At 45.0% G+C, this 72,089-nt stretch overlaps 1 protein-coding gene across 1 annotated transcript; it reads right to left on the reverse strand.

Annotated features, from left to right (window-relative positions):
* Window positions 1-2,502: 2,502 nt before the first annotated feature.
* Window positions 2,503-40,634, reverse strand: SYT4 (synaptotagmin 4). Its single transcript, XM_073680449.1, has 4 exons — window positions 40,259-40,634; window positions 32,253-33,064; window positions 27,634-27,754; window positions 2,503-6,307 (listed from the first exon to the last, which is right to left on the reverse strand). The coding sequence occupies exons 1-4, from the start codon at window positions 40,293-40,295 to the stop codon at window positions 6,000-6,002; spliced, it is 1,278 nt and encodes a 425-aa protein (XP_073536550.1). The 5' UTR covers window positions 40,296-40,634; the 3' UTR covers window positions 2,503-5,999.
* Between the last annotated feature and the right edge of the window lie 31,455 nt (window positions 40,635-72,089).

Raw genomic sequence — 72,089 nt, forward strand, 5'->3', positions numbered from 1 at the left:
AAACAATAAAAAAAATCAAATATACACATGTTTGGTATCACCACGTTCAGAAAGGACCAATCTATCAATATATTAAAAGAATTAATCAGGTCGGTAAATGGCGTAACGAGAAAAGAAATCAAAATGACAGAATTAAGTTTTTTGGTCGCCGCAACATTGCAATAAAATGCAGTAACGGGCGATCAAAACACTGTATTCACCCCAAAATGGTATCAATAAAAATGTCAGCTCAGTGCTCAAAAATAAGCCCTCACCCGGCCTCAGATCTCGAACAACGGAAATGCTACGGGTCTCGGAAAATGTTGACTTTTTTTTTAAAACAAATTTTGGATTTTTTTTTCACCACTTAAATAAAAACGAACCTATACATGTTTGGTGTCTGCAAACTCGTAGTGACCTGGGGAATCATAATGTGAGGTCAGTTTTACCATATAATGAACGTGGTAAAAATAAAACCCAAAAAACAACTGTCAAATTGCACTTTTCTTGCAATTTCACCGCACTTGGAATTTTTGTTCCCGTTTTCCAGTACACAATATGGTAATGTCATTCAAAAGTACAAATTATCCCGCAAAAAATGAGCCCTCACATGGCCATATTGACAGAAGTATAAAAAAAGTTATGGCTCTGAGAAGAAGAGGAGCAAAAAACGAAAACGGAAAATTGCCCAGGGGTGAAGAGGTTAATATAGGGATTTGGTTAAGGGTCCTATAAATGAAGGAGTCTGGTCATGGGTCTATTGAATGTAGAGACGTGGCCTATTATCTGATTGAATTTAGAAGTCTGGAGACTAAATTAATTTTCTTGGGTTTCAACGCATTTAAGGGTTCGGTCTATGATCTGATTTAGGCATCAAGTGTAGGGGTGTGAATACATTTTGACATATGGTCTTTCGTCTGAATGCATTTAGAGGTCTGGTTTGGAGTTTGATAAATTAGGCATCTAGTCTGGGATGAATTTTGAGTTGTAATCTGGGGTCTGATTACACTTAGCACTCTGGGATAACCTATTTGGGTTCACCTATATATTCCACTATTCCTAAATTTGTAAGGGTAGGTGTGTTTACTTGTTATTGTAGAGGTATGTTAAGTACTTTGTGCTTCTTTTTAAATATACTTGGCTGAAAGTGCATCAGTGCATCAACTTTTTCATGTAGTTGTGAGGCTTTGAAAAGTTTGTTATTGGACCCAGCTTTTTCTACTTTCATTTCTAGATACAACCCATGGCTAGGCATGGTGGGGTAAACTTAGAGATTTGGTGAGGGACTCAAGTTTTTGGGTATGAATAGACAAAACATTGTTAAAGATTCGTTCATCTCTATTTTGTCTCTAGTTTCAAGTGTATTTGTAAATGTAAATTTTCTATACTTAACAAGTGTTTCCTATTAAAATTAGGTCCTTCTTTTGTTTCTGCCCTTGTGAAGTGTAATGATTTTGCCAATAGTTCTGTCACACTTAATTTGCTGAATTTTCAATACAGATTTGAACTTTATAGCTCCCACCGAGGTTTGGATACCTAGAATACTGAAGGAGATCATACCAAATCGGCCACACCTAGGGATCTGTCTACTGAATGTTAGAAGTGCTTCTGTAGGTCATGGAGGAGACATATTCTACCAGTACAACATTTTAGGAATCACGAGATCCCAGCCCTTTGCCACCTTACTGTGCTGCAGCCAACACCTGATGGACAAGACATCATCACTTCTGGTCCCAAAATTGACCCCCAACGCAGCATAGATGGAGCAATGGGAAATTCAAACCACTTATTTCTTTCATTTTTTAATGATCCCTTCTAGAAATGAGCTAATATATTAGAGTGTAATTGAATTCTACGTCTACACAGATTCATCACAATGGTGGCTGCTTGACACCATTTTTTTTAACTGTAAAAGGCCATCAATATGTTGTAAAATAAAAAAAAAATCCTTTTACTCACCTTACTCACCTGTCCGGTCCCTTGGCTTCTCGCCATCACACTTCCTGTCCTCACCATCACACTTCCTGTCCAATCTTTTGATTGCCGCAGCTTGTGCTGAAATTTCCGGGCCTCTAAAACCTAGAAAGAGACTTCTGGTTCTAACGAGAATGGAGAAGGTTCTATGCATGCGTACACAAGATAATGGGGCATGTTGCGACATCATAACTTTTCTCGTTCTTTCGAAGAACCCTCATGGGCCTCATCAGAGCCAAAAGTCTCGGCCCATGGAATTCAGCGCAAATGGTGGCAATCAGAAGATGGAGAGGACTGGATGGGTAACATTGAAGAGCAGAGGGGCTTAACAAGTGAGGGGTGAGGTGAATGTAAGGATTTTTTTTATTTTTTGCATCTTCTGTTTATTACGCTTTGGGGTCTGGAAAAAAGACCAGAACGTAAGAAAGGATATTAAATTTGCAGTGAATCAAATTTCCTGAGAAAATCTGCTTGAGCAGACGAATTTGAATCTTAAAGAACCTGAAAACCCCTTCCCATGCATTTAAAAAAAAGACATGTACTCACACATTAAAATGCATAGCCTTTATCTTTAATACAACCCAAATATGCTGTACACTAAAATTGAAAACCATGTCCCATTAATTGCACATGAATTATCAGCTTGTATACACACTAGTATAGGGAGGTTGTATTACCCATTCACCCCCATTCAGCAGGAATAATACGTAATAATACATTGCTCGTTAATGTTACACCTCTGGAAATAGATGGTATACAGTAGAGGGGGGTGGTCTTTCTTTTTATCTGGCAAAGTATCAACAATCTCTTTCCTTGTCTTCATATACAAAAAAAGCAATAAAAAAATAAAAATAAATAAATTAAAAAAGAAATGCAACACACATAGAACAGTAGTGCAGTCGGACATTCGAATAAAGACGTAAAAAGGCAAATCTGCTACACGTTCGGACAGTAAGGTGTTTTTGTTTTGTTTATTCCAATGACACAAAACAGTTACTAGCCCATTATCTGTTACTGGGACATACTGGTTAATAGTTCAATATAACATACTTTATGCTACATACTATACTCTTATAGTGCACAGATTCACATCATTCACAAGACCCACTGATTCTGAGTCCGAGCCCTTTGGGTACCTCACGGTCTTCCTCTTGTGTTTTTCTTATTTTATCACACACTGTATTAAAATCACAATTTCATACAACAAGTCACAAACAGAACAACGATGCGTGAGATGCGGAATGGAAAGCAGGTTGTTCGATAGAAGTCTTTTGGTTTGATTGGGGTCAATGGTCTCCTGATTTTGACGTCACGACAGAAAGAGTGAATGCAGTCAATGTGGGGTAACGTCGTTACTTAATAAAAATTATTTTATTCTCAAAAACTTGGCTTATATACCTCGAATATCTCAGTTAAACATTTTTTTTTCATAACCAAACATTGAAATTAAAAGAGCCTTTCTAGTCAAAACATATTCCCTTTGAACATTCCCTTTTTGTTAGTAGAGTCCCCAGATAATAAACTGATCACAGCAATGAAGTTGTAATCTTTGGGTAAACTGGCATTAAGTGTTCAATTTCACTGAAGTGCCACCACAGGAGAAATTAAGAATTACACAGTCCTCATTAAAATCTAGGGACTAACCTAACCATATGTTGAGTCCTCCAGAGCTCTTTGTAGACGCTCTCTGCTCGGTTAGAAAGAAGGGGATCTCAAGAGGGAAAACCCTCTCTATTCCTTCAAATTTTCCGAATAATATATTTGATCATGGGTTTCCCAAGCCAGAGAGCCACATCAAAGATACAAGAAACAGTCATATCATCTTCCAACTTTATTTTAAGATTTTATCATTCTTTTATGTTGCATTTTATACCCTCTATGGTTGGTGGAGACCAACTTTCTTATTCCAGTAAGTATGGCAGAAGCTTTCTCTTGTGCTCATTTTGACACCCAGCTGAATAATGTATGTTGTGACCTTAAGTGGAAAAAAGTAGAAGGGAAGTTGTGACAACTGCCTGGAGCACATTGGTGGTTTCCTAAAAATTGATGAATATCTTATTTGTTCTGGCAACTTGATCTAATTAATCTAACAGAAGTATTTAATATCATATTTGCCCCTTCAAAACCTGAATAAATAGGAGGATTTTTGTGAAACCTGACTGGAGGTGTTCTTAGCTAAAAAAAATTCTCATACCTTCTACTTTATCAAAGGATGTTTGCAATTTACAGTTTTATAAAAAGTTGTAATAGAGAAATAGCATATATTATTTTATTCATATTCTACTAACCAACAGCTAAGAGTTTGAGTGCCGATCATTTGGGGCTGTTACCCATTACTAATACAATGATTCAATCCACTTTCCCCCTATAATTAGGCAATCCATCTGATTTTCAAGACTAAAACATTATTTTTCTGGATTGCCCTACAAATAAAGCTTCAATATTTCTTTTTCATATTTGTGCAGGATTCCCATTCTTTACGTAAGAGTTTGATAGAGTAGAGGTGTGTGACAAATGGAGATTACATTATCCACTAGATCTTCATAGACTTTATAGATTCGGTACTCATTGAAATAAAGTAAGTAATGCATGATTATGCTTATTCATCCAAAGAAAAATTTGTTCTTTCAAGAAGCTCTCTACCACAGGCATGACCAACTCTCTTAGAAAGCAGGGCAGATCTGTCAATTTCAGCGTAACTACTGTTGGATATGCAGCCATTTATGAAATGCCCCTTTGTCACCATAAGAAGATCCTCATCAGATCCCCCAATCTACAGTTCATCTTGACCACTGTGTCCCATTGGTTGTCCAAAAAAAAAGTTGGAACTTCCAGAACTTCCAACCTTAACATCGACTACCCACTGACTCGCCTGTACTGTCTCTTAATAGCAAGTAGTCACTGTTTGATGTTCTAATGCCCTAAAAGAGGGCTCAGAATCAGGTTGTCCATGTATGATAACCCATTGTTTTTTTTCTTCAATATTTTCTGGATACGAGTTGGAAATAGTTTGGGGACAGTATCCAATTTTTAAGAATTACACAGTTCTCATTAAAATCTAGGGGCTAACCACAAGTTGGGTCATCCAGAGCTCTTTGTAGATGCTCTCTGCTCAGTTAGAAAGAAGGGTCTCTGAAGAGGGAAAATCCTCTCTAGTCCTTCAAATTTCCATAATAATATATTTGATCATTTTCTAAAGAAATTGTGGATTCACCTTGATAATGATAAACATTGATTCTAAACAAAAAAAGTTTCTTAGTTGTTTTTTCAGTTTTTACTCTTACTTGTCATATTTCATTAAAGTCATGGATTCAGGTAGTGAAATATTTTTATTCCAGTAGAACCAAAAATTGATTTTATTTAATTTTTTGGGTTATAAATATGGTGAACCATGTGGATTTAGAAGAATAATGGAAACATTTGTAGATTAGTGAATCATTGAGATGTTCCGATTCAGAAGTTGCTTTTGATGGATATAGTTGGTCATGTTCATTTTTTGTTAGCCACTAGCCAGTTTGGGTTGCCAAATCAACTGCAATGAATTAATCTTTGTCCAGAACCTACCAAGATATTTCAATAGTTTCATCCCTGCACTAATTTTTCACAATTTTGCCACTAGTCCATCATAAAGGCCATGGGTTACATGCAACTCAAAGGATTCCAAATTCTCTATCATATTGTTAAGCAATGATGTCTGCCCAATCGAAATTTCTTCATTTTCTACATGCCTTTAATCTAACAGCAATGATGGCTACTCATGGAGTTTCTCCAACACAAGTCAATGACCAAAAGTTTTTTATAGATTTAAATCACTATAAATTGCAAAATCTCCTTTTTATAAAGTGAAGGTAGTGATTTTTTTTTGTTTTTGTTCTTAGGCTAAAATGTATTTTGTCCTTTATTTTTCACCTATTTTATTCTATTTTAATTTTGCAATTGATCGTGTGTTAACATAAAAAAAAGAATGTCACTGCAAGCTTCTTATTTTACATGGCAAAGAAATAAAAAAAAAATGAAGATGCTGAAGTCCATTCAACTCGAAGCTTCTAACCATCACACAACATGTGCCACTTGGCAATCTGTCTCCGAGGATGTTCACAGATTTCCTTCCAATGTTCTCCACCTGTTCCATCCGCTGAGGCTCCTAGGATTAATCGACCAACAATCTCATTCCTGGAGCCCCTGTCTGAATCCATCATCAGGAACTCCACACTTATGTCTTCCAAGCCTTCACAAGGAATGTCAAACACAAAGAGTTCGTTGAACACTGCATTCGGGGTGCATTTCTTCACATGAGTTTTCTTTTTGGAAATTCTTTTCTTTGCATGATACAGATTCACTTTCACATAAGGATCTGAAAAAAAGAACAATTTTATTGAATAATATATATTGAAATGTATACAAAAATGTATTTTACCCAATAATGTTGTTAAGAAACACAATTATAGAGGGAAGGGAAAGTAAGGGTTCTTATGTGTTCTTCTATATAATAAGACAATAATAAATATACTATTTAAAGTAAAGAAGATGGGTGCTACTAAAAACTAGCCCCTTTTACATGACATGTGATTAAAATATAAAATAACCACTACTCATCTTTTTAAAGGGAACCTGTCACGTGAAAAAATGCTATTAACCTGCAGATAGGTGGTTAATCTGCAGGATAATAGCATTCTGAACCTGCCTAGGGCTGTCATTTACAGCCCCACTGCCGTGAGGAAATTAACTTTATTCTCCCCGGTAACGTTAAGGTTTCAGTCATGGGGGCGGCTCCGGCGAGAGTTCAGTCATAGCTCTGTGTATAGAGAGCAGCGGCTGTAACCTCATTCCCAGCACTGACTGACAGCTCACTCAGAATTAAGGCCGGCTGTCAGTCAGTGCCGGGGTCGTAGTTACTGCCACCGCTCTTTATGCACAAAAAAATGACAGAACCCGATCGGCGGCGCTCCCGTGACTGAAACCAGAGCCCTACTGGGAGGAATACAGTTAGTTTCTTCCCATCACCGGGGTTCTAAGTGGTGGCGTCAGGTAGGTTGAGAATGCTATTAACCTGCAGATTAACCCCATGTCTGCAGGTTAATAGCGCTTTTTCACATGACAGGTTCCCTTTAATCTTCAGCCCAAACACTGCTGTTGTTCTGGTCTTTCCATGCTGCTGACTTGATGCCATCGAGGACATAATGCCTGTGGCCAATCGATGGCTCCGGCAGTGTCACTAGAAACAACTGATTGGCAGCAATGTTGGTATGCTTAGCTGGTGCACGATCACTGCTGATCATTGATCATAGCAGTCATGGGCTTAGATTGCACATGATCAGCTGTCCAAAACTAAAATAAGATTAGCGGGAACTGGAGTAGCAATGGTCTAAAGTACTATTGTATTGGCTATTTTACTGTTCAATCACATTCCCTGCCCTTTGAAAAAATGGGATCTACAGAAAAAGCCCTTTAAAGACCTGTTTTGATTTCCAAAACATTTTGTAACCAATCCTTACATTTTTTGGTAGATTTATCACATATTCTAAACACTGGAGAGCACTGTATTAAACCTAATAGAGCATTTAACAAGATGCTTCTCAAGTTTTATTTTATTTCAGGAGGTCAGGAGCACAAATAAACTCAAGTTGTATATACAGTGGTGGTCAAAAGTATTGGCACCCCTGCAATTCTGTCAGATAATACTCAGTTTCTTCCTGAAAATGATTGCAATCACAAATTCTTTGGTGTTATTATCTTCATTTAATTTGCTTGCAAGGAAAACACACAAAAGAGAATGAAGCAAAAATCAAATCATTGATCATTTCACACAAAACGCCAAAAATGGGCCAAACAAAAGTATTGGCTCCCTCAGCCTAATACTTGGCTGCACAACCTTTAGCCAAAATAACTGTGAACAACCGCTTCCGGTAACCATCAATGAGTTTCTTACAATGCTCTGCTGGAATTGTAGACCATTCTTCTTTGGCAAACTGCTCCAGGTCCCTGATATTTGAAGGGTGCCTTCTCCAAACTGCCATTTTGAGATTTCTCCACAGATGTTCTATGGGATTCAGGTCTGGACTCATTGCTGGCCACCTTAGAAGTCTCCAGTGCTTTCTCTCAAACCATTTTACAGTGCTTTTGGAAGTGTGTTTTGGGTCATTGTCCTGCTGGAAGACCCATGACCTCTGAGGGAGACCCAGCTTTCTCACACTGGGTCCTACATTATGCTGCAAAATTTGTTGGTAGTCTTCAGACTTCATAATGCCATGCACACAGTCAAGCAGTCCAGTGCCAGAGGCAGCAAAGCAACCCCAAAACATCAGGGAACCTCTGCCATGTTTGACTGTAGGGACCGTGTTCTTTTCTTTGAATGCCTCTTTTTTTTTCCTGTACACTCTATGTTGATGCTTTTTGCCAAAAAACTCTACTTTTGTCTCATCTGACCAGAGAACATTCTTCCAAAACGTTTTAGGCTTTCTCAAGTAAGTTTTGGCAAACTCCAGCCTGGCTTTTTTATGTCTTGGGGTAAGAAGTGGGGTCTTTCTGGGTATCCTACCATACAGTCAGTTTTCATTCAGACGCCGACGGATAATACGGGTTGACACTGTTGTACCCTCGGACTGCAGGGCAGCTTGAACTTGTTTGGATGTTAGTCGAGGTTCTTTATCCACCATCCGCACAATCTTGCGTTGAAATCTCTTGTTAATTTTTCTTTTCCGTCCACATCTAGGGCGGTTAGCCACAGTTCCATGGGCTTTAAACTTCTTGATGACACTGCGCACGGAAGACACAGGAACATTCAGGTCTTTGGAGATGGACTTGTAGCCTTGAGGTTGCTCATGCTTCCTCACAGTTTGGTTTCTCAAGTCCTCAGACAGTTCTTTGGTCTTCTTTCTTTTCTCCATGCTCAATGTGGTACACACAAGGACACAGGACAGAGGTTGAGTCAACTTTAATCCATGTTAACTGGCTGCAAGTGCAATTTAGTTATTGCCAACACCTGTTCGGTGCCACAGGTAAGTTACAGGTGCTGTTAATTACACGAATTAGAGAAGCATCACATGATTTTTCAAACAGTGCCAATACTTTTGTCTACCCCCTTCTTTAGATTTGGTGTGGAATTGTATCCAATTTGGCTTTAGGGCAATTCTTTTTGTGTTTTTTTCATTGAAGACAAATTAAATGAAGATAATAATACCAAAGAATTTGTGATAGCAATCATTTTCAGGAAGAAACTGAGTATTATCTGACAGAATTGCAGGGGTGCCAATACTTTTGGCCACCACTTTACTGGTTCACCAAAAATATTACCTGTGAAATTCTAGGTGTGAGAGGTACAGTAGCTTTCAATTTATGACTACGACTTTTCCCCTTTCCTTCGATGTAACAAAACCAATCAGTTACCAGCAGATCTCTCACAGGACAGGAAAGATAAGCAACAAACAAGGAACAAGACCTTCTCCACTAGACCACCAAGGAGAATAGATTAAATCAATGATCCATGGAAAGGAAATTTAACAGGAATAGGACATCATTGGAGGTGCCTCTAATGGAATTCTGTTCCAGACATCTGATTTTGGCAGCCAAACATAGGTCTCCACGGTCATGTGACTGAAGATCGAGATGTAATAGCTTCCTGTCACACCATTGATCTAAGGACTGGCCTGCGCTAAAGCCATGGAATCTTTAGCATCACTCTGGGAGAGGTCGTTCACCTGACGGCTATCTCTCACGACTTCCCCATAAACAGGAACACTCGTCTTGGCCAAGGATTTCTGTATTCTCTATGATAGAGCAGCTTCCAAATGGTTTTTGATTAGCTGTTGAAGTTCGATCGTTCTCTCCTAGGACATCATCTGTCGGGGACATTCGGGAGGCTAACTTACACATTAGATTGTCCGCCAACCATAGTGATACCAGCGGGATTGGCTGACTTTAGTGTGCATGGGGGCGTTTATTCCTTTGTAGGATCTGGGGGAGGGGTGCATGACACGGGGGTATTCTATGTAGTATTCTTTGAATCTCTGGAACATTTGCCGCACCCTCAGACCCTGCACTAGGATCAATACAGCGCACCAGTTTTGAGTTAATTTACCTTTACAGTAAAGGGACTGAACAGAAACTAGAAATGATATGGAAATATCGTTCGTCATATCTTTTGCTTGGACATTTTTATGACTTTTCTGTTATATGTTGTCCGCATCCATTAATCTGATTGATTGAAATGCTTTCTTGTTATGTCAGCAGTCAGCCTGCCGCTCTTAAGCAATAAGGATTTGTAAGGGATTTGTAAGTACATGGTTCCCGTGTGTTCACCGCCAGGAAGGACATACAAATCAATCTACTAGCTGTGACCAGCACAATACCATTTCAAGTAATCTGAGGTACCAGAACACGCCCTAATGGGCAAAGCAAGGGGGCTCCTACAATGTGATGTCCATGGTAACACAATCTTTACGGACTGGGAGAGAAATTGTTAGATGAGATCCATTTTCATCTTTCATTGCATCTATTCAAAAAGTATCCTGCTTCCCTATTATTTTAAACTTTGTCCCCCTCTTTGCTGTCCCATTAACCTCCAATCTTCAGAAAAATGTTCCTGAAGAGATGTATGCCCATTTAGCCACAATGGATGACAAGGTTGGCCACCGATATTGAGGCATGAGTCCCAAAGTCAAAGTACCATTTCATGCAAAGGCTGATGGATGGGGTTGCGCTGAAGGGCAAGTTCTTCCCCAACAAACTAAGAATAAAATGTTTGTTAGGGATCCAACATTTAAGTAAGATAACCTCAAAAGTAGTAGAGGAAATGGCAGAAATAGTTGTAGTACTAGTAGTAGTCTTGTAAGAAAAAATTAAAAAAGTAGTAGTAGTAGTAATAGTAGAAGTAGTAGTATTAGTAGTAGTAATGATAGAAGTCGAAGTAATAGTAGAATAATTAGTAGAAGTAATAGTAGAAGTAGTAGTAATAGAAGTAAAATTAATAGTAGTAGTAATAAAAGTACAATAAGTAGTAGTAGAATCAGTAGTAGTAATAGTAATAATAACAGTATAAGTAGTGTTAGTGATATTAGAAGAATTGGTAGCAGTAATAGTAGTAGTGATAATTAGTAGCAGCAGTAAATGTAATAGTTGAAGTATTAGTAGAATTATTATTATTAGTAGTAGTAGTAGTAGTAGTAGTAGTAGTAATAATAGTAATAGTGATAATAATATTATTATTATTAGTAAAAATAATAGTTAAAGTAGCAGTATTAGTAGAATTAGTAGTAGTAATAGTAGAATTAGTGGTAATAGTAGAATTAGTGTTAATAGTAGTAAAATGAATAGTAATAGTAATAAAAGTTGTAGTAGAATTAGTAGTAGTAGTAATAGTAGTAGTGGTAATATTAGTAGTAGGAAAATAGTAGTAGTAGCAATAGCAATAGAAGTAAAACAATACTAATAGTAATAGTGATAATACTTTTATAAGTAGTAGTCAATATAATAGTTGAAGTAGCAGTATTAGTAGAATTACTAGTAGTAATAGTAGAAGTAGTGGTAATAGTAGTAAAATTAATAGCAGTAGTAATAGAAGTAGTAGTAGTAAAAATAATATTTGAAGTGGTAGCATTAGTAGAATAAATAGTAGTAGTAGACGTAATAGTAGCAATAGTAGTAAGATAATACTAATAGTAATAGTGATAATATCATTATTAGTAGTAAATATAATAGTTGAAGTATCGGTATTAATACAATTAGTGTTAGTAATAGAAGTAGTAATAGAATTAGTAGTAGTAGTAACAGTAACAGTAGTAGTAGTAGTAGTAGTAGTAGTAGTAAAATAATAGTAATAGTGATAATATTATTAGCTGTAGTAAATATAATAAATGAAGTCGCAGTATTAATAGTAGTAATAATAATAATAATAATAATAACAGCAGTAGTATTAGTAGTGGTGGTAACAGCAGCAGAAGGAAGGTAACTCTGGCACGGCGCCCACCACCCATCAATAGTTGTGTTTCCATATGTAGCAGAGACGCCTTTGGGACCCCTGTGGCCCCGTTACCTGGATCCGTCTGTTACCTCTGCACCTATAGCTACTCCCTGAGTAGTAATAATATTATAAGTTATTACTATAACCTGACAACCATGAGTCTTCGGTGTCCTCACATACACAGCACCTTGTGAATGAATGTAATTACTGCGGATCATAAACAGTTAAAAGTGGTGCGATCTGGAATGAAGCCTCTCAGAGGCGTCACGTGCCCCCGTCATCTCGTCACAATGTCTCAGCATAATTTATTACGCTGTGTGTGAGGAGAAGACGCAGGTTGGCAGCACTTTAATGGGCAGCAGCGGATATTCCCAGGCGACAGGCCGCACTTTGTGGTTGAATCCTTTAAGAAAACACTCCGGCCTCTCTTGGCCCTGCACTGAGTACGAGCTCATTATTAGAGACCGCTCTGAATGTAGGATGTATTTATAATCAGCCGCACGCAGCGAGCCGTGCTCTAATGAATCTCCATCATTCTGCGCATTACCGGCTCGGCTCTCGTCTGCAATGACTTAAGTGGGTCACATAGTGAATGCTAATAATGGCCAGCTCTGCCTAAACCAGGGGGTTACCGCATCAGCTTTCAGAATAAAAATAGTAAAAAAGGGTCAAGAGCTTCATCACCATTAGCTGAGGTGCACACAGTAGATATAGTGGGGCTGAATGTGTCACCTAGGACTATCAGATTTCCATAGGGGTTGTTTGATAAAAAACAAATACTGTATATGATAAATCTGTGGCTACTTTGTGCAAACAATGGGCCCAGATTTACCTGTGTGAATGGAATGAGCATGTGCGACCACCACTGCCATAGTGAATACAGGTGTGGTCGCACATGCTCACTGCCCTCCATTCACACAGGGAACTTTAGGACCACCCCATTTTCATAAATTGTGGGGTTTCCAGCTATCATACATTTATCACCTATCCTGTATAAGATATACACAATCTGGGCACAAGTATTGGGACATGCCTCTTAAAGTCTGATTTATTGAATTTAGGTTTCTTATTTAATCCTATTGCTCCCGGTGTATAACATCAGACCCCTCGCCCCCAGTGCATAACACAACCAGCCCCATTCTCCCCCCCGTGTATTACATCTGACCCCACTGTCCCCAGTGTAATTGTGGCACCCCAGGGGTCTGGTTTCCACAGTAATGTAATGTTATGTCTGAGAGCAGGTGGGAGGTCCTTTGGTCAGGGATCCTGTGCATGCCACACCTCCTGCCCAGTCTTGGGAGGGGAAGAACTTCCCCTATATAAACCCAGGGCTGAAGCAGGGTTAGCAGTCAAGGAGAGTAGAGACAAGAAACAGCAGAAGCAATATTACTACGAGTCAGGGGCTGGCAGCTGCAGAGCTCGCCCTGACTGAGAAGCTTTCTTACCGGACCCGGCGTCCGAGGCTGTGGGGACTAACTCTTACCCAGCAGCAGAAGCCGACCGGCAGGGGATTTCAGGTCCTCAGGCCCAGAAACCCGAAGGCACGGTCACACGCGTGGGACCAGCACCGCCATCGTGGGGCGGAAGCCATTAGAAGGCCCCGAGTCACCGGCCATACGGGTGAGCACCACACGGTACACTCAGGGACGTGGGCTACTTATATCCGCTTCTAGCAAGGTAGCCAGAAGAGTACAGTCAGTTTGGGAGGCCTACAACTCCGCCTGGCCAGGGGAGATCCCATCTGCTCAAGGACTGACCAGGCCCCGTTCACTAGCAAGTACTCCGGGAGGGTCTATCGTTGTTACCAGTAAAGACCCTGAATTACACCGCACCGTCTCTGAGTGGTTCCTGTTACCCCCATCATCCACATCTGCTGCCCTGAAGCCATACCCCTCCCGTTGGGGGTTATACCATCTACGCTGCACCATCCATCCACCGGCCTCAGCGGACTGTCCTGCAGCGGCAGCTCCATAGCTGCATTCAACGGGTGGCGTAGTCGTCCTGCATCTACCGCTGTTACATCGCCGCTCAGTTTGACTCCCTGGGCACGGACCGGGTCACCGCCACGAGACTACAACCCTCAAGAGATCCGGCTCCGGGTAAGCTCCCGCGTGCGCAACGCAGCGCGACACAGGCCCAGGGGCGCGTCAACTTTGGCGTAGTCGGCAGGATTTCGTGCCCGCAACCACCGGGTACTGCGTGCCTGAAAAAGAGACTTTTCAAACTTACCTGTGGTGAAGATTCCCGCCATCCGGCGCCATCTTCAGCCTTCTTCCCGCCATCGGTGAAGTTTCCCGCCATCCGGCGCCATCTTCTGCCTTCTTCCCGCCATCCGTGGAGTTTTCCCGCCATTGGACGCCATCTTGAGGACGCCGCGCGGGAAGAAGAGGGGCGTGGACTCCGAAAGCGCGCGAGAACTGAAGCCCCGCCTCACGTCCGGACGTTGCGTAAGGTCCTGGAAGGAGCCCAGCAGACGCCGACGTCACAGGAGCGCGACGGAAGGTCCTCATCCCTGACGATCCACTGCGGAGCCGCGGCCTACGGAAGAGGATCATCGCAAGGTAGGCCACGGTCCACTAGGGGGGAGGAAGATGTCGGATACGGAGGAGAGCTTCACTGCCTCAACCCCCGCCAGCGCTACCGCTGCTGCAGTTATGCCCTTCACCATGCCCTATATCCCGGGAGCAGCTTGGCTACCCCAGTACTCAGGGGAGTCACATACCCTGCATAACTTTAGAGAAAAGCTGGATAGCCTCTTCCAGGTGTACCCCCTCACAGAAGAGCAAAAAGTGAGCATCCTGGTGGCCCAACTAACCGGGGCAGCCAAAAGGGAAGTAAAATCCTGGCCACCTGGGAGGAAGACTGTCGCAGGGATACTAACCCGGCTGAAGGACACCTTTGATACCCGCACCTCAGCCGAGATTAAGCTTAGATTCTACGGGTGCAAGCAGCGAGCGCATGAGAGTATAAGGGACTATGCACTAAACCTACAAGAGGCCCTGAGGGCCATTAAGCAGACCGACCCTGATGGAGTGGGAAACGAGGACAGGCTGTTGACCGAACAGTTTATAGAGGGACTGTATTGTAATACCCAGTTGCGGGCAATGGCCTTACAGGATCCCCATCTGGGCTTTGCACAGTTCAAGGACAGAGCCATCCGGGTGCTCTGAGAACCGGCACCGGGTGGCGTTGTGACCCACAAGCGCCCTGCTATCACTTACCACCAGGAGGCGGCGCCCTTGTCGGCAGGGCCTGTGGGAGCTGATGCGCAGGCTTTGGACAATGACCCGGCTCCAGACCTACACCATCAGGTCCAAGAGCTAGCTAAGAGCGTTGCTGCGCTAACCCGAACTGTGCAGTCTTTACAGGCTTCCACCCCAGGGAAGATCCAGCTGGCGTCCGGACCGGAGGACATCCCGTGGCGTCGACCAAGGAGGACCCCACCGGCCAGAGGAAGACCCAGTGACCGATACAGCGAGGACGGACGACCCATCTGCCGCCGCTGCAATCAACCTGGACATATGGCAAGGTACTGTTCTTTAAACGGGCACAACCTGGGGTAGAGGGCCAACCCCCAGGAAAAAGATCACCAGGCCCATCGAACTGGCGCGACAGATATGTGGGAGGACGTCCAGTCTTGCCTGTGGTACTGGATGGCATTCCCATGAGTGCCCTACTGGACACCGGGTCACAGGTCACCACCATCCCGTACGTGCTCTTTAAGCAGTACTGGAATGACTCGGATATTACCCGCTACCCTGACGACGACTTGAGTATCATCGCCAGCAATGGCCAGCCCGTGCCACAGATCGGATTTAAAGAGGTGACCATCAAAATCGGTAGAGTCGAACTGGCAGCACAGGGACTGATCATTGTAGATATTGACAAACATGAGAGTCACCCAAAAATAACTCTAGGAACTAATGTAATTGAAAATTGTCTTGCAGAGGTGATTTTCCTTTTACAGCAGGTTGCCAAGAACGCCAGCTCCGGCGAGCAGCGGGTGCTCCAGAAAGAGATCCGGGCACTGATGCGACGGCAACAGGTGGAACTCTCCGGCGGTGAGATTGGTAGCGTAAGAATGTGTGACCCTTTTCCTATTGCCATGCCCCCAAAAAGTGAAATGATGATTTGGTGCCGGGCAGCTATTGGTCTGAGAGGTAGAGATTACCAGGCAATGGTAGAACCAGTTTACTCGGACAGTAGGCCCACCATTTTGACAGCACGGGGGGTGGTTGATGTACGCCATGGGAGGGTACCCGTTCGCATAATAAATATCGGGGAGAAGGAAGTGTACCTGCCCCGGTATGCCACGCTAGCCAAATTATATACCATTAACCAAAATTCTATACAATCTGTGGAACCCTTGCCTCCATCTCACCCGGAGGAAGGTAACGGCTCTAAGAAAAACATGGAGGACTGGTGTCAGCAACTACATCTGGGTACTGACTCCACTCCCGCACACCAGAAACAAGGAGTCTATCGGGTGGTTCAGGAGTACGAGAGAGTGTTCAGTAAACACCCGTTAGACTTCGGGCGAGTCAAGGGGGTAGAACACCACATCCCCACGGGAGACCATCCTCCTATAAAAGAGAGGTATCGACCCGTACCCCCTGCCCACTATCAACACGCCAAGGGGATGCTTAGAGACATGAAGGAGGCTGGGGTGATCAGGGATAGCTGTAGCCCCTGGGCAGCTCCACTAGTCTTAGTCCGAAAGAAAGACAACACCATGAGGATGTGTGTAGATTACCGGAAAATCAATCGTATCACACACAAGGATGCGTACCCCTTACCAAGGATAGAGGAGTCATTGGCTGCTTTAAGATCTGCTAACTTCTTCTCTACCTTGGATCTCACTAGCGGGTACTGGCAGTTTCCTGTAGCAGAGGCGGACCGGGAGAAGACCGCATTCACCACCCCGATGGGACTTAGCGAGTTCACCTGCATGCCGTTCGGACTCTGCAACGCACCGGGAACCTTCCAACGACTAATGGAGTGTTGTCTGGGCCACAGAAACTTCGAGACGGTCCTGTTGTACCTGGACGATGTCATCGTATATTCCAAGACGTATGAGGACCACCTGAAACACCTGGCGGAAGTGTTCGAAGCTCTGGCAAGTTACGGCCTAAAGGTGAAACCCTCCAAGTGTCACCTCCTGAAACCAAAGGTGCAGTACCTGGGACACGTGGTGAGCGCTGACGGAGTGGCTCCCGACCCTGATAAGATCACCGCAATTAAGGAATGGCCAAGCCCCTCCAGCGTAAAAGAAGTGCGGCAGTTCCTCGGGTTGGTAGGCTACTACCGAAGGTTTATTCCCGGTTTCACCAAAAAGGCAGCACCTATGCAGGACCTCCTGATAGGCCAGTCCCGGAAGGCCAAGAACCAGAAGCCGCCCTTCAAATGGGAGGAGCTGGAAGAAGAGTCCTTCCGCCAGCTGAAGATGGCCCTCACGGGGGACGAAATCCTGGCGTACCCGGATTATAGCCAGCCCTTTATCCTCTACACCGACGCCAGTAACATCGGGCTAGGAGCCGTACTGTCCCAGATCCAGCAGGGGAAGGAACGAGTAATCGCCTACGCCAGCCGAAAACTGCGACCCACCGAAAGGAACCCCGAGAATTACAGCTCATTTAAGCTAGAGTTCCTGGCCGTAGTATGGGCAGTCATCGAGCGCTTTAAGCATTACCTCGCTTCTTCCCGGTTCACCGTGTACACGGATAACAACCCGTTGACACACCTGGACACGGCAAGACTCGGTGCCCTGGAGCAGAGGTGGATGGCCCGTCTGTCCAACTACGAGTTCACAATCAAATACCGGGCAGGACGCTCCAATACCAACGCGGACGCCCTGTCCAGGATGCCCAACCTGCCGGACGGAGGAGAAGATCCGGAGGGACTGGAAGAAGTTGAACTGCGTTCCACCGTCATGGGACTATCCAGTATTCCCACCGGGTAAGGAGTAAGCAGGCTGCTACGTTGAACCCCTTACCCCACTACAACTGGGCGGAAACGCAAGACAGCGACCCTGCCGTCCGACTGGTGAAGGAGATGCTGACTCGGCCGGAGGCTCGCCTTGAACCAGACGCTCCGGAGGAAGCCAAACAACTATGGGCAGAGAAGAGTCGACTGTTCCTTTACAAAGGGAAGTTGTGCCGCAGAATGGTTAACTCCCGGACGCATGAATTACTCTGGCAAGTAGTGGTGCCACGAAGAGACGCAGCCATGGTGATGGAGGCATACCACGACGGAGCTGGACACTTCGGGTGGAAGAAGCTGGAGTTCCTGCTGCGCGAGCGGTTCCACTGGGTAGGCATGAGGGGAACCATCGAGAAGTGGTGCAGAGACTGTGGCCCGTGCAACCTGAGAAGGAAGGACCGTGCCAGCCAGAAGACTCCCCTGCAGTCCATCGTCACCCGGCAACCGTTGGAACTGGTAGCCTTGGATCATGTAAAACTGACCCCAAGCAGAAGTGGCTACGTCTACGCGTTAACCATCGTGGATCATTACTCCCGGTTTCTGGTTGTCGTCCCCGTCAAGGACTTAACGGCTCAAACAGCAGCTAGAGCCTTCCAGCAGCACTTTTGCCGTCCACACGGGTACCCGGACCAAGTGCTGACGGACCAGGGACCTGCCTTTGAAGCGGAGGTCTTCCAGGAATTCTGCAATCTGTATGGCTGCCGGAAGATAAGGACGACACCCTACCATCCGCAAACTAATGGACTTTGTGAGAAAATGAACCAGGTGGTAATGGATCTTCTAAAAACGTTGCCCCTGGAAGAACGCAGTCTGTGGCCTGAGAAGTTGCCCGATCTGGTGGACCTATACAACCACATCCCGGTAGGTTCCACCAACTGTACCCCGGCTTACCTAATGAGGGCAAGACCTGGTAAGTTACCTGTTGACCTGGAAATGGGAGTCCTGACACCCGAGGACACTTCACCAGAAACAGACTGGGACACAGAGAGGCAGCAGCAGTACCGGAGAGTACAGGAGAGCGTGGAGCGAAGTCTCTGTCAGGCTAGGGAAAGACAAGAGAAAACTTACAACCAGTATGCTCCCGCTGTTCCCCTGGTACCCGGAGAGCAGGTCTTGAAGAGGAAGAGACGGCTCCACAAGTTGGACGACCAGTGGGAGAAGGACCCGTACACCGTACTGCCCTCAAGCCACGAGAACCCGAAGGTTTGTACCATCAGTAAAGACGGAGGGGAAACCACAGCCATTGTATCCCGGGACCACCTGAAGAAGTGTCCCGAACAACTGAGGAACCCTGAAGAGGAACAAGAAGACCATCGACCCGTAGAGGAAAGGGAAGATATGGTTAGTACTGTGCTCGGGGACTTCCCTCGGTCTTGGACTCAAGTCAATGGTGCAGTTGTGGTACCCGTACTCACCTTCCTCCAACCAGCATCCCAAGCACCTACGGAGCAACAGGTAGAGCTGGAAGAACAGCCGGTCCAGGAGGCAGAAGACTCCACACAAGCAGAACAGGAGGATCAACCCTCTGCTTATAGTGAGCCTGCCGTACCCCTAGTGAGACAAAGAGCCGGTAGACAGCTGCCCAGTTTACCCTTGACAGCTCCTACAGCCTGTAGTTCGGGGCCAGACAGTCAGCTCCGTAGGAGGATTTGAAGTGTATAAATTGTTTTATTTATGTTTATCTGTGTATTGTTGCTTGTGTATAATTTTGTGTTTCCAGTTATTTTTAGGAATCCTTGGTGGATCTACCGGGAATCCTTGTACAATTAGTTGGAGCGTAACCCAGGATGGACTAGAGACTGTTAAGGACTCGGGGTAGGACAGACCCCTACCTGGTTACGTCTCCCTGTTTTGGTGAAATGGACACCTTGCTTTCTTCAAAGACTGCACCCGGTTACGGACATGCCGTGACCACCTTTATGTGTTTCTTATTGTATTGTTATTGTTATATCTTGTTATGTTTTTCTAAAATGTGTTTAGTCCCGGAGTACTAAATTTTACTAGGGGGGAATGTGGCACCCCAGGGGTCTGGTTTCCACAGTAATGTAATGTTATGTCTGAGAGCAGGTGGGAGGTCCTTTGGTCGGGGATCCTGTGCTGCCACACCTCCTGCCCAGTCTTGGGAGGGGAAGAACTTCCCCTATATAAACCCGGGGCTGAAGCAGGGTTAGCAGTCAAGGAGAGTAGAGACAAGAAACAGCAGAAGCAATATTACTACGAGTCAGGGGCTGGCAGCTGCAGAGCTCGCCCTGACTGAGAAGCTTTCTTACCAGACCCGGCGTCCGAGGCTGTGGGGACTAACTCTTACCCAGCAGCAGAAGCCGACCGGCAGGGGATTTCAGGTCCTCAGGCCCAGAAACCCGAAGGCACGGTCACACGCGTGGGACCAGCACCGCCATCGTGGGGCGGAAGCCATTAGAAGGCCCCGAGTCACCGGCCATACGGGTGAGCACCACACGGTACACTCAGGGACGTGGGCTACTTATATCCGCTTCTAGCAAGGTAGCCAGAAGAGTACAGTCAGTTTGGGAGGCCTACAACTCCACCTGGCCAGGGGAGATCCCATCTGCTCAAGGACTGACCAGGCCCCGTTCACTAGCAAGTACTCCGGGAGGGTCTATCGTTGTTACCAGTAAAGACCCTGAATTACACCGCACCGTCTCTGAGTGGTTCCTGTTACCCCCATCATCCACATCTGCTGCCCTGAGGCCATACCCCTCCCGTTGGGGGTTATACCATCTACGCTGCACCATCCATCCACCGGCCTCAGCGGACTGTCCTGCAGCGGCAGCTCCATAGCTGCATTCAACGGGTGGCGTAGTCGTCCTGCATCTACCGCTGTTACATCGCCGCTCAGTTTGACTCCCTGGGCACGGACCGGGTCACCGCCACGAGACTACAACCCTCAAGAGATCCGGCTCCGGGTAAGCTCCCGCGTGCGCAACGCAGCGCGACACAGGCCCAGGGGCGCGTCATAATGAGTGTAATGTGGAGGGGCACAATATTTTCTCCCTAGTGTATGATTTTAATGGGACAATCTCTTTAAAGACATTGTCTTATTAAATTTAACAGTAAAGCATTGCCAGAACATGTCACCGGTTGCCTTGATTGCCAATGCCATCGTTGATCACTAGTGGCTGTGCCATTGGGAAAGAGCTCTGACATCATCTAGTGTCATCTATGATCTGATTTATGGGGCTTTTATGTGATAGTTATTGATGACACAGCTATAAGCCACTAATGGCTTTAATTAGATAAGCCTTTAAGATGTCCTGTGAAATAATCAGAGTAACATATGTAGCAGGCAGCAAGTTCATTGATCCGAGCTTTATTCTGTTCCCTCCATATACCGGAGGCACAACCATAGAGAATGCAGAAACTGCACTTAACCCGGGTCCCTGGGGGCCAATCACTGACAGCAGTAATGCTCCAAAAGCAGAATGAGACTGAGCCCTTTCACTATAAAAAAAAAAAAAATTAATTATTTAAGATATGTAGATCCAACATGGTATGACCTTATAATCACATAGGACAACGTGTGGTGTCAGCAGCAGGATATATGACACAATATCCCTCCACTATGAACATTTTCTTAGGCTTCCTTCACAAGGCCAAAAAAAAAAGTGTAAAGGGGTTCTTCACCTTAGATAATCCTTACTTGTTGGAAGAGTGGCTAAACAATAAATTGATCCCAAACTATCCTCCTGTTAGCAATCTGCTATAATCTGCAGGAAATCCTGGCAGTAAGACTTGAATTCCACTACAGCGCCACCACAAGGTGTCCATTTAAATCATTGGGTTGTCAATGTAATGAAGGACAGGATTGTTCCTCCAGTATCAGTGATGCTCTTTCTAACTCTCCACTCTGAATAATAATAGGATCTTATCAGAAGAACCCCTCTATTTAAGGAGTTGTCTAATGTCCTTTCTTCGGGAGTGCACAGCTCCTCTGCTGCCCGGGTTCCTTGTTGTCGGGGGCGGTGCCCTTATGAAGATTGACAGTTCAGACCAGTGGCATGGTGGCGCCTCAGGACTAAACTGAGTACTCTATGATGCTGCAAGCATCAGACTTCTCCTGCAAGCTGTATAGTAAACAGATTGCAGGCACGATGCACCTTGCCTCGGAGACAGTGGGCAACCACTAACAGACTGCAAAGGTGGTCAGTAATTTAGGCAACGAGGGGTAAACTATAAGATTAAAAATGCCTCCTTTCTTGAGAACAGACAGGATTTTTAATAAGAGGTAGTGGTCACATGTCATTTTCAGGCCATGTAACAGGCAGCAGAGACCACCAGCTCAGCTGCAGAGAAGAAGGCAAGTAGGACGCTTGGCTTTAGGCATCATGCATCATACTGTGTGTAGGCGGCTGTGGGGGCATCATATTATGTGTGAGGAGTTGTGGGGGCATCATATTGTGTGAAGAGGCTGTGGGGGAATCATATTGCATGTTGGGAGACCATGTTGGCATTATGTGTGAGGAGGGCAGTGGGTACATCATAATATCCAGGAAGGGACTGTGTGGGCATCATCCAGGAGGGACTGTGTGGGCATCATCCAGGAGGGACTGTTTGGGGAGTTGTGGCGCCATCATACTGTGTGTAGGGGGACCATATGGGCATCATACTGTGTGAGGTGGGGAATGGGTGCATCATAATATTCAGGGGGGACGGTGTGGGCATCATGTGTGTGTGAAATTGTGGGGCATCATATTGTGTGTGGGGGAATCATACTGTGTTTGGGGGGCCACATGGGCATAATACTGTGTGAGGGGGCAATTGGGACATCATACTCTCAGGGGGCTGTAGGTGCATCACACTGTGTCGGGAGTCTGTGCGGTATCATACTGTTTGGAGGAGACTGTGGGGGCATCATACTGTGTGTACTGTGTGTGAGTGACTGTGGGGGGCATTGGAATTATTCTCTATGGGGGTGCTACAGGGGCATTACACTGTGTGGGGAAATTAGGGTGGTATCATACTGTGTGAATGAGGAATTTTCTGGGGGGGCATCATACTGTGTTAGGTCATTAAACCGTGTGGAGCTATGGGGACAATCCTACTGTGTGGAGGCTGTGTGGTCATTACACGGTGTGGAGGCATTATATTGTGTGTGGGTGACTGTAGGGGCATTATACTATGTATAGACCTGTGGGATAATGTACTGTAGGACGTTATACTGTGTGGGGGGGGGGGGGGCTGTGGGGTAATTTCCTTTGGGGCACCATATTTTGTGAGAGGCTGTAGGGCATCATGCTATGTGTGTGGGAATCTACTGTGAGGGCATCATTCTGTATGGGCTCATTGTGGGGGCATCAAGCTGCAGGTGGGGCATAGACTGGCTGAGGTTAGGGTACTGGCTTAGTCTAAAATCTAAATTGCTGTGGTGCACTACGTCCCTCTTTCCTATGTTTCAAAGTTGGTAGATATGCTATTATATATTTCGCCTTGGGGATGTACAATGCCCCTCTCTCATCAGAGCAGAGCTATTTTGCAGGTCCTTTCAGTACAATTGCATGACACAGCATAGCAAGTAGACGCTCTAATCCAAAGCCCCTCTCCTCCCACCCACTTAAGATGCCTGAAAGGCCACTGTACTGAGCAGACCCCGGTTGGATGATGTCACCGGTTGATGTGAAGCGGCTGACTCATGCAGGGACAATAGTTTTCCATCAGACACATAAAATAAGAGTAATTGGATCCGGAGGTGTTCTCCTCCTGGGATTATCTGCAATAGATTGATGTTCCTATGAACAAGTTTAGTTAGATGTGATTTCATTTACCCTTGCTCATAGTGGAGTTTAAAATATGTGTCTTTTCTTGTGTTAGAATTCCCCAAAATACTAGATGCAAATATAGCAGAGCGGGATATGTCATTTAACTATTCCTCTTGTGTTCAGGATTTTATGAGATTATAAAAAGGGTCTGCCTTTTTCTACAAACAGCGCCTCTCTTTTCCATAGGCTGTGTCTAGTATTACAGTTCAACGTCACTTAATCACAGACATAACCAGAAGTGTTGCTATTCATGAATATAAAGCAGTCTATTTTTACTATTCTATTAATACCTTCACATTAACAAGGGGTTGGGCAATTAATGTTCTCGATAGGCCACATGAGAAACTGTGACTGTTGTGGAGGTCCAGATCAGAAGGCTGAAATTAATTCTGCTCAATATTAATATTAACATATTAATTATAGTTATAATTTTATATTAATATTAATGTTATCACTTAATATTAAGCAGAATTACGTATGCTGACATCCCTGCATATACTACATGAGCCAACACATAGCGCTCTATGTACAGCATGGGCCTTCACACAGCCACCTTATATACCATATGAGTCCACACACAGCCATCTTATATATCGTATGAACCTGCACACAGCCACCTTATATACCGTATGAGTCCACACACCGCCCCCTTATATATCATATGAACCCGCACACAGCCCCCTTGTATATCGTATGAGCCCACACACAACCCCCTTATATATCATATGAGCCCACACACAACCCCCTTATATATCATATGAGCCCACACACAACCCCCTTATATATTGTATGAGCCCACACACAACCCCCTTATATATTGTATGAGCCCACACACAACCCCCTTATATATCGTATGAAGCCACACACTGCCGGATATATATACCATGAGTCCCACACAGCCCCCTATATACAGTATGAGCCTCCACATAGCCTCTCTATACACAGTATGAGACCCCTACATACAGTATGAGCCACTCACACTCCCTCTACATACATTCGCATACAGTATGAGAACCCACACAACCTCTCTGTATATAGTATGAGCCCCCACATAGCTCCCTATATACAGTGTGAGCCCCCACACAAACGCTCTGTATACAGTGTGAGCCCCCACACAGCTCCCTATATACAGTATGAGCCCCCACACAGCCCTCTATATACAGTATGAGCCTCCACACAACTCCTTAAATACAGTATCAGCCCCCACATAGCCCCTCTATATACAGTATGAGCCTCCTTACAGCACCCTATATATAGTATGAGCCCCACACAGCTTCTTATATACAGTATGAGCCCCCACACAACCCCCTATATACAGTATGAGGCCTCACATAGCCTAGTATATACAGTATGAGCCTCTACTTAGCCCCTCTATATACAGTAAGAGCCCCCACATAGCCCACTATATACACTATGAGCCCCCACACAGCCACTATATACAGTATGAGTCCCCACACAGCCACTATATACAGTATGAGCCCCCACACAGCCACTATATACAGTATGAGCCCCCCACACAGTCCCCTATATATAGTATGAGCCCCCCACACAGTCCCCTATATATAGTATGAGTCCCCCACACAGCCCCCAGTCTCACTCTGTGAGCCAGACTGGAATAGCCAGAGGGCCGGATGTGGCCCGACAGCCGCAGTTTGCCAAGGTCTGCATTAAGAAAAATCTGTATCCGCTACTCTATAGTCATCTACATATGGAAATGTCACCAACTGAGCAAATCAGCCCTGCTACTGCTGAGAAACTCAGATCTCCTTGGTAAGATATGAAACACTGCTCGGTCTGCATTAATTGTGTGGAGACATACAAATGTTTTTTTAACATTTTTCTTGTGTTTGCGTAGAAACACATTGCTCCCTGTCATTTTAACAACAAATGCATAAATTAGTAGCACATTAAAATATGATAAACTTTGTAGTATACATTTATCAGAGAATTCTGCTACTTTCTCCATTTATGAGCCACTTCTTCCCCTCCATCTGCTTTCCCGCTTTGTAAGCCCACTATTTACTCAGAAAGACTACAAGAGTCTGTCTTGCTCAAGACAGAAGGGACTGACAGCTCACAGATCAGATTGCAGCTGCCTATTGTAGTCTATGAAGAGGGGGCAGAAGGAGGAGCAGTGATTCAAAGCCTTGTGCTGCTGTTTTCTACTAAGTGCTCAGCAAGGCTGTGTAATGTCCTCCATGCTGTCGCTGCTTCTGAACATGCGCTAGGTAGAGACAGGAGAGCAGGAATCCCTCATCTCTGCGTGTGCTGTGTATGGGAGACATCATAGCAGCTCGTCTCCACCCACTAGCTCAGAGAAAACTAGTGATAAAGCCTGCAGAGAGGAAAACTGCTGGAAAATGTAGGAGCAGGTAGTATAATGATCAGATAAAGTGCAATGCCACATGTACATACACAGGACGGCTTATTCTGAAAAAGTCACCTAGAACAACATGCGTGATTTAAAGGGGCTGTACAGGACTTTAACATTGAAGGACTATCCTTAGGGTAGGTCATCAATGTCTGATTGGAGGTGGCTATAGTCGGTTACTGCACATCCGACTTATCTAGTGTTTCGAATAAGGGGCGGCTAAGCAGTACCCAGGTGTAGCCACTATACAGTTGATGGAGCTGTGCTATACATTGGGAACAGCTGATCAGCGGGGTTGCCAGGTGTCGAACACCCCAAAATCAGACATTGATGACCTATCCTAAAGATAAGCCATCAATGTTAAAGTCCCGTAAAACCCCTTTAAGTCTCTCTTTCGTTCATTATATAGTAAATGCTTCAAATCCATTACCAGAACCACACACTACAATCGTGCTGAGAGCAATCGGTAGCTAAATAAACCAGTAATAGCCCCATTAATGAAGAAGCAATGGTCTCTGTAATAGGTAGGTATCAGCCATTAAAGGGGTGTGCTCATTTTCTTTCTTCAGGAGCACACGGCTTCCCTGCCTCCTGACTTCCTGACGACTGACCATTCACATCATAGGCTTCTGATCTGGACTGTGCGTTCTCAGATGCTGCTGGCGCAGTCAACTTTGCCTCTGCAGCATCACAGAAGTGCAAGGACACTGGATCTGACCAGCTTCAGAGCAGCGCTCTCCAACTGTTCAGCAAACAGCTTGCACGCTCTTTGCCTATGAAGCAGTAAACTATAGAATAAAAAATCCAACTGTTCTTAAAAATGGAGAGGATTTTTTTTATAAGAAGTAACTTACAAAGTTGTTTATTTTTAAAAGCATTTTGAAAATTTAATTAATCCATATAAGACAAAACTTTTAAATTAGGAAATGGGATCTACATCTCCATCTAGTGGCCAACTGTGGTGAATTTTATATAACAATAATAATAATAATAATGATAAAAATGCATCATATTATAAATTCATGAACCATCACCAAATGAATTTGTTACATTTTATGCATATTCAATAATTTCCAATCATATAACATTAAAATGTTTCCTGACTTAAATCTTTAACCCTTTTTCCACTCAATAACCCAATAAGTGGGAGTAATAGAATATAAAGTTTGGTAATTACTTTAACATTCAATTAGACACAAAAAATCTTCCTAAAGCCTACAGAAATCATAGAGACACCCAAAATCAAAATTGGTCCCAATAATAGCTCCAACGAATGTCTAATCATTTTTTAATTAAATATAACATTGATCATAATTTTTTATTATCTTTTCAGATATGTTTTACATCTTAATAACTATGCTTCATTATTGCAAAGTCAGTTAAAAGAAAAAAAAATGACTCCCTGAAGCCAACACTAGGGGGAGCTCAAGGCTTATTGATTTATTCAGAAGGTATTCTGTAAAACAGAAGTTTAAATGTCTATGAGCGCCACCTAGTGACTAATGATATGATTGAAGGGAAGCATGCAAAACAGCATCCATACATTAGAAATCTATAATATAGGAAGTGGTTATAATCATAATCTCTTTTTACTGCACCTGATAGTCCTGATATGTCGGCTTTTGGCAGGTGACGTGCCTTCAGCACCACCACTGTTAATGTGTTGGTAGTTGACTGGTAACACAATGAGATCAGCAATTCGCCACGTCCTGACGACTTCTACAAGTCAATATGAGACATTCATTAGTAAAGGCTGTGAAACATAATGATGAGCAAATACTTTATAAAAAATGTTACATAGTGATATGGTTACAAATGTTGCACTAACACTTCAGGCTCCAATTCTTTTCATTTTCAGGTGATTATTCAATAGTGAAGCTACATACATGTGCAATAAAAAGTAACGCACTGTCATAGCTCGCACAGCACCATCTGGCAATTCTTGAAAAGGTGACAAATGGACCGGTCTTACATTCTGCCACGTCGGCCCGAGACACTTCCAATAGTATCAGCGTCATCAGGGTCACCGATACTGTTAACCTCGGTTGTCTGCTCTGCCACTTACTAAGGCGGGAGGCAGGAAGCTTCCGGTCTGCGACCTGCCAGGGGTTGATGCCATGCAGGGGATGTCAGGTAATGCAATGAATCACTAGGCTGTGCAGGCATGGGGACTGCAGCAGAGGAGCAGGAAGAGCAGGTAGAGCGCACCACCACGAGGCAAGAGAGAGGGGTGAGGTGAGAATTTGTTTATTTTTACTCTTTGACAGGCACAGGGGGACTTTATTACTAATATAAAGAGACATAGTGGGATCATTATTAAGAAGAGGTACCAAAGGGTGGGGTGGGTCATTATTATATGGAGAAAAAATGGAGACCCAATGGCAGTCATTGTTATGAGAAGGTACAATGGGGGTCATTATTAAAACGAGACACAATGGGGGGATTATTTAAGAAGGCACAATAGGGGTTATTATTAAAAAGAGGATCGTTTTTAAAACGAGACAAAAAGGGAGTGGAGGGCATTATTTCAAGGAGACTCAATGGGAATTATTATGAGAAGGTACGATGAGGGTGATTATTAAAAGAAGACATTGGGGGTCATTAATATTAATACAGGAGTATAAGGAAGGACATGGAGATATTATTATTATTAGGAGGCACAGACGGAGCATTATTATTACTGTCTAGGGCACTGGTTATAGTGCTATATGGTTTGTATAGAGGTGAGGGATATGAGGAGGGTCCTAGAGAAGCAGTAACCAAAGATGACTCTGTGCTACAATTTGAAGACGAGTTATAGATGGAAGAAGTAGTCATGATGGTGTGGGCTGAATGAGAAAGAAAAGGGAGGAGAACAACATGTTACTGTTGGTACTATTGGTCTTGCAGTAATTCTTGATTTCCTCCAATATCAGGGAGGGTCATATTTGTAATAGAGACCCCCATCTGGTGATGTGTGTGTGTGGGGGGCGCTGCATAGATGAGAGAAAATGCAGACTGTTTCTTCTGTTTAAATCTCTTATTCTTTATTAATTTTGGTGCAACATGAAAAAACATCATAAACACAAGTAAAATACCTGACGCTTTTCGGTGGATGCACAATCTTACTTACAGCCTGCATAGGCCTGTGTATAAATGCTAGAGATAGATTTCGTTTCCAGTCAGACCCTACAGAGCACCTTCTATTTTTACGCCTGCTTCAACCTATTTTTGATTAGAATTCTTCGGCAGAGGTCATTGTAGTCTGTTCCTATGGAGTCCAGTTCTCCTGGGAGGGAGCAATATCTATTAATCTTATTGTTTTCTCCTAGTAGGCAACCAGCTTCCCTGCAGAGACCTGGTGGTTGAATGTGCAGCCACCTCCCTGCAGGTTTCTGCTCATTATGGAAGGTGGGCAGAAACCTCTCTGCAGTATCCTAGAAATGATTGAGGGTGGGCAGCCACATCTTTGCAGGGTTTCGGAAATGATTGAGGTTGTCATCCACTTCGCTACCAGTTTTGGGAAAAATTGAGGTGAGCAACCACTTCCCTGTTAGTTTTGGGAATAATTGAGGCGAGCAACCACTTCCCTGTAAGTTTTGGGAATAATTGAGGTGGACAGCCACTTCCCTGAAAGATATTGGGAATAATTGAGGTGGGCAGCCACTTCCCTGAAAGACATTGGGAATAATTGAGGTGGGCAGCCACTTCCCTGAAAGATATGGGGAATAATTGAGGTGGGAAGCCTCTTCCCTGAAAGATATTGGGAATAATTAAGGTGGGCAGCCACTTCTCTGAAAGATATTAGGAATGACTGAGGTGGGCAGCCACTTCTCTGAAAGATATTGGGAATGACTGAGGTGGGCAGCCATTTCCCTGCAAGTTTTTGGGAATGATTGAGGAGGGCAGCCATATCTCTGTAAGTTTTTGGGGAAGGATTGAGGTGGACAACCACTTCCCTGCAAGTTTTTGGAGAATGATTGAGGAGGGCAGCCACTTCCCTGTAAGTTTTTGGAAATGATTGAGGAGGGCAGACACTTCCCTTCAAGTTTTTGGAGAATGATTGAGGAGGGCAGCCATATCTCTGTAAGTTTTTGGGGAAGGATTGAGGTGGACAGCCACTTCCCTGCAAGTTTTTGGAGAATGATTGAGGAGGGCAGCCTCTTCCCTGTAAGTTTTTGGAAATGATTGAGGAGGGCAGACACTTCCCTTCAAGTTTTTGAAGAATGATTGAGGAGGGCAGCCACTTCCCTGCAAGTTTTTGGAGAATGATTGAGGAGGGAAGACACTTCCCTGCAAGTTTTTGGAGAATGATTGAGGAGGGCAGACACTTCCCTGCAAGTTTTTGGAGAATGATTGAGGAGGGCAACCACTTCTCTGCAAGTTTTTGGGGAATGATTGAGGTGGGCAACCGCTTCCCTGCAAGTTTTTGGGAATGATTGAGGAGGGCAACCACTTCTCTGCAAGTTTTTGGGGAATGATTGAGGTGGGCAACCACTTCTCTGCAAGTTTTTGGGAATGATTGAGGAGGGCAACCACTTCTCTGCAAGTTTTTGGGGAATGATTGAGGTGGGCAACGACTTCCCTGCAAGTTTTTGGGAATGATTGAGGAGGTCAACCACTTCCCTGCAAGTTTTTGTGAATGATTGAGGAGGGCAGCCACTTCTTTGAAAGTTTTTGGGAATGACTGAAGTGGCCAGCCACTTCCCTGCAAGTTTTTGAGAAATGATTGAGTTGGTCAGCCACTTTCTTGTGGGTTTCTGGAAACAAAGAGTAGGCAGCCCCCCACATACATGTTTCTAGAAATTACATTTCTACAGAATTCTGGAAATGATTGTCAGTGGGCAGCCACTTCCCTGCAGGTTTATAAAGTGTATGAAGCTCCCTGCTTAGGAGAGTGCACTACAAGGAAAATAACTTTTTATGGCATTCTATATTTTTCCCCTGTGAACTAAGCAAAACAAATATAGCATGGTGAGTGTTCAGGATACAACTCTTATAATAGTCAGAAATACTGTAGTATTGTTCCCATGTAAACTTATATAACAGCATATTCTGAAAAGAAACTTGAAAGTACAATTATCCTATAAGGACTCACAACTGAGTGGCCAATAGATGAACATATAGCACAAACATCTGCTTGCAAAGTATCACAAAATCTTTTTTTTCAAATCTGGTCAATATGCACCAATCATCTCAGTGTATGTCAATCAAAAAATAAAGTTAAAGTCACTCTATGTGGCTTTAGACTTGTGAATCCTCACAGCACCAGTGTCAGAAGTAGCGGGCATGAGATTGAAAATATGTGATTTGCATACATGCGGTCACATGTAGACTAGACTGGGTGTGGTCTCGCTCAATGCAAGTGGCTGGATACAGTCTAGTCGGAATGTGGCCAGAAGTGTGCAAATTACATTCTGTATGTGCGGTGACATGACTGCCTGCTCCCAACGCCGGCACATGTCATTATATGATGCTTTCTTAAAGGGAAGCTGTCAACAGAAAATCACTTAATAAATTAGGTTTTTGTGTTAAATGTATTCTTTAAATATTTTTAACAATGTTATATTTATTTTTTTATTCTAAATTTTTTTTTCTGCATTGTAATTAAAAATAATAATAGTCTTACATTTTTCACAGTAGACTTTTACTTCCTTTTCTTTTAAAAAAATAACACAACTACTTAGACAAAATTGTCAGACCCCCGACCCTATCTTTTGCTTTATTTATGTGTCTAATGAGCGTGTGCAAAGATCATCATGAAGGGAGGAATAGGGTCAGCTGTGACTGGTGGATCCTGTGTTATCAGCTGTGATATCTGTCATTGTAATGCTGCCTCTGCTGATCAGGAAACTGCTGCAAACTCCTCCTGAAAGAACAGGAAGTAAGTCTAAGAAAACTCCAGTGGCCCGTGTGAAAATTTCAAGATTACTCATTTTATTTTTATGGAATAAATAAAAACTTTGCCAATTTCCTTTTTCTAATGTTTTTTTTCCATATAAATGTAACAGAAAAACCTGATTTAAACAATAGAACAATAGATCATTTTCTGATGATACCTTCCCTTTAAGTTTCATACTTGGTCCACCAGCTGGTAATGAGCTAATTACAGTATGGAGCAGGCACAATGTAATTACAGGCATTGTGGGAGGCAAGGCAAAATTGTCAAAAAAAACCTCCCAACAAATCAATAAATGAAGCAGGTGACGTTAATGGATGTAATAATTTAGAGCATTACCCTGATGTTTCTCTTATTGATCTCCCTGTTCATCAACACTCTTCCATCGGAAAGCTCAATCCCCGAGAGAGGGAAGTAGACTTCTCCAATGACGTCATCTCTGGAGAACCTGTCGAAGCTCAAGATGATGAAGTGGAGGACTAGATCTTGCACCTGGCTGTAAGGGATTCCATAAAAGGTAAAGGTCTCATCGAAGGCTGGGTCAAGGGTCTTTCGAAGGACTCTTGTCTTCACCTTGTGCTTTTTCTCTGGAAGGATGGTCATTTTTATGTAAGGATCAGAAGTCATTGACTGTTCGTCCATGGCCGGAAGAGACCTGGCTTCCTTGATGTTCACCACGAAAGCCTTCTTCTCGAAGTTATACTCTAAGGAGAAGAATAGGCTTCCCAGCTTATCTGGCTTCTCCACAGACGACAGGGACGAGATGGAGTTGATACTCTCGGGAGATACAGAATTCTTGTCTTTTTCTTGTAATTGAGGCTGTGAAAAATCCTCTAGGTCTGGAGAACTCCTGACTTTATTGGTTTTAGGAAAATTGCCATTCAAGTCTCTTTTCTCCAGATCGAGATGAAGCGATGTCTTTGATATATGCGACTTGGGCGATAATTCCGACTTTTCGTCGGCCCCGAATTTCTTTTTGCTGTTCAGATTTTCAGGGTATATGTTGACACCTTTCAACACGTGGACAAATTTGTAAGGAGGAGTTTTGTTGGATTTGGCGGATTTGCGTTGGCAGCAGATCCAAGAGAAAAGGGAGACTGTAAACACCAGGCCAAACGCCCCTATAAGGCCAACCATTGTGGGGATTTCGGCTGTAAAAATAAACATATAGAGAACAACAATTATCAAAAAAAGACAAACCCTGTTACATTAATAACATTAATATAGAGGAATACACACATCTGATTTCAATGTCAGTAAACTAGATGATATGTGCCACCTGCTGGTAACTTGTGGTATTACAATACATTTTATTATAATACCCATGTAGCAGAGCTGAGTATGTCATGTGCTGTTTCCATTTAGATACAGATTTAGCTCTACTACACATCTACTACATCCATAAAATGTTTGATGCTACACATAATATTAAAAAAACACCCAAGCTTGAGTTAATATTGGAATATTAACATAAGGACAATCCAAAGTTAGTAATAGAAATTATCACTTAATGCAAGAAAGAGCACAATGTAAGGAAGCGTCACCTCCTGTGTAGTGTAATGGCGTATAATACCGCAATCACTGGTAAAAGATCGAGGACTGTAAACATCTGAAATAAGTGTGAAACCAACTCCAGATGTTACATTGTTAGATCTTGCAGTAAATGCATAAGTAAAAACTAGAGGGGCGTTTAGTCAGTCGGCACAATGATTGATGGATTTTACATATCTCTACGGTTATCGAGGGCACAAAGGGAAAAGTGCCAAAATCAGCTCAACTGCAACTAGGAGAACAGGGGAGGAAATGGTGAGCGTCTCCACATCACTCACATACGTAGCGCCCCATTCATACAGTGTCAACCACCATGGCCGCACTCGGCAAACAGCGAGGAGCGGCGGCCCGCGGTCTGCTGATTACAGTGCACATTCATCTGCCAATATAATACAGTTTTCTCAGGCATTTAACAAAACGTCTTGTAATATTTTATTTTCAAGGGTTCCATGAAAATCTTTTTAATATCTATCCAACCTATTAAACCGAGATATGTGGGGGGGAGTGGTAACGATGATGATAGTCCTGACTAATGGATTCTCCTCTATATACAGAAACGAGATGAAGAGACTGTCACTATACACTACTTAAGGTTCTCTATCTATCCATATATCCATCTATCTATGTATGTATCTATCTATCTAAAAAGGAAAAAAGGAGTGGCACCAAGGTAGTGTGGGTGCAAAGCGTCCATACAAGGACCAAATCATCCTGATCAACAGCAACAACTACAGGCAGCACTCCTCTAGTTGTCTATCTATCTATCTATCTATCTATCTATCTATCTATCTATCTACCTATCATCTTTCTATTATCTATATATTCTATATATTATCTATCCATCAATACATCTATCTATCCATCAATACATCTATCTATTATCTATCTATCTATCTATCTATCTATCTATCTATCTATCTATCTATCTATCTATGAGGAGGGGCAGCTGTGAGATCTGCAGCAGTGAGGAGGGCAGCTATGAGATCTGCAGCAGTGAGGAGGGCAGCTGTGAGATCTGCAGCAGTGAGGAGGGGCAGCTGTGAGATCTGGAGCAGTGAGGAGGGCAGCTGTGAGATCTGGAGCAGTAAGGAGGGGCAGCTGTGAGATCTGGAGCAGTGAGGAGGGGCAGCCGTGAGATCTGGAGCAGTGAGGAGGGCAGCTGTGGGATCAGGAGCAGTGAGGAGGGCAGCTGTGAGATCTGGAGAAGTGAGGAGGGGCAGCCGTGAGATCTGGAGCAGTAAGGAGGGGCAGCTGTGAGATCTGCAGCAGTGAGGAGGGGCAGCTGTGAGATCTGGAGCAGTGAGGAGGGCAGCTGTGAGATCTGGAGCAGTAAGGAGGGGCAGCTGTGAGATCTGGAGAAGTGAGGAAGGGCAGCCGTGAGATCTGGAGCAGTAAGGAGGGCAGCTGTGAGATCTGCAGCAGTGAGGAGGGGCAGCTGTGAGATCTGGAGCAGTGAGGAGGGCAGCTGTGAGATCTGGAGCAGTGAGGAGGGGCAGCTGTGAGATCTGGAGCAGTGAGGAGGGCAGCTGTGGGATCAGGAGCAGTGAGGAGGGCAGCTGTGAGATCTGGAGAAGTGAGGAGGGGCAGCTGTGAGATCTGGAGCAGTGAGGAGGGGCAGCTATGAGATCTGGAGCAGTAAGGAGGGGCAGCTGTGAGATCTGGAGCAGTGAGGAGGGGCAGCTGTGAAATCTGGAGCAGTAAGGAGGGGCAGCTGTGAGATCTGGAGCAGTGAGGAGGGGCTGCTGTGGGATCTGGAGCAGTGAGGAGGGCAGCTGTGGGATCTGGAGCAGTGAGGAGGGCAGCTGTGGGATCTGGAGTAGTGAGGAGGGGCAGCTGTGAGATCTGGAGCAGTGAGGAGGGGCAGCTGTGAGATCTGGAGCAGTAAGGAGGGGCAGCTGTGAGATCTGGAGCAGTGAGGAGGGCAGCTGTGAGATCTGGAGCAGTGAGGAGGGGCAGCTGTGAGATCTGGAGCAGTGAGGAGGGCAGCTGTGAGATCTGGAGCAGTGAGGAGGGCAGCTGTGGGATCTGGAGCAGTGAGGAGTGGCAGCTGTGAGATCTGGAGCAGTGAGGAGGGCAGCTGTGAGATCTGAAGCAGTGAGGAGGGGCAGCTGTGAGATCTGGAGCAGTAAGGAGGGGCAGCTGTGAGATCTGCAGCAGTGAGGAGGGGAAGCTGTGAGATCTGGAGCAGTAAGGAGGGGCAGCTGTGAGATCTGGAGCAGTGAGGAGGGCAGCTGTGGGATCTGGAGCAGTGAGAAGGGCAGCTGTGAGATCTGGAGAAGTGAGGAGGGGCAGCTGTGAGATCTGGAGCAGTGAAGTGAAGAGGGGCAGCTGTGAGATCTGGAGCAATGAGGAGGGGCAGCTGTGAGATCTGGAGCAGTGAGGAGGGGCAGCTGTGAGATCTGGAGCAGTGAGGAGGGCAGCTGTGAGATCTGGAGCAGTGAGGCGGGGCAGCTGTTAGATCTGGAGCAATGAGGAGGGCAGCTGTGAGATCTGGAGCAGTTAGGAGGTGCAGCTGTTAGATCTGGAGCAGTGAGGAGGGCAGCTGTGAGATCTGGAGCAGTAAGGAGGGGCAACTGTGAGATCTGGAGCAGTAAGGAGGGCAGCTGTGAGATCTGAAGCAGTGAGGAGGGGCAGCTGTGAGATCTGGAGCAGTGAGGAGGGGCAGCTGTGAGATCTGGAGCAGTGAGGAGGGCAGCTGTGAGATCTGGAGCAGTAAGGAGGGGCAGCTGTGAGATCTGGAGCTGTGAGGAAGGCAGCTGTGGGATCTGGAGCAGTGAGGAGGGCAGCTGTGAGATCTGGAGCAGTGAGGAGGGCAGCTGTGTGATCTGGAGCAGTGAGGAGGGGCAGCTGTGAGATCTGGAGCAGTGAGGAGGGCAGCTGTGTGATCTGGAGCAGTGAGGAGGGCAGCTGTGTGATCTGGAGCAGTGAGGAGGGGCAGCTGTGAGATCTGGAGCAGTGAGGAGGGCAGCTGTGAGATCTGGAGCAGTGAGGAGGGCAGCTGTGGGATCTGGAGCAGTGAGAAGGGGCAGCCGTGAGATCTGGAGCAGTGAGGAGGGCAGCTGTGAGATCTTAAGCAGTGAGGAGGGGCAGCTGTGAGATCTGGAGCAGTAAGGAGGGGCAGCTGTGAGATCTGGAGCAGTGAGGAGGGGCAGCTGTGAGATCTGGAGCAGTAAGGAGGGGCAGTTATGAGATCTGGAGCAGTGAGAAGGGCAGCTGTGGGATCTGGAACAGTGAGGAGGGCAGCTGTGAGATCTGGAGAAGTGAGGAGGGGCAGCTGTGAGATCTGGAGCAGTGAGGAGGGGCAGCTGTGAGATCTGGAGCAGTGAGGAGGGGCAGCTGTGAGATCTGAAGCAGTGAGGAGGGGCAGCTGTGAGATCTGGAGCAGTGAGGAGGGCAGGTGTGAGATCTGGAGCAGTGAGGAGGGGCAGCTGTTAGATCTGGAGCAGTGAGGAGGGCAGCTGTGAGATCTGGAGCAGTGAGGAGGGCAGCTGTGAGATCTGGAGCAGTGAGGAGGGGCAGCTGTTAGATCTGGAGCAGTGAGGAGGGCAGCTTTGAGATCTGGAGCAGTTAGGAGGGGCAGCTGTTAGATCTGGAGCAGTGAGGAGGGCAGCTGTGAGATCTGGAGCAGTTAGGAGGGGCAGCTGTTAGATCTGGAGCAGTGAGGAGGGGCAGCTGTGAGATCTGGAGCAGTAAGGAGGGCAGCTGTGAGATCTTAAGCAGTGAGGAGGGCAGCTGTGAGATCTTGAGCTCTGTGCGGTCCATAAAGGTTGGTGGTTGCATGGTTACAGGGAGGTCCACATGGTCATCAGGCTAATAATAAACATGTCCATCCTGATCCATCCACCTAGTTTTATATAACTGGTTTAACTTTTCTCCCATAGAGGTGAGAGGGAGAGACGCAGAGTGACTGCTGAGTATTCACACACAGGGTCATGGGGCGGCAATGGTGCAGACCCTACACCTGCATCACACAGCACGCGTCCCTACAACCTGCATAAGAGGAGGGGGCACATACAGGACCCTGCATCACGTGCCGGCTCAAGCTTTAACCCTTTCATATTCATATAAGAAAAGACCAAAGCCTATGTGCCGGCTCAGATTTTAAACCCTTGGTGGACATTCCCCTAGTCTATGACACCGAGGGTTTCTGAATAGTTGATGGACCCAGTAAATCATTGACTATGAGACAATGAACATCTAAAAAACTTTTCCATCAGGAAGGCTATTGCAGATGTGAACATAAATAAGAACGTGAGGATTTCGTGTAGTGTTTCACGTAAAAAAAAAAAGAGTGTTAAAGTAAAAAACAATCTACAACTACAGTCAGTGCTCCAACCAAGATGTCTTCATAGATAACTCGAATATATATGGCTTCCCGTCCACTAGAAAAGAAGCCACCCACACTTATAAGAGACAGTTTCTTCCTTTGTTCCTCATGTTCTTTTCCATGGCTTTGTACATAGCACAGTGGAGCAGCCTTTAGTGATGCTTCTCTGATGGAGGAGCCTTTAGTGATGTTTCTCTGATGGAGGAGCCTTTAGTGATGCTTCTCTGACGGAGCAGCCTTTAGTGATGCTTCTCTGATGGAGCAGCCTTTAGTGATGTTTCTCTGATGGAGCAGCCTTTAGTGATGCTTCTCTGATGGAGCAGCCTTTAGTGATGCTTCTCTGATGGAGCAGCCTTTAGTGATGCTTCTCTGATGGAGCAGCCTTTAGTGATGCTTCTCTGATGGAGCAGCCTTTAGTGATGCTTCTCTGATGGAGCAGCCTTTAGTGATGTTTCTCTGATGGAGGAGCCTTTAGTGATGCTTCTCTGATGGAGCAGCCTTTAGTGATGCTTCTCTGATGGAGCAGCCTTTAGTGATGCTTCTCTGATGGAGCAGCCTTTAGTGATGCTTCTCTGATGGAGCAGCCTTTAGTGATGTTTCTCTGATGGAGGAGCCTTTAGTGATGCTTCTCTGATGGAGCAGCCTTTAGTGATGCTTCTCTGATGGAGCAGCCTTTAGTGATGTTTCTCTGATGGAGGAGCCTTTAGTGATGCTTCTCTGATGGAGCAGCCTTTAGTGATGCTTCTCTGATGGAGCAGCCTTTAGTGATGCTTCTCTGATGGAGCAGCCTTTAGTGATGCTTCTCTGATGGAGCAGCCTTTAGTGATGTTTCTCTGATGGAGGAGCCTTTAGTGATGCTTCTCTGATGGAGCAGCCTTTAGTGATGCTTCTCTGATGGAGCAGCCTTTAGTGATGCTTCTGTTATTTAAAAAGAACCTTAGTTGCTAAATTATGTAGCAACTAATGGGTTTTACTAATAGCTAGAATCCTAGGAAAAGTACATGCTGCAACGGAGACGTCTCCATCTGTAGGTGGGCGCTCCTCTTTACATCTATCTGTACAGTAAATATAGTGTAAAATAAAATGTAGAAACTATAGTAATGTAAAGACAAGGTGCTGTGCATTCAGAGTGCAGGTGCAGCAGCACTCAGTGCACCTGGAAGAAAACTGTGAGCATCTATACCACCAGCCTCACACCCATCTTGCCAGCTGTGATCTCATGGTAGTCATGCATTACTTCCATGTCAAGACACCCTATATATATATATATATATGTATATATATATATATATATATATATATATATATATATATATACATATATATATATATAATGCTGCTATATAGGTGAGTAAAATAAATAAATAAGTTAAAAATATATATATATTCTATTTTAATGCAAAAAGGGATTTAAAGAACAGCACCATTTAATTACTCACGACCGGTGCAAGCCTCCTCACAAGAGTCCAAATTGTTCCATAATATAGACAAAAATGTTATTTTATATATATATATATATATATATATATATAAAATAATGGTATATTTCAGTTTGAGCCCCCTTATGCAACTTGACCTCTTCTGCCATCCACCTTCTCATAAACCATGTCCTTTACTCCACGGTCCCACCCTGCACTTCCCAACCCCACCTCCCGCTCACAATCAGCCCCCCACCCAGGCATTCACCCACACAATGCATATACAAAGACCACCTCTTGGTGAAGACCACTCCTGCATTTCCTTCTGATTTCCATTTCCACCATATATAACACCTACCATACTGAACACCACCACCACTTTTTAATGCAAGAGACATGACTATCATTATTTGTTGAGATCCATAAGTAACTTTGTAACACTGTTTCCTGCACTTCCCATGGACTTGCAGATGTTCCCTACATCCAGCGAAAAGCTATTTATAGTTGTCCCATAATGTCTGACGTCATTGAGGCAGGATGCATTAACACTTTACACAATCCAGGCGATGATGAATCATGGCTTAATGTGAGGCAGGCTGAGTCTTGTCCTACTGCAATGGAGTCCAACTTACTAATAGGTTGGAGTCAAAGCCAATGTCATCTATTGCATTTTTGCCGAAAACTTCTCTCCATTGCACACAAAAAAGCAATGCATTGCAAAAAATCAACTAACTTGCATGCTTTGGTCTGTGGGTATGAGAATGCCAGTCATCCGGTAGCCCCACACCCTATCGAGCGATGGCGTAGATAGCAATTGGAGCTTAAGATGAAGACTTCTCCATAACCAAGACTTCACAATAAGTAACAAGGAGTGGAACTGAGCAGCTATGGAGTCTATAGACTGAGAACATCACATGCAATCCACCTCCACCCACTCACTGCTCTATGGGGATGTTATGCTCAATGTTACTTATTATCAGTCCCATACTTAATAGTTGTTTTTCTTCCCCAACTTTGTAAATAAGGAAAAAAGAAGAGATGTATCTTACCATAAGCCTCCCCAGTGCTGCCACTGACTGGAGCCATGATTCTGGCTCTGCTCTCCAAGGTGCTGAAACCTGTTCTGGAGGCTTTTCTGCTGGGCTCCTCTTACAATCAGCAGCTGGGAACAGCCTGAGAAAATGGCAGAGAGGGAAAGAGAGAAAATGTGCCTGTATCCAGTGGATGTGAGGATGAGGAGGGGCTGGCTGCTCTCCTGAGCTGACTGCAGCTCACCTCCTGCTCTGCTCCAGCTGCAGACAAGGCTGATGGCCAAATTGACGCAATGCTGACGCTACAAGGCTGGAAGCAGCAGCACCTTCCTCCCTCCTCATCCTCTGCCTCCTCTCTGGAGATCTACAGGATGCTTAGCAATTATTGGAACTGCCAGGGAGAGGAATGGTTAATGCAAAAAGCATGCTTGTCTGATTCAGACATAAAGAGGAATGGATCTGCAAGTGCTGTACATGACATGGCAGCAATAGGCATTGTAAGGCATAAAACACACCCGAGTTATGTGACGTTTCACCCAGTGTCTAAACAAAATCAACTAAAGAAATGCATATTTTCAAATTTTTTTTTTCATTATTCTTTAGACTTATATTTATTGTTGCATTTATTGGTGTATTTAATTTCTTTTTTTTTTTATTTATGTACTATTTTTTTAAATAATTTATTTTTATTTATTAATAGTTATTCACATTTTTTTCCATTATTCTTTAGACTTATATTTATTGCTGTATTTATTGATGCATTTCAATTCTATTTTTTTATTTATGTACTATTTTTAATAATTTATTTTTATTTGTTAATAGTTATTCACATTTTTTTTTCATTATCCTCTAAACTTATATTTCGGTATTTATTGATGTATTTCATTTCTATTTTTTTTTTTAATTTATGTACTATATTTAATAATTTATTTTATTTATTTTAAATATTTATTTGCATTTTATATGCACATTATTTATGAATATATTTCATTTCTATATATTTTAAATTCATGTACTTTTTTTAATCCTTTTTTAATATTAAATTGCATTTTGTATACCCATTATTTGTGGATGTATTTAGTTTCTATTTTTTTATGTACCATTTTTAATCATTTACTTTATTTTTAATATTTATTTGTATTTTATGTACACATTATTTTTTAATGTATTTCATTTATATATATTTTTAATTTATGTACTATTTTTAATCATGTATTTCTTTGCATTTATTTGCATTTTATATATGTATTATTTATTGATGTATTTTATTTATATTTGTATGTACTAATTTTTAATAATTTATTTAATTATTTTTAAAATATTTATTAGCATTTTGAATATGCATTATTTATTGATTTCATTTCTATATTTTTTTATTTATTTACTATTTTTAATCATTTATTAATATTTATTAACATATTGTATACACAATATTTATGGTTGTATTTATTGATATATTTTGTTTATATTTTTTTATTTATGTACTATTTTTTAGTCATTTATTTATTTTTTTATATTTATTAGCATTTTATATACACATTATTTATAGTTGCATTTATTTATGTATTTATTTTTTTATTTATGTACTATTTTTAATCATTAATTTTATTTATTTTTTATATATATTCACATTTTGTATGCACATTATTTATTGCTGTATTTATTGATGTACTTAAATTCTATTTTTATTTATGTACTATTTTTAATCATTTATTTTATTTATTAATATTTATTCAAATATTGTATATGCATTATTTATTGCTGTATTTATTGATGTATTTATTTTCTATTTTTTTATTTATGGTATGTACCATTTTTTAGTCATTCTGTTTATTTTTTATATATATTTGCATTTTTTATACACATTTATTGTTTTACTAGATGGTGGCCCGATTCTAACGTATCGAGTATTCTAGAATATGTATGCAGCCGACCGGGCGCAATCAGCAGAGCGTTGTTTAAATTTGGCGCCAAAATCGCTGATTGATCGCGGCCGGCGACCACGAACAATCAGCCAAGCGGTGTTTAAATTTGGCGACAATATCGCTGATTGGTCGTGGCCGGCGACCGCAACCAATCAGCAAAGCGGTGTTTAAATTTGGCGCCAAAATCGCTGATTGGCCGCGGCCGGTGACCAATCAGCGAACTGTGTTAGTGAAGCCCGGAGAGTGTGTTTAAACTTGGCGCCAAAATTGCTGATTGGTTGCGGCCAGCTACCGCGACCAATCTGCAAAGCAGTGTTTAAATTTGGCGCCAATATCGCTGATTGGTCGCAGCCGGCTACCGCGACCAATCTGCAAAGCAGTGTTTAAATTTGGCGCCAATATCGCTGATTGGTCGCAGCCGGCGACCGCGACCAATCAGCAAAGCAGTGTTTAAGTTTGGCGCCAATATCGCTGATTGGTCGCGGCCGGCGGTCTTTAAATTCGGCGCCAATATCGCTGATTGGTCGCGGCCGGCGGTCATCTCCCGGTTGCATCGCCGCTGACCTCCGTGCGGCAGATGAGCCGCTAATGGCCCCATCTTTTTCTGAAATCCCGCGTCGCTGATTGGCCGCGGCCGGACCAATCAGCGACGCGGGATTTCCTGGACAGAAGGACAGACTGACGGGATAAGACAATTATATATATTAGATTTTGTTTCCATATTTTTTTATTTATGTACTTTTTTAATCTTTTTATTCACATATTGTATACATATTATTTATTGTTGTATGTATTGATGTATTTCTTTTCTATTTTTTTATTTATGTACTATTTTTTTGTCATTTGTTTTTTTATATTTATTAACATTGTATATACACATTATTTATTGTTGTATTTATTTATGAATTTCATTTTTTATTTTTTATTTGTTTACTATTTTTAATAATTAATTTTATTTAATTTCTAGATTTTTTCCTCGTGTACTATTTTAAATGTATTTAAATTATTTTTTATATTTATTTGTATTATGTATACACATTATTTATTATTGTACTTATTGATGTATTTCATTTCTACTTTTATTTATGTACCATTTTTAATCATGTATTTATTTTGTTTTATTAATATTTATTCTCATTTCATGCACACATTTAATGTTGTATTTATTTATGTATTTAACTTCTATTTTTTTATTTATGTACTATTTTTAATCATTTATTTTTTTATTATTTTTTATTTATATTTTGTATTAACATTATTTATTGTAGTATTTTTGATGTATTTCTTTTCTATTTTTTTATTTATGCACTATTTTTAATAATTTTTTTATTATTATTGTTTATTCGTGTTTTGTATACGCATTAGTTATTATTGTATTTTTTATGTATTTATTTTCTATTTTTATTATTTATGTACTATTTTTAATAATTTATGTATTTTTTATTAATACTTATTAGCAGTTTGCATACACATTATTTAATGATCAGCCTAAAGACATGCCCCTGAATAACTTTGTGAGTCACGCCCCCTAGGAAAAGCCATTAAAATTAGCACTAAATAAAAAGACCTATATAGTGGATTTTTTAATAAAAAGAAGTTGATTACTCAGGGAAGTGCAGGAGTAAAAACTGGCCACTTTTCACTTGGTGACAGGTCCTCATTAAATGGATGGGTGATCACTAATTTTAGTGGGTGCTGTGTAATGTTGCATTGGACAGGGTTTTCAAGCAGTGATCAATTGTACTTTATGGGACGCCACGGGTGTGTCAGAAGTGACAGTCGCCCTGCAGTGGATTGCAGGAGATCTCTACGTTTGGCATTGCAGACACCTTCTTAGAGGCTGTCTCTAGGACCCAGCAGCTACCTTCCTCTGACTAATTAACACCCTGGCCTGGGTGTATAAATACCTGCTGTGTTCCAGGGGGAGGTGCCGGCGACGTTAATTATTCCTTGTGAAGGCTTTAGCAAGAGCAGTACTTCGTCCTCTCTGCCTGAGGACATGTGCGCATTTGTCTGGAGTCGTCTAAAGCTAAGCTATTTCCCCCCGTTTGTCCTCCCTTGTTGTCTTTAGTATTCAGTGGGGATCGACTAGTGCTCATCTCCTCCCTTCCCTAGTCTTAGCCAATGGCCGGGAAAGACAGGGCGAGGAACGCGTGCGGCGATTGGTGAAGAGCCAATATAGGGACGTTAGGGGAGACAGGGTGATATTCTATCAGCCAAGAGGTCTCCATTCCCCCCTTTCCCTAGAGTCTGGGCTTCTTTTCCCTCTTCCCTTTGTGTTGCACTAAGTCTTTCCCACACCTTGGACCATTCCAGGATAAATTAAAGTTATAATAATGCTTTCAGCTATATCTAGTACTTTGACAACACGACTATCATTTATAAGTGGAGGCAAGGAGGCTCCTAGAAGCAATAACCTAGGAAAAGCTTATAACAGGAGGATATGTTGTATTCAAGATACATCAGGAAGCCTAACAATACGATAAATGAAAAGATCTTTAGGGCTTCTTGTTGGCTGAGAATACAGAGGAGTCACGCTAATCTTAGCTGACACATTTTTCTTCCAGATATCTGACCTGATTCAGGCAGCAGATTGGGTTGTTTAAAGCACCAGAGGGTGGAGTATAGGAAAGTAGGACATCGCAGTCATTCTATAAAGTGAGACAGTCTATCAATATGTGGCACCTGGAACATACACCAAGTTACATGCTGGGTGCAGATCCATAAAACATAAAGGGATAGGGATACATAAGAGATTATTATAAGCCTCAGTTCTATAGGGTAGACACTAGGCAGGAGCACAGAAGAACCGCCGTATTGTCTTCCCTTTGTTGGACAGCAGAGACGTCAGTCTAAAGATACATTATAAACGTAAGATTGGAAATTGTTTTGCATTTAACTCCCCTCCTGACAGGTATTAAAGAGCATTCCCTATATAAATGGAAGTATAAGATGCTGAGCTGCTTCTTTGGGAGAAGCCTTTTAATATTTTATTGCTCTCCTACATGGTTAACAGATGCTGGTTTATAACCCTAAAGAAGCATAAAACATAGAAAATACCCAAAGAAGAAAATAAAATGCATGTCAACAATTCCTCCATTCATCTCCTCCTTTGCTTTCATTTTATCTTAACTCATTACAAAACTGAGAAATAGAAAGAAATCTTCTTTATGCTCCTGAGAAGATCCACCATGCCCCCTTTTTAGTTTTCTTTACTGTCCTATGTCTCAGTGTCCCCACTGCCCTATCTGCTGGTAGAGCAGCTCTTATGACGCATGGACAGGAGGTGCTGGTGACGCTGTGTGGTCAAGATGGAAAAACGGTGGTAGAAATAACAGGGCTTGATGTACAACCGGAGCAGTTGAGCTGGAGCATTTGCATAGACGTAGCAGAGTTGGATTCACAGCTACTAGAGTAGCAGAGTAATTCATGAAGAAGTAGAGAAGGTACAACAATGTAACAGGGTTGACTCGGCAATGTAGTACCGATGTAGCAGAGCTGATGTTGCAATGGTGGCTCTGCCGCTCAGTTTAGCAGATCTGGAACAAATACCATATATAGCTGAGTCGAGTGATGTGGAAACGATGCAGTAGAGTTTGCAACGATGACTCAATGAAGCCGAATTGCCACATTGATGTTGTAGAGTTGATACATAGATTTGGTAATGATATAGCAGAGCTGAGATGGCAGTGGTAGCTCAGTGTAACAAAGCTGACAACGTTTTGTGAAAACAAATATTGCAGCATTAGCAGCAGAGTGCTAAATAGCAAGATTATAATAACTACCTAAATACTCAGGATGAAGGGTATAGGAATTGAGACAGCGCAGAAGCGTGTCAGGTTGCTGCAGCAACCTAATGCACAGAGATGAAAATACTCCTGGCAACAAAATGACAGAGGATGTAATTTTGAGCACTGGAGCCAGGAGAGGTGAGTAACAAAGACAAAAAGATTGTTAACACGCTCTCCAATGGATAACCTTCACACCCTCAAGAAATCTCTACCTGTGAGGATACATTAGTCTCCTGCTTACATTTATTTATAGGTTTAAAGGGGGTATACTCAAGTTGTCACTTCAGTTTACTTACTTTCTTGTTCCTTGTTATGTGGTCACTCTTCCTAGAATGGCAGTGCTAGTTAGTAGCACTGTCCTGTCCTACTATAAAATATTAAGTTAGTGTTTGTTCTACACTAATTTCACTAAATTTGCATATAGAGATATATACAGCATGTACAGGGCTCAGGAAAGTAAAAGTCATGATTGGGAGAACTGCTCCTGATCCTACAGATACTGGAGGCTTGTGATTCTACAGCACTGATAAGAGCACCTTTGTCAGGAGCTGGGAGGGAGAGGGAGGTAGGTGAGCAGCTACTTTCTGTATAGAAATCAATTGGCTACAGAGAGTTGGCTGGGATGATAGGAGTTAACTCCTCTCCTGGACTGTAATTACTGCACACACTGGGCCAGGCTTTATGTCTCACAAATACAAAAATAAATACTTACTGTATTTGTATGGTTTTACACAATTAAATCACCATCAACTATTACCTTTTGCCATTACTCTGCCCCCCTGTCAGATTCTGATATTGTTAAAGACTTTGTCCGGGATTATGAGATTGTGGCAGCCTTCTTTTTACACCAGCATCACACCCATTTATGGGTGATTTCTGATGTTGCAGCTCTGCTACATTGAAGAGAATGGTGCTACACCGAAAAACAGCACACAACCAGTAGACAGGTTTGGAACTATTTTAGTGAAAAAGTAGAAGACAACTTCTTTAATTAAGAAGAATGTCATAATGAATAATTATAAAGGGGACTTCTTGAATAACTCATACCAGAATCTTTTATTTAGTCAAATTGCTTGAAAACCTTCAATCAAGGCCATTTTTCTTTACGGCATCTCTGCAAAGTATATAGGGTTCATTAGATCCATCACCTTTGACATTTCTAAGATCAATTCCTGAATACTCAGTGGTTAAACAATCCAATATTCAGTTTCCTTCAGTCATCAATCCAGGTGATGGACCATTGAGAGAATTCTTCATGGAGGCTTTTCTAATGTCTTCAGAGTCAATACATATGGATGGAACCTTTTTTATTTCTTTTTTGGCACGTTACCGTCTCCTGATGGCATTACATTAATGTGGGCAAGCACTTACCTGAGCTGACTATTTTATCTTTTACCCAAGATCAAGTAGAATTACGGATATCCCATATTTTTGCAAAATGTACTTTATGGTAGTTTGAAAGAGTTGTAGTCCTGAAAAGGACTCTTGGGTCACATCATCCAAAGTTGATGGTCCTGCTTTGGGTGAGAGATTTTAATACAAAAGGTTTTCTGTGTTAAACAGTAAGGTGGAGGGGATAGAAATAAAATCAGCCCCATATCACAGTACCATTCTCAGCCTCCTGCACTTATTTATTTATTAGTCAGGTATTTTAAAAAGTCGGTAGAGTGCAAACCGAGAAAGTTCCCAACATTTGGGGATACTCTGTGATTCACTTTAATTTCTCACATTTCACTATCCGTGGTTGTTCCAGTAGTAATAATAAGAGCAATGTTAATAAAAAAAAATCCCAGTCATGTAATGGAACATCGCAACGCAGTCACATCATCCTTTTGTCTTGTAAACAGAAAGAACCAGAACTGGCATTACTGGAAAAGACACAAGGTAATTAGGAGAATTTTTTATTTCTGTATTTTTAAAAAAAAAACTGGTTAAAACCTGAAAAACCTATTAACATTGTATTGAATAAAGGTGTTATTGTTTCTCTCTTATTTTAAGAGATGTAGATTAAAGAGGTTGTCTGCTACTTTTACATTGATGACCTATCACTAGGATAGGTCATCAATGTATGATTATCCGGGGTCCAACATCAGCTGTAATCGGTGTCGGCAGCGGCCGCCAGCCAGAGGTACGCACTTGTTGAGCTGCTCTGTCTACTTGTAATGGCCAGGGCTTGGTACTGCAGACGGCTTACTATTCAAATCCATAGGAGGCGGATGTGTAGTACCCTGCTGCGGCCACTACAAGTAGACGCAGCAGCTCGGCAAGTGAGTGCTTCTGGCTGGCGGCCGACGATGACACCGATAACAGCTGATTGGTGCGGTAGCCGGGTGTCGGACCCTGGCCGATCAGACTGATGACCTATCCTAGGGATAGGTGATCAATTTAAAAGTAGTGGACAACTTCTTTAAGGAAAGTACAGACCTCTCCATGGCAAACTCAACAGGGCCATTTATAGCCTTGTGGTCTATTGATTTAGATAGTACATTTCAGGTGGCAAGGAGTTGCTACATGTAGCTTCCTAAGTAATAACACCACATTATTGGGGGTGAGAGAAGGATGTTGAGCATTTTATTATTGAGGTATGTTAAACCTAAGAACACCATTTTCCTGAGACAGCCTTAGAAGAAAACATAAAAGTGTTAATTTAGAAAAACCATTGTAAAAAATGGGTCTTGCATTGAAGACTATCACTTAAACAGCATCAAGTGTCTTCCTATCTCAACCAGTGCAGAAATTACATTAATATAAATGAGCAGCATGTAATGCTTAATTTCACCAGCTGTAGCACTGCAGGGGAATTTCACACTTGCTTCCAGGCTACCCTACTGATCACAGCTGATCATTTTTATGATTAAAGGTGTTAGTCACTACTTTTGATGGCCTATCCATATTAGAGATCATCAATATCTTAATGTGAGAGTGCGATACCCAGAACTCCTGCCAATCAGATGTAACGTTGGCTGGAAGTTATCGAATGCTGCCAGAACACAGCGCCATCAATATCTAAATGTGGGGGTGCAACACACAGAACCTCTGCTGATCAGCTGTTATGTTGGTCGGAAGTTATTAGATTCTGCTGGAACACAGCACCATCAATATCTACATGTGGGGGTGTGACACCCAGAACTCCTGCCGATCAGCTGTTACGTTGGCCGGAAGTTATTGGATGCTGCTGGAACACAGCGCCATCAATATCTACATGTGGGGATGTGACACCCAGAACTCCTGCCGATCAGCTGTTACGTTGGTCGGAAGTTATTGGATGCTGCTGGAACACAGCGCCATCAATATCTACATGTGGGGTGTGACACCCAGAACTCCTGCCGATCAGCTGTTCTAGGGTCAGGAAGTTAGCGGATGCTGCAGGAACACAGTACCATCAAAACAATAGTGCCTGTGTCTGGATACTACAGATGTACCCCTATTCCTACCTATAGGAAGTAGATCGGCAGTACCCAGGCGCGGCCACTTAAGAAATTATGGAGCTGCTGCGTTCTGGCAGCATCCAAGAACTTCTGGCCAATGTAACAGTTAATTGTTGGGGGGGAAAGAGGAGTTGCACCCCAACCTCTTGGATATTGATGGCCTATCCTTATAAAAAAAGTAGTGGCCAAGCCCTTTAAGGACTCTACATGATAGTGTGGCACCCTGCTATTACAGGTACCACAGGACCCAAAAGGGTGCATGGATGGACTTCTCCACAAGAGGCCCTCATTACATAACAGACACCTCCACCCTTCCACCTCATACCACCAGAGGGAGCCCTGTTAGGGATATATATACAGGAGGGCGGAGTTAGTCAGTCAGAGAGTGTGCTGGCACTGAAGAAGCAGCATGTGAGCTGCTGTGTTGAGGGCCAGCCAGGGCCTAAAGCACATGCTGAAGCCTCAGGGCCTAGAGTGTGGCCGGAGGCAAGGAGAAGAGTGAGAGGAGTTATGGGGGCAGAGGAGCATCTTAGGCTCACCCCAGAACACAAGCCGGACACCGGGTCCGCGCCTACAGGGTCCTCTATGCCCAGTAGGAATAACCGGTATACCAGGAGGATTCTAGAATCCTGCTCCACCTGAAGCTACAATCATTTAAAGAACTAGGAACCACGAAGGCCCCAGCATCCAGGGATAGTGGTAGCCAGAAGAAAGTTCTTACCACCAAGCATGCAGGTGAGGAGAGTGAAAGAGTACAGAAGCTAAGCCTAGTTTCAGGCTGGTCAGAAGCTTCAGAGTAAGAGGAAGAAACAGATCAGGAGGATTTATACCCGCTCACTGGGGAGAGTCCAGAAGTGCACCCTTCCTATCAAGTACCCTGGACCGTACCTGCCGTCTACACCAGTAAAGGTACTGAAGCGAACCCCCTGTGTGCGTGTCTGTTATTCTCCCCTGGCCCGGCTGGGCCACCTCTCACCTGCATCCCTTCCATCAACACTGCCTCGGGGGACCGCTCCGCCTGTGGGGAGCAGAAACATCCCAGCTGCCATCCCATCACCCCCGGAGCTCTGCAGCAGCACCTGTACTCATTACCGTGAACCACAGGTGGCGTCACGAGACAAAACTGTTAACAAACCCCTTTTTAAAGAGTGACCCCAGGGTACGGGCCCGGGAGCCGACTGCGGTGACATCCCACAGAACGTCAAGGCCCGGGTACCGAGTCTCCCCCATATCCCCATGGGCGAGTCAATAGATTTGTCTTGAAAAGGTCAACCTATTCAAAACCATCACTGCGTCCATGAAGCCAAAAGTCCAAGAGGAACATTTTCATACCCCAGAACTCTGACAGCTACAGTAAATCATCAATGACCCTATTATAATGCGTCATGGCTGCAATGTCACAGAGTGCAGCTCAGATTCGGTGTGCACAGACCGTCCCATCCATTTCACTGCTGATTCAATCAGGATATAATTAGTTTAAGGCAACTGCATCTCCCAGTGTATATGATGTCAGCTGTTCTCCAGTTACTGTAAGTCAGGGGAATACAATCATCATCTCTTATCTCCTGAACTTCATGTTTTAAATCACTGATGCTGGATTACGGGTACAACATGCACGTTGACTCACTGTCTGAACTCATCTTAATAAATAGGTTTTATGAGGAAATTAGTGATTCAGGACCAATACACAGAATGCACTTTGTTAAATGGCATGTTGCTGCTCTTTGCATTCATTATTTAGGACAGAGAAATAACCTTGAGAAAAAGGCTGGAAATGGGTCGCTGAGGTTAGGGTGATCTTGATGACTACTGACCCCTAGTGGCAGCTATAAAAGAATTATTGGGCATAATAATCCTATTTGCCCTTAGCTTACACTCTACAGAAGAGAAGACCCTGCCCATAAATGCTTACACTACACAGGAGAGGGGACCCTGCCCAGAAGAGCTTACCTTCTACAGGAAGGAGGTCCCTGCCCATAGGAGCTGACACTCGGCAGAAGAGAGGTCCCTACACTCTACATGAGAGAGGACCCTGCCCAGAAGAGCTTACGCTCTACAGCAGAGGGGACCCTGCCCATAGGAGCTGACATTTTACAGGAGAGAGGACTATGCCCATAAGAGCTGACACTCTACAGGAGAGAGGACACTACACATAAGAGCTGACACTCTACAGGAGAGAAGCCAGTGCCCAGACAAGCTTACACTATACATGAGAGAGGACCCTACCCATGAGAGCTTACACTCTACTGCAGAGGGGACCCTGCCCATAGGAGCTGACATTCTACAGGAAAGAGTCCCCTACACATAAGAGCTGGCACTCTACAGGAGAAAAGACCCTTCCCATAAGAAATAACACTCTACAGAAGAGAGGACACTGTCCATAAGAGCTGACTCTCTACAGGAGAGAGGAATTTGCCCATAGGGGCTGACACTCTACAGGAAAGAGGACCCTGCACATAAAATTTATACCGTACAGGAAAAAAACTTCCTGCTCATAGGAGCTTACACTGTAGAGGAGAGAGAAACCTGCTCATAAGAGATTGCATTCTATAGAGGAAAGGATTTTGTCCATAAGAGTTGACACTCTACATGCCTTGACATGTAATTATAACAATTAGCTAAAGAAGTAGAAAGCCAAACCAGGATGAGTGTTTCCCGTGACACAATATGACGTAGACTGCAGGGGAATGGCATGGGTGCCGTCCATGAAGGAACACTGTCCTAAAGCCCCTGCAAAAAAAAAGTTGCCTACAATTTTCCAGGGCCAGACTACTGGGACTCTCTACTCTGGAGTGATGATACTAAGATAAATGTTTTTAGAACTGATGGCTTCAAAACTGTATAGTGTCACAAAGGTGAGGAGTACAAAGAAAAATGCTTGGTGCCTACAGCGAGACATGCTGGTATCCGTGTCCTTATGTGGGGCTGCAAGAGTGCTACTGGTGTCGGGGTACTACATTTCATTAGTGGTATCATGAATTCACAGATGTATTGCTCTATAGTGAAGCAGAAGATGCTGCCATCATTCCGTGCCCTTTGTAGACATGCACTTTTCCAACATGACAATGATCCAAAACATAAATCTAAGGCCACTACTGTATTCTGAAGAAGAACAGGATGAAAGTGCTTCAGTTGCCAAAAGTATCCAGAACTTAACCCAATCATACACCTATGTGGAATTCTGAAGAGACAAGTTGTCATCACTCTCCATCCAGCATCCAGGCTATAAAAGACCTTGTTCTTGAAGAAAGGAAATTGAGGTTGCAATATGTCACCAACTTGTTCATTCCATGCTGAGAAGACTTGGTGTACTCAGGTATGCCAAGCACTGCATGTACATTATGTACATATATTACACATTATATATATAGGGGGAAAGTACGGAAAGTATTCAGACCCCTTTAAATTTTTCACTCTTTGTTTCATTGCAGCCATTTGGTAAATTCTAAAAAGTTCATTTTTTTCTCATTAAAAAATGCTGCCACCACCATGTTTCACTTTTGGGATTATACTGGGCAGGTGATGAGCAGTGCCTGGTTTTCTCCACACATACCACTTAGAATTATCACCAAAAAGTTCTATCTTCATCTCATCAGACCAGAGAATCTTATTTCTCATAGTCTGGAAGTTCTTCATGTGTTTTTGAGCAAACTCTATGCGGGCTTTCATATGTCTTGCACTGAGGAGAGGCTTCCGTCGGGCCACTCTGCCATAAAGGCCAGACTGGTAGAGGGCTGCAGTGATAGTTGACTTTGTGGAACTTTCTCCCATCTCCCTACTGCATCTCTGGAGCTCAGCCACAGTGATCTTGGGGTTCTTCTTTACCTCTCTCACCAAGGATCTTCTCCCACGATTGCTCAGTTTGGCTGGATGGCCAGGTCTAGGAAGACTTCTGGTGGTCCCAAACTTCTTCCATTTTAGAATTATGGAGGCCACTGTGCTCTTACGAACCTTGAGTAATGCATAAATTCTTTTGTAACCTTGGCCAGATCTGTGTCTTTCCACAATTCTGTCTCTGAGCTCCTTGGGCAGTTCCTTTGAACTCATGATTCTCATTTGATCTGACATGCACTGTGAGCTGTGAGGTCTTATATAGACAGATGTGTGCCTTTCCAAATCAAGTCCTATCAGTTGTAAGACAGCGCTAGTCATCATATTGGGGAATACTCGCTGCACCAGGTCAATGAAAGCACACCAGCCACGTTTTTCCAGTTTTCACACTCCAGCAGTTTATTATACATCATAACTGCTATAACTGAGTCCAGCTCAGTAGCTCGCCGACATATTACATATAATGTCCAGGAGCTTTTCAAGCGGCAGACAGGCCCACTTGGCTCCAGTTGCAGCTCCCAGCAAAGTCACTTATAGAAATGTCCACATCAGGCAGTGTTTTTACCTTTGCTGGGTCGTAGCCGCTTCAGTCCACTTTGTTCTGCCACAGCGGTGGCTCTAAGGCTTACCAAACGTGGTCTCCAGCCCTTTTGCCCTCCAAGGCTGCTGGCATCTCTCACACACAAGGATCCAGCCTTCTGCCTTCCAGGACTCTTGCCTTTCACGCTTCACCAGGCCTCACTAGTAGAGATGAGCGGTGTTCGACTAGAACTGTTCAAGTTGTTCGACGAACCCGAACGATTTGCAAAAAATTCGGCTGTTCGAGGTTATGTTCGATAACTGTTCGTGCACCAAAAGCTTGTCCTGCATGTCTGGCGCTATTTAGAGCACCAATCATGCAGGGATTGTCTGTCACTCACTGTAATGCCACAGCCATGGTGGTTGTGGCATTACAGTGATTGCCCAAATCGATGGGAACAGTGTCAACAGTGAAACATGAAAAGCCGGCAATTCAGCAGCGGCATACACCGGTACCCGACAATTTAGAACCGAAAGAATAGAGCTTCACACATAGATTAGATAGATATAAACATGTCAGCCACATATATACGAAGTACAGTGAAAGTGCTGCTTACTGTACTTGTCATTTAGCGTAAAGGATTTATCAAAAAAAATAATAGTGTTTTCATGCACCGTCTCTTTAAAAAAGCCGGCCGGCAATTCAGCAGCGGTACCCGACAATTTATAACAGACAGAATAGAGCTTCACACATAGATTAGATAGATAGAAACATGTCAGTCACATATATATGAAGTACAGTGATAGTGTTGGTTACTGTACTTGTCATTTAGTATTAAAATAAAGGATTTATTATTAAAAAAAATGGCGTGGGGTTCCCCTTAATTTTAGGCTCTAGCGGAGGTTAAGCAGACGGCTGGGGCAGATGTTTGAAGCCTGGGAAGGGGGTAATACCCACGGAGCTTCCCAGGCTACTAATATCAGCCCCCAGCTGAATACATAGCCTTTACTAGCTATTAAAATGGGGGACCCCCCAAAAAAAATGACGTGGGGTCCCCCCTAATTTAATAGCTAGCAAAGGCTAGGCAGACAGCTGGGGGCTGATATTAATAGCCCAGGAAGGGAGCCATGAATATTGGCCCCCTCCCAGGCTAGAAACACCAGCCGTCAGCCGCCCCAGAAATGGCGCATTCATAGGATGCGCCAATTCTGGCACTTAGCCTCGCTCTTCCACGCTGCCCTGGTGCGGTGGCAGGGGGTAATAGGGTTGGGGTTGATGTCAGCTTATAATGCCAGCTGACATCAAGCCCAGGTTAGTAATGGAGAGGCGTCTATAAGACACCCCCATTACTAACCCCATAGTCAAAGTTAAAAAAAACACAAACACCCAGAATAAAGTCCTTTAATTGAAATAAAGACACATTCCTTTATTGTTCTAAATTAAACCATACTTACCGTCACGCCCATTCCAGCTGAAGCCAACGATCTCCTGCAATAAAAGAAAAATAATAAAGCAACCTCATCCTTACCTTTCCATGGTTCCCACGACAGCTTCAGCTCTGCTACATCGAGATGACAGGCTGGACCGCAGCAGAACGCTGCCATCCAGCCTCTCATCCCGCAGACACTGAGAAGCGCAGGCTTACTTGCGCTGCTCAGCGTCTCTCTGTGACGACATCCAGATGAGCCGAGTTCATGTCCAATGAACTCAGCTCACCTCCTGCACGTCACTGACAGCGTGGGAGAATTCTCCTGCACTCAGCGCTTCAGCGTGAGAATTCTCCCGCTGAAGCGCTGAGTGCAGGAGAATTTTCCCACGCTGTCAGTGACGTGCATAAGGTGAGCTCATGTCCAATGAACTCAGCTCACCTCCTGCACGTCACTGACAGCGTGGGAGAATTCTCCTGCACTCAGCGCTTCAGTGTGAGAATTCTCCCACGCTGAAGCGGTGAGTGCAGGAGAATTTTCCCACGCTGTCAGTGACGTGCATGAGGTGAGCCGAGTTCATTGGACATTAACTCGGCTCATCTGGATGCCCTCACAGAGAGACACTGTGGAGCGCAAGCAAGCCTGCACTTCTCAGTGTCTGCGGGATGACAGGCAGGATAGCAGCGTTCTGCTGCGGTCCAGCCTGTCATCTCGATGTAGCAGAGCTGAAGCTGTCATGGGAACCATGGAAAGGTAAGGATGATGTTGCTTTATTATTTTTCTTTTATTTCAGGAGATCGTTGGCTTCAGCTGGAATGGGCGTGATGGTAAGTATGGTTTAATTTAGAACAATAAAGAACTGTGTGTTTATTTCAATTAAAGGACTTTTTTCTGGGTGTTGTGTTTTTTTTAAATACTTTACTAGAAATTCATGGTGGTCATGTCTAATATTGGCGTGACCCCATGAATTTCGGGCTTAGGGCCAGCTGATAATGCCAAGCTGGCCCTAACCCCTTTATTACCCAGTGAGCCACCGCATCAGGGCCCTGGATGAGTTGGGTACAGCGCCAGAAGATGGCGCTTCTATGAACGCGCCATTTTCCGGGGTGGCTGCGGACTGCAATTTGCAGTGGGGGTGGACCAGAAAGCTTGGGCCTCCCTGCGCTGCGGATTCCAGCCCCCAGCTGCCTAGTTGTACCTGGCTGGACACAAAAACAGGGCGAAGCCCCACGTCAATTTTCTTTAAATTATTTCATGAAATAATTAAGAAAAAAAGGGCTTCCCTATATTGTTGTGTCCGGCCAGGTACAAATAGGCAGCTGGTGGTTGGGGGCAGCCCGTTCCTGCCTGCTGTACCTGACTGGACACAAATATAGTGCGAAGCCCCACGTCAATTTTTTTTAAATTATTTCATGAAATAATTAAGAAAAAAGGGCTTCCCTATATTGTTGTGTCCGGCCAGGTACAAATAGGCAGCTGGTGGATGGGGGCAGCCCGTTCCTGCCTGCTGTACCTGGCTGGACACAAATATAGTGCGAAGCCCCACGTCAATTTTTTTTAAATTATTTCATGAATTTCCTGAAATAATTTAAAAAAATTGAAGTGGGGCTTCGCACTATATTTGTGTCCAGCCAGGTACAGCAGGCAGGAACGGGCTGCCCCCATCCACCAGCTGCCTATTTGTACCTGGCCGGACACAACAATATAGGGAAGCCCTTTTTTTCTTAATTATTTCATGAATTTCATGAAATAATTAAAAAAAATTGAAGTGGGGCTTCGCACTATATTTGTGTCCAGCCAGGTACAACAGGCAGGAACGGGCTGCCCCCATCCACCAGCTGCCTATTTGCACCTGGCCGGACACAACAATATAGGGAAGCCCTTTTTTTCTTAATTATTTCATGAATTTCATGAAATAATTAAAAAAAAAGTACGTGGGGCTTCGCCCTATTTTTGTGTCCAGCCAGGTACAACTAGGCAGCTGGGGGCTGGAATCTGCAGCGCAGGGAGGCCCAAGCTTTCTGGGCCCCCCCCCGCTACAAATTGCAGTCCGCAGCCACCGCGGAAAATGGCGCGTTCATAGAAGCGCCATCTTCTGGCGCTGTACCCAACTCATCCAGGGCCCTGGTGCGGTGGCTCACTGGGTAATAAAGGGGTTAGGGCCAGCTTGGTATTATCAGCTGGCCCCAAGCCCAAAATTCATGGGGTCACGCCAGTATTAGACATGACCGCCATGAATTTCTAGTAAAGTATTTAAAAAAAACACAACACCCAGAATAAAGTCCTTTAATTGAAATAAAGACACAATTCTTTATTGTTCTAAATTAAACCATACTTACCATCACACCCATTCCAGCTGAAGCCAACGATCTCCTGCAATAAAAGAAAAATAATAAACCAACCTCATCCTTACCTTTCCATGGTTCCCACGACAGCTTCAGCTCTGCTACATCGAGATGACTGGCTGGACCGCAGCAGAACGCTGCCATCCAGTCTGTCATCCCGCAGACACTGAGAAGCGCAGGCATGCTTGCGCTCCTCACTGTCTCGCTGTGACGGCATCCAGATGAGCCGAGGTCATGTCCAATGAACTCGGCTCACCTCATGCACGTCACTGACAGCGTGGGAAAATTCTCACGCTGAAGTGCTGAGTGCAGGAGAATACTCCCACGCTGTCAGTGATGTGCATGAGGTGAGCTCATGTCCAATGAACTCAGCTCACCTCCTGCACGTCACTGACAGCGTGGGAAAATTCTCCTGCACTCAGCACTTCAGCGTGAGAATTTTCCCACGCTGTCAGTGACGTGCATGAGGTGAGCCGAGTTCATTGGACATGAACTCGGCTCATCTGGATGTCGTCACAGAGAGACGCTGAGCAGCGCAAGCAAGCCTGCGCTTCTCAGTGTCTGCGGGATGACAGGCTGGATGGCAGCGTTCTGCTGCGGTCCAGCCTGTCATCTCGATGTAGCAGAGCTGAAGCTGTCGTGGGAACCATGGAAAGGTAAGGATGAGGTTGCTTTATTATTTTTCTTTTATTGCAGGAGATCGTTGGCTTCAGCTGGAATGGGCGTGATGGTAAGTATGGTTTAATTTAGAACAATAAAGGATTGTGTCTTTATTTCAATTAAAGGACTTTATTCTGGGTGTTTGTGTTTTTTTTAACTTTGACTATGGGGTTAGTAATGGGGGTGTCTTATAGACGCCTCTCCATTACTAACCTGGGCTTGATGTCAGCTGGCATTATAAGCTGACATCAACCCCAACCCTATTACCCCCTGCCACCGCACCAGGGCAGCGTGGAAGAGCGAGGCTAAGTGCCAGAATTGGCGCATCCTATGAATGCGCCATTTCTGGGGCGGCTGACGGCTGGTGTTTCTAGCCTGGGAGGGGGCCAATATTCATGGCTCCCTTCCTGGGCTATTAATATCAGCCCCCAGCTGTCTGCCTAGCCTTTGCTAGCTATTAAATTAGGGGGGACCCCACGTCATTTTTTTTGGGGGGTCCCCCATTTTAATAGCTAGTAAAGGCTATGTATTCAGCTGGAGGCTGATATTAGTAGCCTGGGAAGCTCCGTGGGTATTACCCCCTTCCCAGGCTTCAAACATCTGCCCCAGCCGTCTGCTTAACCTCCGCTAGAGCCTAAAATTAAGGGGAACCCCACGCCAATTTTTTTAATAATAAATCCTTTATTTTAATACTAAATGACAAGTACAGTAACCAACACTATCACTGTACTTCATATATATGTGACTGACATGTTTCTATCTATCTAATCTATGTGTGATGCTCTATCTTTCTGTTCTAAATTGTCGGGTACCGCTGCTGAATTGCCGGCCGGCTTTTTTAAAGAGACAGTGCATGAAAACACTATTATTTTTTTAAATAAATCCTTTACACTAAATGACAAGTACAGTAAGCAACACTATCACTGTACTTATTATATATGTGACTGACATGTTTCTATCTATCTAATCTATGTGTGAAGCTCTATTCTTTCTGTTCTAAATTGTCGGGTACAGATGCTGAATTGCCGGCCGGCTTTTTTAAAGAGACGGTGCATGAAAACACTAATATTTTTTTTAATAAATCCTTTACACTAAATGACAAGTGCAGTAACCAACACTGTCACTGTGCTTCTTATATGTGTGACTGACATGTTTCTATCTATCTAATCTATGTGTGATGCTCTATTCCTTCTTGTCTAAATTGTCGGGTACCGGTGTATGCCGCTGCTGAATTTGCCGGCCGGCTTTTTTAAAGAGAGTGTCTTCTGAGCAGTTTGTCAGCTTTTGGACACCTTTGCAGGTGTTTTCTATGTGTTTCTATGTGTTTTTGTTTGCCTGCCATTGGTTTTAACGGTGTTCGACGGTGTTCTAAGGTGTTCGACGAACAGTTCGACGAACAGTTCCTCGAACATCCCGGTGTTCGACGAACCGAACCGAACCCGAACACTACGTGGGTGGCTCAACACTACTCACTAGGCCTCACCAGGCCTCACTAGGCCTCACACTAATGGTGTCCCGCACAGGGAACAGGCCTCACGCCTTTCATCCCCTGTCTCAAAACTACCAGGGTTTATATATCTTCCAATGCACACAGGACCTATGCTGATGTCACAGTCATGTGATCAGACATTCTATGTGCACAGGACCTGTGCTATGTCACAGTCATGTGACCAGTCACCTGAGGAGAAGGTACATGGTCAGCCAAAACACATCCTGGACCATTACAGTAATGCCGCACAAAGCTGCATTACAACCCCCCCCCCCCTCTGTTCAAACTTGTGGGGTTGAACACATAATATACATCATCACACTATAACCCACCATTCACACAGAGACCATGTACTTGACAATTGCGCTGCTCAGCCCCTGGAACATTAGTCATCGACATTAGCCCATTCATTAGGGACCTACCATTTGTCATTGTCACTAACTTGGTCAAGTCGCATTTCCGGGTCGTAACCATGTTAGACCTCTCCCGCTCCCAGCGGTCAGTCTTAACCTTGTCAGACCTCCCCCGCTCCCAGCGGTCAGTCGTAACCTTGTCAGACCTCCCCCGCTCCCAGCGGTCAATACAGCAGTGTGAGTCACATGCCCTGGTATCTAACGTCCGGTTCGACTCCGTGCTGTCCCGTCCTCTATTGAGCCGTTTGTATGGGCCACTCAAACCTGAGTTACTGGAGGTCTCACTACCTCTAAACCCACGCCCACTACACTCAGGACATCTTGAAAGGTCCCTAACTTCAGCAATAGCTGTTCTGTTATTTAAGGGGCCCTTTCTCTGTCTGGTCTCACAATTTCTAGACAGCTGCCATCTTCTGCTGCTCAGATGATGCTGTCTATCCACTCGTAGTCTAGCGGGATTCAACTGTTCTATCTCTCGCAGGTAGGTCACTCGGTACTCCATCAGCATGCGCATATATTCCTGGCTTTCTTCCGTTCCTACAGCGGAGATTGACACCATGCCGTCTTCATCTGGTATCCAGTCCTGACGATCACGTGGACTGCTTACTTTCATCACACCAGCCTTCTTTACCTTCATCTGCATGTCTCGGCCATTTCTCCCAATGAGCTTTCTCACCAGAACATGAGGCACCTGGATGACCTCTTCCCGCAGACTGTGAGCTTTTCTCATAAGCTCCAGTTGTCTAACGGCTTATTCCATCTGCAACCGGAGAAACCGCTTTGTGCGAATACATCGCCAGTAGTGTTGAGCATTCCGATACTGAAATATCGGGTATCGGCCGATATTCGCGGTATCAGAATTCCGATACTTAATTCCGATACTTTTGCAATATCGTATACCGGAATCGGAAGTTCCCATAATGCAATGAGCCATTTTCATTTTATTCAGCCAATGAGGATCCTAAGAAGTGTGGGCACATCCTGTTAGGCATGTAGGCATCTTAACTAATGGCATGGCTGTGATTGGCTGCTGAAATGATGTCATGATGTACTATAAAAGCCGCCGCCGCCATTTTGAGCTCACTCTGCTGTGAATTCAGTTAGGGATAGGACGCTGTTGTTCTGAGGGACAGTTTTAGCTACCTATTTGGTCTATTCTGCTTTACCCAAGCTATTTTATAAATCGCTGTGCCTTGCAGTGCTAGTGCACAGTTCTCTGTGCTGTTCACCGCTTTCTGCAAGGTCTCTGTGTGTGAGTTCAGCTCACCCTGTAGTGTGTGCTTCAACCACGTCTGGTTGTAGTGCACTCAGTGTGTGTCACTGCCTCATACATTGTCCTTTTTTGCCAATTCATAATTTTTCCTGATATCTCCTATTTGTGTGGTGGTTCCATCTGTATTCAGCTAAATTGGTTCCAAACACACTATATAGGAGTAGATAGAGAATTTTTTTTGGTCTTGCAGCGCTAGTGCACAGTGCTCTGCATCTGTACTGTTCACCGCTGTCTGCAAGGTCTGGTGTGTGAGTGCAGCTCACCCTGTAGTGTGTGCTTCAACCACGTCTGGTTGTAGTGCACTCAGTGTGTGTCACTGCCTCATACATTGTCCTTTTTTGCCAATTCATAATTTTTCCTGATATCTCCTATTAGTGTGGTGGTTCCATCTGTATTCAGCTAAATTGGTTCCAAACACACTATATAGGAGTAGATAGAGAATTTTTTTTGGTCTTGCAGCGCTAGTGCACAGTGCTCTGCATCTGTACTGTTCACCGCTGTCTGCAAGGTCTGGTGTGTGAGTGCAGCTCACCCTGTAGTGTGTGCTTCAACCACGTCTGGTTGTAGTGCACTCAGTGTGTGTCACTGCCTCATACATTGTCCTTTTTTGCTAATTCATAATTTTTCCTGATTTCTCCTATTAGTGTGGTGGTTCCATCCGTATTCAGCTAAATTGGTTCCAAACACACTACATAGGAGTAGTTAGAGGAGCCTTTCTGCAGCATTGGGCCCTGCAGCCCCAGCCAGATTAGTATTAGCCTATTTTTTGCAGCCTCATCTATTGCATTGTAGGTTACCTTCCTACATTGTAATAGCTACAAAAAGTTTGTGATACTATCGTTATTACATCTTTAGGCACATCCAGTGTCTTTTTGTGACAAAAAAAACCTAAATAAAGTTCACCAAACACTCCACTTTACAGTTGTGTAGGCCACATTAGCTCATATTAAAGTCTAGTCCACACTTTATAAAATTAGTGTTTCTTATACCTGTTAGCAGCTGTTCAGGAATAAGCACACTAAGCCCTTAGTACTTTTCTGCCTATCTTTATCAGTCTACCAAGATGAAGAAGGCAGGGAGTAAGGCATGTGGTCGTGGGCGTGGGCGTGGGCGTGGAGTTTCTGCAGGGAGAGGACGTGAGGATTCTGTGCCCGCAGGGAAAGGACGTGGGGATTCTGTGCCTGCTGCGGGCACCAGTGACTCAGCATCCCCCAGTTTTACCAGGGAACAGTCCTTTATGCGCAGCTTTGTAGGAGCTAGCCGTACCCCACTGCTGCGCGAGGACCAAATTGAAGCCGTTGTCGGATGGATGGCAGCTAACGCATCGACTTCAATTAGTTCCAGATCCTCTCAGGTCCTGAGCACTGAAGAGCACCCATCTGTCTCTTCACCACCTGCCAAATTGCCCAGGCAGTCAGAGAGCCCTGGACAGGAGCCATCCCTACTTCTGTTCTCTGAATCTCTTGGCTTGGAAAGAGGGGGCCAGCCAAGCAGAATTCGAGAATTTGAAGAAGAGGTAGTATGCAGTGATGCGCAACCGTTTTGTCTCTCTGAATCTGAAGAGGCGGGTGGGCCAGTGACTATGGTCAGCAGCACACCTCAGTACGGATCTAATGATGAGACTCAGGTGCCACTTTCTGGTGCGTACTGTGATGTCGAGACTACCCAGGATAAGCAGTTGTTTGAAGAGGGTGGTGTAGATGATGAGGTCCTTGACCCATCATGGCGTGAGGGACAGGAAGGTGGTGGGAGCAGCTCTGAGGAAGAGATTCCCCGAACAGCCCAAAAAGGAGGGAGAGGGAGGGGGCAGACTTGGTTGCCTGTAGCCTCCACTTCAGCACCCATTAGGAGCATGGCTCTTCCAAAATCCAAAGCGGGCGCTCCCAAGACTTGCAGTGCCTGGTCCTTTTTTGACACAGTTGCAGATGACATTTGCTTTGTTAAATGCAAGCTGTGTAATCAGAAGGTGAAAAGAGGGAAAAGTGTCAGCAACCTCAATACCACAAATATGTGGAAACATGTGCGGACCAAGCACGTGGTGGAGTTACAAAAACACACTGAAGACCTAGGCCAACCTACAGCGCCACCTACCACCTCTTCAGCTCGTGTTGTAGCCTCTTCCTCCAGCTCACACACAGCTGGTTCGGCTTCCTCACAGGATCGCCATGGAAGAATCTCTGGCACTGTTGTACAGAGACACAGTGTAATTCCACCCACAGCACCACTTTCCCAGTCATCCTCACACTCCCAGGCCAGTCTACAGCCATCGTTAGCACAGGCATGGGAGAAAAGGTGCCCATACTCGGCAAACCACCCCCGAGCACAGGCTCTGAATGTTGGCATTGCTAAACTACTGGCCCTTGAAATGCTATCATTCAGGCTGGTGGAGACTGACACATTCCGTAACTTTATGGCATTGGCAGTCCCACAATACAACGTGCCCAGCCGATTTTATTTCAGCAGGCAAGCCGTCCCTGCCCTGCAACATCATGTGGAGGGAAAAATTAAACATGCGCTACAAAACGCCGTCAGTAGCAAGGTCCACCTGACCACCGATGCGTGGACCAGTAAGCATGGACAGGGACGATACCTTTCCCTCACTGCCCATTGGGTAAATGTTGTGGAGCCGGGTACAGATCTTGAGAGTGGCACTGTACGTGCTCTGCCAACTCCAAGGATTGCAGGAATCCAGTCTGTACACATTGACTCCTCCTCATACTCCAGTTCCTCTGAATCAGCGCTGCAGGAGCTGTCACGGTCTACCTCCACATCGACCCGTGAAGGGTTACCTGTTATGGTGACCAATATGAGCACAGCCGTGGCCAAACGTCAACAGGCCGTATTAAAATTAATTTCTTTGGGGAATCGAAGCCACACAGCGCAGGAGCTCTGGAATGCCATCAAGCAGCAGAGCGACGTGTGGTTTGTGCCAGCGAATCTCCAGCCAGGCATGGTAGTGTGTGACAATGGCCGAAATCTGTTGGCAGCTCTGGGCCTAGGCAACCTCACTCACATCCCATGTCTGGCACATGTGCTCAACTTGGTCGTGCAGAGTTTTTTGAGGGACTATCCGGATCTTGATGCACTGCTTCACAAGGTCCGCATAGAGTGCACTCACTTGCGGCATTCCAGCAATGCAAGATCACGCATTGCAGCTCTGCAGCGCCAATTACGTCTTCCGGAACATCGCATCATATGTGACCTACCCACCAGGTGGAATTCAACGTTACATATGTTGGAGAGGTTGTGTGAGCAGCAGGCAGCAGTAATGGAGTACCAGCTGCAGCAGGCGCAAACAAGTCGCAGTGCGCACCGTTCACACTTCACCATCACTGAGTGGGCCTCTATGAAGGACATTTGCCACGTTTTGCGTGCCTTCGATTATTCCACGCGGATGGCGAGTTCAGATGATGCACTAGTCAGCATGACTATCCCCCTTATCTGCCTGCTTGAAAAAACACTGCAAGCACTAAGGGACGAGGTTTTGGAAGAGGTGGAGGATGAGGAGTCACAAATGCCATCTGCTTCTCTACAGTCTGTGCAACGTGGTTCCTCACAAAGGCCTAGGCAGGGGACACTTTGTGAGGAGGATGAGGAGGAGTCAATGGATGAGGAAGACATCTGTCCAGAGGAGGGAGGTACACAATGCTCTAGTAGTCAGTATCTAGAGCGAGGGTGGGGTGATGCAGAGCAGGCAGAGATCACGCCTCAAGCAGGGGACAGCGTTTCTTGGCCAGTTGGCAGTCTGCAGCACATGGTTGATTTCATGCTGCAGTGCCTGAGAAATGACCGCCGCATCGCCCACATTCTCAACACGGCTGATTATTGGATGTCCACCCTCCTAGATCCTCGCTACCGGGACAACTTACAAAGCCTCATAACACCGTTGAACCGGGAGCGTAAAATGCGGGAGTACCAAGACGCACTGGTGCATTCCATCATGTTCTCCATTCCAAACGAGTGCAGTGCTGCTAGTGCTTTACAAAGCAGCTCAGTGCGTCGAGGCAGTGGAGGAAGCTCTGCACAAAGAGGGAGCAGAAGCAGCGCCTCAGCACAAGGCAAGACCAGTATGGCCGAAATGTGGCAAAGTTTTGTGTCCCCGCCGCCACAAATGTCTACACCATCACAGACGGCTCCAGTCAGCAGGAGGCAACGTTTCCGTCAGATGGTGACAGACTACATGTCTTGCCCTCTTAGTGTACTCCCAGACGGCTCTTCTCCCTTCAAGTTTTGGGTCTGTAAGCTGGATACATGGCCAGAGCTTAGTCAGTATGCATTGGAGGTGCTAGCTTGCCCTGCTGCTAGTGTATTATCGGAACGCGTCTTTAGTGCCGCAGGTGGTGTACTAACAGACCGTCGCATGCGACTATCCTCCGGTAACGTTGACCGGCTTACTTTTCTCAAAATGAACAAGGCCTGGATCTCTCATGAATTTGCCAGTCCTCTTCCAGAATAAATAATTGGTTGGCAACAGTATCCAGGTCTCCTGTTATGTTCATGTTTCTACCACCTGAACTGTAATCCCTGAGCTCCAACACCGCCAGCTGGCACTTGGAAGTGCCGTCTGCACAGTCAACACTTGCTGCCGTGTTATTGGGGTTCAGTAATGTCAGCTGTTCCCCTGCTGTGCGGACGGCAATTTCTCCTGCTCTGTCCACATTCTCACTACTACAGATTTTAAAGTTGCTCCAATTACACCTCTGACTCCTCTGTTTTCAGTATTATCCCTGAGCTCCAACACCGCCAGTTGGAGCTCGGAAGTGCCGTCTGCACAGTCAACACTTGCTGCCGTGTTATTGGGGTTCAGTAACGTCAGCTGTTCCCCTGCTGTGCGGACGGCAATTTCTCCTGCTCTGTCCACATTCTCACTACTACAGATTTAAAGTTGCTCCAATTACACCTCTGGCTCCTCTGTTTTCAGTATTATCCCTGATCTCCAACACCGCCAGTTGGCGCTTGGAAGTGCCGTCTGCACAGTCAACACTTGCTGCCGTGTTATTGGGGTTCAGTAACGTCAGCTGTTCCCCTGCTGTGCGGACGGCAATTTCTCCTGCTCTGTCCACATTCTCACTACTACAGATTTTAAAGTTGCTCCAATTACACCTCTGGCTCCTCTGTTTTCAGTATTATCCCTGAGCTCCAACACCGCCAGTTGGCGCTCGGAAGTGCCGTCTGCACAGTCAACACTTGCTGCCGTGTTATTGGGGTTCAATAACGTCAGCTGTTCCCCTGCTGTGCGGACGGCAATTTCTCCTGCTCTGTCCACATTCTCACTACTACAGATTTTAAAGTTGCTCCAATTACACCTCTGGCTCCTCTGTTTTCAGTATTATCCCTGAGCTCCAACACCGCCAGTTGGCGCTCGGAAGTGCCGTCTGCACAGTCAACACTTGCTGCCGTGTTATTGAGGTTCAGTAACGTCAGCTGTACCCCTACTGTGCGGACGGCAATTTCTCCTGCTCTGTCCACATTCTCACTACTACAGATTTTAAAGTTGCTCCAATTACACCTCTGGCTCCACTGTTTTCAGTATTATCCCTGAGCTCCAACACCGCCAGTTGGCGCTCGGAAGTGCCGTCTGCACAGTCAACACTTGCTGCCGTGTTATTGGGGTTCAGTAACGTCAGCTGTTCCCCTGCTGTGCGGACGGCAATTTCTCCTGCTCTGTCCACATTCTCACTACTACAGATTTTAAAGTTGCTCCAATTACACCTCTGGCTCCTCTGTTTTCAGTATTATCTCTGAGCTCCAACACCGCCAGTTGGCGCTCGGAAGTGCCGTCTGTACAGTCAACACTTGCTGCCGTGTTATTGGGGTTCAGTAACGTCAGCTGTTCCCCTACTGTGCGGACGGCAATTTCTCCTGCTCTGTCCACATTCTCACTACTACAGATTTTAAAGTTGCTCCAATTACACCTCTGGCTCCTCTGTTTTCAGTATTATCCCTGAGCTCCAACACCGCCAGTTGGCGCTCGGAAGTGCCGTCTGCACAGTCATCACTTGCTGCCGTGTTATTGGGGTTCAGTAACGTCAGCTGTTCCCCTGCTGTGCGGACGGCAATTTCTCCTGCTCTGTCCACATTCTCACTACTACAGATTTTAAAGTTGCTCCAATTACACCTCTGACTCCTCTGTTTTCAGTATTATCCCTGAGCTCCAACACCGCCAGTTGGTGCTCGGAAGTGCCGTCTGCACAGTCAGCACTTGCTGCCGTGTTATTGGGGTTCAGTAACGTCAGCTGTTCCCCTGCTGTGCGGACGGCAATTTCTCCTGCTCTGTCCACATTCTCACTACTACAGATTTTAAAGTTGCTCCAATTACACCTCTGGCTCCTCTGTTTTCAATATTATCCCTGAGCTCCAACACCGCCAGTTGGCGCTCAGAAGTGCCGTCTGCACAGTCAACACTTGCTGCCGTGTTATTGGGGTTCAGTAACGTCAGCTGTTCCCCTGCTGTGGGGACGGCAATTTCTCCTGCTCTGTCCACATTCTCACTACTACAGATTTTAAAGTTGCTCCAATTACACCTCTGGCTCCTCTGTTTTCAGTATTATCCCTGAGCTACAACACCGCCAGTTGGCGCTCGGAAGTGCCGTCTGCACAGTCAACACTTGCTGCCGTGTTATTGGGGTTCAGTAACGTCAGCTGTACCCCTGCTGTGCGTACCGCAATTTCTCCTGCTCTGTCCACATTCTCACTACTACAGATTTTAAAGTTGCTCCAATTACACCTCTGGCTCCTCTGTTTTCAGTATTATCCCTGAGCTCCAACACCGCCAGTTGGCGCTCGGAAGTGCCGTCTGCACAGTCAACACTTGCTGCCATGTTATTGGGGTTCAGTAACGTCAGCTGATCCCCAGCTGTGTGTCCGGCAAATTCTCCTGCTTTGTCCACATCCACTGTACTACGGATTTAAAACCTCCTCCAAATACACCTCTGGCTCCTCTGTTTTTAGTATTTACCCTGGGCTCCAATACCGCTAATTGCTGCTCAGAAGTTCCGTCTGCACAGTCAACGCTTGCTCCAGTGTTATTGGGGTTCAGTAACGTCAGCTGATCCCCAGCTGTGTGTCCGGCAAATTCTCCTGCTTTGTCCACATCCACTGCACTACGGATTTAAAACCTTCTCCAAATGCACCTCTGGCTCCTCTGTTTTTAGTATTTACCCTGGGCTCCAATACCGCTAGTTGCTGCTCAGAAGTGCCGTCTGCACAGTCAACGCTTGCTCCAGTGTTATTGGGGTTCAGTAACGTCAGCTGATCCCCAGCTGTGTGTCCGGCAAATTCTCCTGCTTTGTCCACATCCACTGTACTACGCATTTAAAACCTCCTCCAAATACACCTCTGGTTCCTCTGTTTTTAGTATTTACCCTGGGCTCCAATACCGCTAGTTGCTGCTCAGAAGTGCCGTCTGCACAGTCAACGCTTGCTCCAGTCTAATTGGGGTTCAGTAACATCAGCTGATCCCCAGCTGTGTGTCCGGCAAATTCTCCTGCTTTGTCCACATCCACTGTACTACGGATTTAAAACCTCCTCCAAATACACCTCTGGCTCCTCTGTTTTTAGTATTTACCCTGGGATCCAATACCGCTAGTTGCTGCTCAGAAGTGCCGTCTGCACAGTCAACGCTTGCTCCAGTGTTATTGGGGTTCAGTAACGTCAGCTGATCCCCAGCTGTGTGTCCGGCAAATTCTCCTGCTTTGTCCACATCCACTGTACTGCGGATTTAAAACCTCCTCCAAATACACCTCTGGCTCCTCTGTTTTTAGTATTTACCCTGGGCTCCAATACCGCTAGTTGCTGCTCAGAAGTGCCGTCTGCACAGTCAACGCTTGCTCCAGTGTTATTGGGGTTCAGTAACGTCAGCTGATCCCCAGCTGTGTGTCCGGCAAATTCTCCTGCTTTGTCCACATCCACTGTACTACGGATTTAAAACCTCCTCCAAATACACCTCTGGCTCCTCTGTTTTTGGTATTTACCCTGGGCTCCAATACCGCTAGTTGCTGCTCAGAAGTGCCGTCTGCACAGTCAACGCTTGCTCCAGTGTTATTGGGGTTCAGTAACGTCAGCTGATCCCCAGCTGTGTGTCCGGCAAATTCTCCTGCTTTGTCCACATCCACTGTACTATGGATTTAAAACTTGCTCCAATTACACCTCTGGCTCCACTCTGTTTTTAGTATTTACCCTGGGTTCCAGCACCGCCAGCTGGTTCTCGGTAGTTCCATTTGCTCTTGTACCTTCTACTACCCATCCGGGTTCCAGTACCGTCAGCTGGTTCTCGGCAGTGACTTTGGCACGGGTACTCCCTCCTGCCCAGCCTGGTTCCAGCACGCCAGCTGTTTCCGGGTAGTGTCACCGTCACTTTGCCTCCAATGCGTTGTCCTGTCGTGTTGTGGTCGGGTTAGCCAACTCTATGGTGCCTGCAGTTTAGGTGACTCCTATGTCGGCTGCGGGATCTGGCAATGAAGGCTGGTTCCATAGTGCCAATAGGACAAGCACCCCCTGTAGGACTGTGGGTTTTGGTAACTGCGGCCGGCTCGCGGCCTTGAACTTTTTTTTACATGGGTACCTTCTGCTACCCATCCAGGTTCCAGTACCGTCAGCTGGTTCTCGGCAGTGCCTTTGGATTAGGTGCCTCCTTCTCGGTATCCAAGTTCCACCAACGTCTGCTGGTCCTTGGTAGTGCTTTCTGGCACAGGTACCTCCTGCTTAGTAACCGAGTTCCAGTACCGTCAGCTGGTCTTCGGCAGTTCCATTGGCTCTTGTACCTTCTGCTACCCATCCGGGTTCCAGTACCGTCAGTTGGTCCTCGGTAGTTCCATTTGCTCTTGTACCTTCTACTACCCATCCGGGTTCCAGTACCGTCAGCTGGTTCTCGGCAGTGACTTTGGCACGGGTACTCCCTCCTGCCCAGCCTGGTTCCAGCACGCCAGCTGTTTCCGGGTAGTGTCAACGTCACTTTGCCTCCAATGCGTTGTCCTGTCGTGTTGCGGTCGGGTTAGCCGACTCTATGGTGCCTGCAGTTTAGGTGACTCCTATGTGGGCTGCGGGATCTGGCAATGAAGGCTGGTTCCATAGTGCCAATAGGACAAGCACCCCCTGTAGGACTGTGGGTTTCGGTAACTGCGGCCGGCTCGCGGCGTTGAACTTTTTTTTACATGGGTACCTTCTGCTACCCATCCGGGTTCCAGTACCGTCAGCTGGTTCTCGGCAGTGCCTTTGGATTAGGTGCCTCCTTCTCGGTATCCAAGTTCCACCAACGTCTGCTGGTCCTTGGTAGTGCTTTCTGGCACAGGTACCTCCTGCTTAGTAACTGAGTTCCAGTACCGTCAGCTGGTTTTCGGCAGTTCCATTGGCTCTTGTACCTTCTGCTACCCATCCAGGTTCCAGTACCATCAGCTGGTCCTCGGTAGTTCCATTTGCTCTTGTACCTTCTACTACCCATCCGGGTTCCAGTACCGTCAGCTGGTTCTCGGCAGTGACTTTGGCACGGGTACTCCCTCCTGCCCAGCCTGGTTCCAGCACGCCAGCTGTTTCCGGGTAGTGTCAACGTCACTTTGCCTCCAATGCGTTGTCCTGTCGTGTTGCGGTCGGGTTAGCCGACTCTATGGTGCCTGCAGTTTAGGTGACTCCTATGTGGGCTACGGGATCTGGCAATGAAGGCTGGTTCCATAGTGCCAATAGGACAAGCGCCCCCTGTAGGACTGTGGGTTTTGGTAACTGCGGCCGGCTCGCGGCCTTGAACTTTTATTTACATGGGTACCTTCTGCTACCCATCCGGGTTCCAGTACCGTCAGCTGGTTCTCGGCAGTGCCTTTGGATTAGGTGCCTCCTTCTCGGTATCCAAGTTCCACCAACGTCTGCTGGTCCTTGGTAGTGCTTTCTGGCACAGGTACCTCCTGCTTAGTAACCGAGTTCCAGTACCGTCAGCTGGTTTTCGGCAGTTCCATTGGCTCTAGTACCTTCTGCTACCCATCCGGGTTCCAGTACCGTCAGCTGGTCCTCGGTAGTTCCATTTGCTCTTGTACCTTCTACTATCCATCCGGGTTCCAGTACCGTCAGCTGGATCTCGGCAGTAGTGTTGAGCCACCCCCGTAGTGTTCGAGTTCGGTTCGGTTCGTCGAACACCCGTGTGTTCGCCGAACTGTTCGTCGAACTGTTCGTCGAACACCTTCGAACACCATTAAAACCAATGGCAGGCAAACAAAAACACATAGAAACACATAGAAAACACCTTCAAAGGTGTCCAAAAGCTGACAAACTGCTCAGAAGACACAACTAACACATGGAAAAGTGACAAGTACATATAGTCATGCGAAAAGAAAAGAGGTGGAGGAGTAAAAGGAGGGGGAGACACAGATATAGGCATGTCATGCCCTTCTAAAATCCAAAAAGTGAGAAGCCGAGACGGCCAGTCTGCTCCTGCCCGTGCCACCTCCGTGTCGCCGGGTTTGTGCCAGAGCCGCGTTGAACCCTGACGGCCAGCCCCCCTCTCCCAATACTGGTGCCTGTCCGCTGGTGGGTCGAGAGAGCCCCCCTGTGGTGGAGGCAGCTCTAAGCTTTTTAATTTAAATTGTCCCTCTAATTTGAATGAATACACTTTAAATCCATTTACAAGGATCTATTGGAGGGCAAGTCTCATGCCAGCAGCCGCGTAATTCCAGCTCCAGTAGCGTCCACTAAAGCTGCTGCAGTTAAAAAGCTTTTATAAGGATCGAGCTCGGCTGTCCACCGCAAGGCATCCTAGTGCCAG

Source organism: Phyllobates terribilis, unplaced genomic scaffold (assembly GCF_046119375.1).
Source record: "Phyllobates terribilis strain yellow unplaced genomic scaffold, ASM4611937v1 Scaffold_1__5_contigs__length_1240528914, whole genome shotgun sequence".
Lineage (NCBI taxonomy): Eukaryota > Metazoa > Chordata > Amphibia > Anura > Dendrobatidae > Phyllobates > Phyllobates terribilis.

What these genes read in the sequence shown, in the direction of transcription:
- SYT4 (XM_073680449.1), bottom strand. Translation starts at nt 40,295, where the DNA reads ATGGCTCCAGTCAGTGGCAGCACTGGGGAGGCTTATG. An exon ending in CAGCACTGGGGAGGCTTATG is followed by an intron (nt 33,065 to 40,258) that starts GTAAGATACATC and finishes TTATTTTTACAG; the next exon opens with CCGAAATCCCCACAATGGTT. An exon ending in CGACATATCAGGACTATCAG is followed by an intron (nt 6,308 to 27,633) that starts GTGCAGTAAAAA and finishes TCTTTTTTTCAG; the next exon opens with ATCCTTATGTGAAAGTGAAT.